The 60,948-nt window shown below is 37.9% G+C and overlaps 6 protein-coding genes and 2 pseudogenes across 8 annotated transcripts; 2 read left to right on the top strand and 6 right to left on the bottom strand.

The window, feature by feature from the left end:
• Positions 1-519: 519 nt before the first annotated feature.
• LOC137718585 (uncharacterized) lies at positions 520-3,123 on the bottom strand. 2 transcript variants are annotated; one of them, XM_068458135.1, is made up of 3 exons: positions 2,984-3,123; positions 2,776-2,834; positions 520-2,093 (listed from the first exon to the last, which is right to left on the bottom strand). In XM_068458135.1, exon 3 carries the CDS (start codon positions 2,075-2,077, stop codon positions 1,862-1,864), a length of 216 nt encoding a protein of 71 aa, XP_068314236.1. In that variant the 5' UTR covers positions 2,078-2,093; positions 2,776-2,834; positions 2,984-3,123; the 3' UTR covers positions 520-1,861. The 2 variants fall into 2 exon arrangements, with proteins under 2 accessions (XP_068314236.1, XP_068314235.1); XM_068458134.1 differs by lacking the exon at positions 2,776-2,834 and having other exon boundaries at positions 521-2,093.
• An 869-nt stretch (positions 3,124-3,992) lies between these two features.
• LOC137716797 (uncharacterized) lies at positions 3,993-5,936 on the bottom strand. The gene is made up of 2 exons (XM_068456172.1): positions 5,666-5,936; positions 3,993-5,050 (listed from the first exon to the last, which is right to left on the bottom strand). Exon 2 carries the CDS (start codon positions 4,991-4,993, stop codon positions 4,121-4,123), a length of 873 nt encoding a protein of 290 aa, XP_068312273.1. The 5' UTR covers positions 4,994-5,050; positions 5,666-5,936; the 3' UTR covers positions 3,993-4,120.
• A 5,168-nt stretch (positions 5,937-11,104) lies between these two features.
• On the top strand, positions 11,105-13,019 carry LOC137718370 (allene oxide synthase 1, chloroplastic-like). Its single transcript, XM_068457906.1, has one exon. It carries the CDS (start codon positions 11,254-11,256, stop codon positions 12,847-12,849), a length of 1,596 nt encoding a protein of 531 aa, XP_068314007.1. The 5' UTR covers positions 11,105-11,253; the 3' UTR covers positions 12,850-13,019.
• A 4,134-nt stretch (positions 13,020-17,153) lies between these two features.
• LOC137717980 (wall-associated receptor kinase-like 14) lies at positions 17,154-22,018 on the bottom strand. Its single transcript, XM_068457509.1, has 3 exons — positions 21,022-22,018; positions 18,772-18,849; positions 17,154-18,643 (listed from the first exon to the last, which is right to left on the bottom strand). The coding sequence occupies exons 1-3, from the start codon at positions 21,758-21,760 to the stop codon at positions 17,367-17,369; spliced, it is 2,094 nt and encodes a 697-aa protein (XP_068313610.1). The 5' UTR covers positions 21,761-22,018; the 3' UTR covers positions 17,154-17,366.
• A 22,405-nt stretch (positions 22,019-44,423) lies between these two features.
• Positions 44,424-46,289, top strand: LOC137718720 (protein JINGUBANG-like). Its single transcript, XM_068458263.1, has one exon. It carries the CDS (start codon positions 44,664-44,666, stop codon positions 46,071-46,073), a length of 1,410 nt encoding a protein of 469 aa, XP_068314364.1. The 5' UTR covers positions 44,424-44,663; the 3' UTR covers positions 46,074-46,289.
• Positions 46,290-46,937: 648 nt separating this feature from the next.
• On the bottom strand, positions 46,938-51,459 carry LOC137718116 (inactive protein kinase SELMODRAFT_444075-like). 2 transcript variants are annotated; one of them, XM_068457620.1, is made up of 8 exons: positions 51,192-51,459; positions 50,976-51,109; positions 49,744-49,838; positions 48,468-49,513; positions 48,223-48,380; positions 47,933-48,009; positions 47,475-47,799; positions 46,938-47,371 (listed from the first exon to the last, which is right to left on the bottom strand). In XM_068457620.1, exons 1-8 carry the CDS (start codon positions 51,364-51,366, stop codon positions 47,222-47,224), a joined length of 2,160 nt encoding a protein of 719 aa, XP_068313721.1. In that variant the 5' UTR covers positions 51,367-51,459; the 3' UTR covers positions 46,938-47,221. The 2 variants fall into 2 exon arrangements, with proteins under 2 accessions (XP_068313721.1, XP_068313722.1); XM_068457621.1 differs by lacking the exons at positions 50,976-51,109; positions 51,192-51,459 and adding an exon at positions 50,035-50,297.
• Positions 51,460-54,228: 2,769 nt separating this feature from the next.
• LOC137718073 (cytochrome P450 CYP82D47-like) lies at positions 54,229-55,980 on the bottom strand (annotated as a pseudogene).
• A 2,138-nt stretch (positions 55,981-58,118) lies between these two features.
• LOC137718075 (cytochrome P450 CYP82D47-like) lies at positions 58,119-60,145 on the bottom strand (annotated as a pseudogene).
• Positions 60,146-60,948: the final 803 nt, after the last annotated feature.

The following is a 60,948-nucleotide window of genomic DNA, read 5'->3' on the forward strand; positions in this document are numbered from 1 at the left end:
TTAAAAAATTTTAAACCACAAGGTTCACATTGAAAGTGCAATTTCACCTCAAAGACCAACAACAACAAAGTTTTTCCCACTAAGTAGATTCGACTGTATGAATCTTAGAACACTATTTCACTCAGTTCTGTACCACGTCTTCCGTTAGATCCAAGTACTCTAAGTATTTTCTTAAAGTCTCTTCCAAAGTCTTCCTAGATCTTCCTCTACCCCTTCAGCCCTAAACCTTTGTCCTGTAATCGCATCTAATAAACGAAGCGTCAATAGGCCTTCGTTTCACATGTCCAAACCACCGTAACTGATTTTCTATTATCTTTCCTCCAATTTCACCTCAAAGACCACACAAAAAAAATTTGGCACATTCTAAAAATTACCGACTATAAATCTTTTATTACTCTACAAGTTATTTTCTCCTCCAAGTATATGATATTTTCACGATAAACAAATATCCTCTTACATGTCATACGAAACTCTAAAAAAAAAAAAAGATGGAATTAGCGAACAATGTTACAAATATCCTCTTTCACCTATAAATGCATTCCATGACATGCTCCCCGTTCCATGCGGAACATTAAGAAAATCACAACAGATGCATTTGCAATTGTGGAAACACAAATAGGAACCAGAAAGAAGGCGGAGAGGGGAACAGCACAGACAAGTAAGCAAACCATGCATAGCCCGAAAGACGCATGTCAGTTTCCTATAACAAATCATCACATGAACGAAACAAGGATCATTGATATCTTACAATGGTCCCCTCTGCTGTGACACCACCACTCGTCAATGTATTCGTTATTCAGAACCTACAAGCCTGGAAAAAGTTATAATCTTGCTAGGGGGGGGCCTAACTATTATGTTAAGGCAGACTACGCTCATAATAACTCAAAGATGATTGCCAAGACTTACATCATTCAGACACAAACTAAACGATAACACACTATTCGCCTGCTGTAAGAACACAATCAGAAAATTAAATAACGAGGAAAACCAGTTACCAAAGTTCAGGTCCAAAATTACTCAAATCCAATCACACGCGAATAGTGTGCTGTCGTTTAGTTTGAGTCCGAATGATGTAAGTATTGTCCATAATCTCCGATAGTGCTGAGACTTAAAACAAAGAAACTAAAAAATATGGAAAAACAAAATGGAAAACTTCAATTATAATGGCACAGTGACTATCTCACTACTACATATATAAATGTGGCTCAAAAAGTGCTTGAAACATCATCGTTGTAAATGCCTCAGTACATGATCTTGATTCATCATCACTGCCACATTCTATTTCATAACATGCTACCAAAAAAATTAAAAATTCAAATTCAACCTGTACAAGAATTGATAAATCTTAATGAAAAACTCGATCAAAACCTCCGCACAGTACAAAAACTATAGGACTTAACTACAATAACTTGTGGACAGGCATCAAACATGGGAAAGATTATGATATAATGGCTTTACCAGTTAAATATGCTAGGCCAAGGCTTGCATAATTCTTTCTCTATCAAGGATAAGTGAATCAGTGATGAAAAACATTGGAAAATGATACATGAATAGAAATTTTGGACATTGAAATATGAGATCAGAGTATAATAAGCAGCTACAAATTGGAAGATGGCGTGCTAATAGTGTTAGAATGAAAGTGCAAGTAGAACACAAAACATACATTTGATCAAACTATGGGTATCACTTAGTACAATGGTAAGCCATTATTAACAATTTGTCTTCAGATTTGGCTAAATTTTGCAGGTTACTGCAATGAGACTATTAATATGTAAGAACAGAATCAATCATAATTTAGTAAACGTAAGCCTCAACTGAACTACAAAACTTTGTTTCACAATTTGGTAAACGTTACCATTGCTCAATAGCCTTTATTCCCCCGGATCCTGGCCCTCATGTCAACCTGCCCTCTTTTGCAATTGAAGTACGTTTCCCTTAGACCAATACATTCGCTTGATATTGATGGACTCTTTTCCCCAGCACACTCCCTAAACGACCGCTTCTCAACCTTAACGCAGTCACACTCACTAAGACACTTGACCAATTCCGTTGCTAGGCCCTTGCAAGACTTTGCCATTTCGCCCTAGCCTCCCCTGAAAATTTCGAGTATTTAAAAGTTGAGAGTCTTGAGACGAGAAAATAAGAGAAGGTAAATGCACTGCATGAAGTTTCAAATAACCAATACATCACAATTAAATACAGATGCTAAATCTTGCCAGTGCAGACAATTTGAAAACCTAGTAACTTGTTACTACTTACGCCTACCAAAATAAATATATAGATATGTTTCCTAGATTACTCCGCTCCAACAGTACTACCACCCCCCCCCCCCCCCCCCCCCGCGCCCAAACACCAAAATTCTAGCAGAAATTCACCAACATCTAAAGGCCACATTTCTTTACTCGAATTTGTAACTTAGCAGCTCTCAAGACAGTAGGCACCATACCATCCCACCCTGGTAAATATTTCTAGTTCCGCCCTTGAGCGCAGACCGCACTTGGACAGCCTCCATTTACGCTCCAAATGAAAATGTTAACGAACGCGGTAAGCCCGAAAATGAACTCCGTCATTCAACTCAACTAACTGATAGACCAATTGATGGTAAATTCATTGAGTTTAGGGATGCAAAATATCAGAAACCTATCCACTTAATCACTGAGATTTTTGTAACGCAAAAAGGAAGCAACTTTCTACACAAATTGTACCAAACCCATCTAACCCCAAATCCAAAAAAAAATCAAACCCATAAAAAAATCTATCGTCTTTCCAGCTAACCTCTTTCGGATGTCAGCTCAGAAGCTTCAAGAATCAAGTTCTAATCACTTCCCCTATACCTGATTAAATTAAACAAGCTATATAATATTTCTGTAATTTCAAAGTTACTTTGGTTTATGTAGATTAAACTCTCTAGGAAAACTACCCAGAAGTTGTACGCTTTGAAATTTATCCCTAAAGGTATAGAAATTGGGAAAGGTCAGCTTACCTCCAAGAACGCAAAAATCTGGATCAACGACGAGTTCTGATTTCTCCGCACAGTGCCGAAATCTCGAGAAGGAAGAAGACGCACGGAGATATACGAGCAAGCAAGACAACGGCGGTAATTTTCCGCAACCGAAGTTTGTATGGGAGTAAATAGCCAATGCGGCCTTTATTTTTAATTTTTTTTATTGGGTTGCTTTTGGGGCCTTGGGCCCAAAAGAAACAAAATAACCAACGCAGCATTTTCACAACTCTTTTCTCTTTTTAAACTCTAATTATTACTCTATTTTTTACCAAAACAATAATTATTACTTTATAGTTAAAATGGGGTTTGAGATAAGCATACTTATTATGAATTTTGACAATGAAAATTGATAGAAGTGGTTTTTGATCTTATACACAATATATCATTTTAGTCATTTTGTGAAAATTTTGTCAGTACTCTTGTTAAGTGGAGGAGTTAGTTTGACAAAAATACCCTTAAAGAGGTCGTCATGTGATTGTTCACGTGACAATTTAACGAAGATATTGACAGATTCACGGAATGACCAAAATGATTTACGGAGGACAAAATCAAGGACCATTTCATTTGATTTTTTTGACATAGAACAAAATAAGGAGGTATGTCTATCAGAGACCAATTAGCTAAAAAACCCTCTAATTATTCATCATCATTTAATTGGATAAAATGAATCAAAAAAAATTAAAAGATAAAAATAAACAAAAAAAAATCGAATTTGGGATATCGAAAGTTCGAATACATGAGTGAAATTGATTACAAGTTCCTTATAGGATGACATATATTCCTAATTTTGAGTGATTAGAGTTCGAATTTGAGTACAAGAAAGCAAATACAACATCTTGGTTAACTAGTTTTTTATTTATATATGTTTCTAAATTTCTGCAGAAGTTCCTTTATCGTCAAAATTTTAACTCAAAGTTTGTGAGTACTTCTTTTTTCGATCACAAGATTAACTTCTTTTTTGAGTACCAGATTTTCATCCTCGTATGAATTTCAAAAGCAATTTAAAAGGATCATCCAAATTAAAAGAGTAATTATACCGCAGAAAATAAAGAAAAAATTAACAAAAACAAAATATAAAGAGAACATAGAAAAACCATGCTACTGACTGCAACAAATTCACAAGATGTTCCATTTTCTCTCCAATGCAATGCAGATACGACTGAGACACGAAGCAGCACTCAAATGATCTACAGAAACCGACACCAAATCATCAAGATACTCGCTATCAATCACCCCACGAGCCATTGCACCAACCACAAACACCAAATTTTCAACATCTGCACCCCCCAAGTCAGTGACATAATCCCTCAACTCGACCACCTTGCTTGCGCTGCAAGAAAGCCCTACCTTGAAGGAGTTCACAGGCAAGTGCCGAGTCACAGGATTCTTCACCAGACGAAACAATGTAATGCCGCCTCTGACACTTTTGCCCCTAGGCGCAACCCTAAGATCTTGTAACACCTTTGACATCAGGTCACAGAACCTGTCCATTGATGCTGGTATGGCAGTTCGCGGACTAACCTCAATCAGCACGCCGCAATCCATTTTGATGTAAACGGCTTCTAGCCTGCCGGACATGCAGAGTCTAGATGTCATGATCTGGTGGAGAGCGTCGTGGACAATGTCGGGGCGGTGTACGTAAGGATCAAGTTTCTTTTTCCTCATGAAATCCGCGTGGTGGTCGGGGTTCAAAACCCGAATTATGTTTCCGACATGAGCTAGTGTTAGAGAGGCCTTGTCGAGAACGAATGTAACTTTTTGTTTCATGTTATTCGCATTGGAATTGTTAGGGGCTGCTGGAATCCAATCGGGAAGTTCCATTTTTGTTTTCGTTTCCTTGGTATTTTCTGTCAGTCCAACTGCTTCTTTGATGTCTGTTCCAGCAATAGCATCTGTCAACTTAGAACTAAGCCTTTTTCTTGGCGACATCTTTCTCTTTGTTTTGAAAAGAAAGGTTGTTCGCAACATTTCTCTCTTCGCCAATCTCATTTTTCAAATACGGACACTTCAGATATCTGAATCAATCTGATATATTCGACAGAAATGCTGTGGAAAAAATATCAAATACTTGTTAAATATATGTCACCCTTTTTCTGAAAATTATTTATAAGATGTAGACATTTCGGCTAAAAAACTTCAACCGATACAAAATTAAGATAAAAACCAAATTATATATATAATCATGATCATCTGCTAACTATTACCAATGAAGAATTGCGGAAGAATCAACGACAACAATAGCAACAGGGACCGAAAAAAACAAAAACCCCTAATCTCCCTTCCTTTACCAACTGGTCTTCTAATATGAACGAACAATATAAACCACATTGGGCTTAAGGCAAAAAAAAAAAAAAAACCTACACCCTAACTAAAAAAATACCCAATCAAAATCTATGGCGCTAACCAAATTATACAGTATAGAACACATTACAATACATATTTCAGGTTTCTTTGGTTCTCGGCAAAGAAACGGCGTGAACATGTGAAACCACAGAAAATTAAATTAGAGAAACATGCAACCAATATTTTAGCAATCAAATCGTATTCATCATCACAGAAAAAACCCTAATTCATTTATCCATGTACATTTATACGCATATACATAACAAGTTAAAGTAATGATTTCACTCACAAATTCTGGGATATGGATCTTGAAATTACCTGAGAACCAATTCTCTCTGCAGGCCGTGCCAAGCCGATCTGAACCAATTCTCTCAGTCAGCTGCCCTAGGGTCTTTTTGGATCAGGTGGGAAACATATCAATGACTCTGTCTAATTATATTCTCTCTAAAGTTTTTGCGGGTGTGCGGCCGATAGGGAGGAGGAGGAGTATTAGTTGTAGATTTTCAAGTAGTATGCGGTGGTCGGAAAAACCGGAATGTGAAGTAGGAAGCCCACAATCAGACTTACCGCAGCTCCATTTTTGGGATTTAGGGTTTAAGCAGGGCTTCCTGCTTTTTGTTTTGTTATGTTTTAATCGGCTTGAATTCTCCATATGTCTCGGGGTCGAACAGGTGAGCTGGGCTTTAGCTCAGATATATTAGGTAGCCCAATATTATTGGACTGCATGAACAAATTTTACTAGCTTGGCCCAACAATAATCACACTAATACCTCCTACGAGTTTAAATTTTCTGCACTCATTTTGCGTATCGCTTTTCTGTGACCTCTATCATTGATTGACACGTGTCTATAAACTTAACTCTTATTAACTTTGTTATCATAAACTTAACACGTATTAATTCAATGATTGAGGCCACAGAAGTGTCATACACAAAATGTGTGCAGAAGATTTGAACTTTACCTACGACCTAATTACATGAATCCACAAGAAGAACGTTCGTAAGATAAGAGTATGATTGTGGTGAGTATTTCATGTCAATTATGTACATTCATTTTTAAAAGTCAAACTACATGGCTGTAGACATCAAAATTTCGGTGAAATGAATGTTGACCAATAATTAAAATTTCAACACTCACGTGTCACATAAATTTTACATGTAGCGTGCGACTCAACGAAAAATCGAAATAAATTGGAAAAGTCATCAAATAGGACACGTGTCAATACCTGGCAGAAATGATTTATTTCATCTGATTATTTAAATCCAAAAATCAAGTTTTGGAATTCTATAAATAGGAGGCCAAGGCATTCATTTCGAAAGGGGAAGAAGGGAGAAAGAAAGGAAGAAGAGAAAGAAAGAAGGGAATTTACATCACACCAAAACCTTGAAGCCTCGAAACTCTAAAGCTCTCAAGCAAATCCCGAAGGATCAAGAAAACACTCTTCGTTCTTCGTCAAATCCTCCTTCAAAGGTCAAGCCCCAACGGCCCTTGAAGAACTTCCGCCGACTCAAGATCAAGCCCCGACGGCCCCTTGAAGAAAGTGTTCATCATCCGTTCGTCCTAAGATCAAGCCCCAACGGCCCTTTGGATCAACAACCTCAACAAATCCACACATACACTCAATCTTCAAGATTAGGCCCAAAAGCCCTTGAAGATCCGCTCATCCATCAACCCTCAAGATCAAGCCCCGACGGCCTCTTGAAGAAATCCATACACTCAGTCTTCAAGATTAGGCCCAAAAGCCCTTGAAGATCCGCTCATCCATCAACCCTCAAGATCAAGCCCCGACGGCCCCTTGAAGAAATCCATACACCCAGCCTTCAAGATCAAGCCCAAAAGCCCTTGAAGATCCGTTCATCAACTGTTCATCCCTAGATCAAGCCCCGACGGCCCTTTGGATCAACAGCTCATCCACAAACCTACACCCTACGAAGATAGAATCAGAGGATCAAATTACAAAGAGATTGTAACCCCAAAATCAATACAAACAAAAAATATATTTTGTACACGTATTCTTGTCTCTTGTTTTCAGGAATTTTTCCGTGTTTACAATGGCAATATATAATTGGCTTAGAATACCTTCATATGGGCCACATTGGTGTAAAGAAAACCTTCGAGTCACATGTAAACTCTTTATGCGCTCTCCATTTCACCGATAGCTTTGGTGACATCGTGTACGCATTTTGAAGATAAAGCTTCGCAACAATATCTTCCGTTACTCCTTTTAAGCTTTGAAAGATCCTCAACGTTAAGATTCACCAAGTCATGCTTTCCTTCAAGTGACAAAGGCAACATACTTGTGTTTTTTCTCCCTTATCTCCCTTAGTAAAACAAGTTCGAATTCACCATCCCAAATCTTTGGTTTTTGTAAGAAGCGTCACTTGAATGTTATTGTAATAGTTACAGTATACATGGTTAGGGTTTCGTAAGGAAATATCAAGGGCAAGATCGTAGCGGAGGGTGTCGTTGGTGAAGTTAAACTCGGTGAGCGAGGTTTCAGTTACCTTAGGCCATCTCCAACTGAAGGGGCTATGTTTAGGCCCCGTCCAAATTATAGTCCTGCAAAAAATTATTTTTTAATGAACAGTGTCATGCCATATCTATATACAATCTCTAACCAAAGGGGGCTATTTTTAGCCCCCTCAATAATTTATTATTTTAAGTTTTTTTCTTTAATTTTATCAGTTAATTGAATTAAACTACCATATTAAAATAAGGTTTCCAAACATATTTTGAAGATCACTTGTCGCTAAATGTTGTTTTAAGTTTCATGTTATTAAATATTTTAATTTTACTTGCATGTTAACAACTTAGACATTAAAATGAGGTAATATAGTGTGGAATGGTGAAAAAAGATATGAGAAATGGTGTAGAAATGGCTTAGGTATTTATATATACATATATATATATATATTGTCTTAAAAAAAATAATAAAAAAGGTTACATGATGTCAGCTAGCAACATAGCTAGGCCCAACTTTCAGGGCTGGCTGCAGGCTGGTTATGTTTGCTCAACCCTCTGGCCATTTGGCTATATTTTGGCTTGGTAGGTCCCAAATTTTGTTGGCCCAACCCTCCATTGGAGATGGGTTTTGTGTCAAAACGGACTATGTTTTCGCCTATAGCTCTTTGACCAGCTCGGTTCGAGATGACCTTAGAGTTCAAGAAATGTGGGGTATGGAAAAGGTGATTGTGGCAACAATGTAAAAAAACAAACAAACAAACAGAGATATACCGCTAATAAATGAAGAATAGTTGTCGAATCAGTTGAAGATTAGAGTACCAAATAAACAAACTATGAAAATATGAATATTATTAACTGGAAAACAAATAAAAAATATTGCTAAGACGGCTACAAATTGAAGACTATATTGTAAATGACTTATTTTTCATACTAACTTACAACCTATATTTATAGTGACAAAAACCTAAAAACCCTAATACTTAAATACCAAAAATAACCTAATACAAAGTCAATTCAAATTTCTAATAATTTCCTGAATAAACTAATAAATTCCAACATAATCATGCATCTTAATCCAATGGCTAAATATTCTTGATTGAATACCATGCAAATCATTAATCAATTAACTAATGAGCGTTTAATTTTATAACTTATGTTATATATCTCCAAATGCTAGTCGTAATCATCATATCATCGCGCGTATGAATGAATCGCCATAATTATGGTATACGACCCTATAGTATAGTATGGTTACATTTTACTTGTCCAAATTCCAAAAGTAAAATGAAAATCCATCACTAGTTAGGCAAAAGCTCAAGAAATGATAATCACATTTTCCCCAACCGGCCAAACTTGACCAAGCGAATAAAAGGGTCGCTGTACACTTGCTAAAGGAGACAACACTACAAAATCTATGAGGCTAAATATGTTGGACGGAGATCACGTGACATGCGCGTGCAATTTGGCCGGCAGTGATAAACCGTATCCAGGCATCGCGTGGTCGGAAGTAAAAAAAGAGCAACAACTTTGACTTCCAACTGCGTCCGAGGTTTGAGTTTGACGAGTAGAATTGTTAGACCCACGCGCTATAGTCATAAATGACGATCAAGAAGCGTGCGCGTAAAAAGTAAAAACACCCGCCATGAGAGGCCGTAGACTTGTTCGGATAGGAATCGGATCCCTTATGGATCCATTTTGTGGGAATTCTATGAATTTTCACGTTTCAGTTATTCATTATGTATCGTGCTGTTAAAAATTAAATATAAATTGTATCTGACGAAAACTGACCGTATAATACAAGATGAACGTCTCACAAAATGAATCCTGGGAGAATCATTTTCCATTTGGGTAGGAAGCATGAGAAAAACGACAACTTAACTTTAGCGTTGAGTCGTTGACGGTCGTAGTCCATGCACGTTTTTTTTCTATTTGGCATTACTCCATGAGATGAGAAGTTTTCTTTCCTTTGAGTTAAATTTCAGTAAACAAGGCTATTTGCTACTTTAATGGGAAATTCACAAAATTTCAATTTCAACAAAATTTAATTAGGAGAAGAGAAAAATTTGTGGGCGAGTTAAACATAAATTATTATTACTTCACTGTTTTTCTCTGCCTAGATTGTGGATTGGTAGATATGATGACACAGATAGCTGACTATTGAAGTGTTTATTTAAATAGAGTGTTAAATAAAAGATTAAAGGCTAAATAATAAAATATTAAAGGTTGAGTTGTTAAATAATAAAATATTGTAATTTTTGTTAAAGTGTCGTTGGAGATGGTAAGTTAAATTGACTAGGTAATTAAATTGATTTTTTTACACTATTCACTAGTGAAAATAACAGAACTTAACACTGTTGTTGGAGATGTTCATAAGGTTTAGTAAGGGTTTGGTAACAAGGACGATGATTTGGATCAAAATACAATTCAAGGTGGCAGAAAAATATGCACAATCCACAATTAGATGAATTGGTAGTATCGAGACTGATTACAAACTTTTTTATAAAAAAAATTAAGGAATTTTAACAAAAAGTTCTTGGTATTATTTATTTTAACAAAAAAAAAATCTTATTTTTACATTAAAAATCAGTCATGTACTATTCATTTTATCCTTTATTTTGTCATTTTTGTTAAAATTCAACGTTTTCAAGTCATTTTCATTAATTTTCTTAAAAAATTACCACGAGAGATACTAAAAAGTTAATAAGAAAGCACCTAATCTGACCGATAGACGATTTATTACTTACTTAGTGTTCCTCTAGTTTTACTTTTGATTAAACATTTGTAACTTGATTTGTTTTCTAGAGAAAATACTCATAATTTTCTTTTCGAAATACACATTCTTACATTCATGTAATTTAGAGTACCCAATTTTACTTGGGTGCGGAAATTGTTCTTTTTGTGTTGTCGACAAGTTATTTTTGCATGTGTTACATGATTTGCATGAATGCTAAATGATTTCTTTTCCATAGATGAATAGGTGCACCACATCTACAAACAAGAAGAAAAACTTGTTAAACCCAATTATATGCACTATACATTCATTGAATTTTATGCATATGTCACATGAGGAGTGTTGCAAACATATTTTCCATGCAATATTTTCAACTAAGGGTTGCACAAACAAGATGAATGTGTTTTACCCACCAACATACCAATTAAAAGGATTTGCTTCAATAATTTGGACAACTTGGTATTTGGTTTTCTTCTAATTTTCAACGTGGGTTCCCAGTCGGCGCCACCCAAACCAAAGCAACATATGCAATATATTAATATAATGCACGCGTTTCACGATCCTCCTTATTGAATTGCACTAACTATTGGGCTCCCATAACCCACCGTCTTCCCACTCGACCTCCCCACTATAAATAAGGCTGCCACCCAAACATCCACCATAATCCACCCATCAACTTTCCCATCTCTAACTAACAGTCAAAGCCTCCTCCAATGGCTTCGACTTCCTTGGGATTCCCTTCTCTGCAGCTACAGTTTCAAATCCAATCATCAAGAAACTCACCATTGTTCAACTCCTCCTTCACGCGCCCTCATGTCCGTCCCATCTCCGCCTCTGTTTCCGAAAAATACCCTTCCTCTTCTTCTGTTTCAGCAAACCCGCCGGAGTCTGACCGGACAAAACCCCTTCCCTTGAAGAACATCCCCGGAGACTACGGCCTCCCATTCGTGGGCCCCATCAGCGACCGCCTGGACTACTTCTACAACGAGGGCAGGGACGAGTTCTTCAAGTCCCGCATCCAGAAATACCAGTCAACGGTGTTCCGTGTCAACATGCCGCCGGGCCCCACCATCACCTACAAGTCCCAGGTCGTCGCCCTCCTCGACGGGAAGAGCTTCCCGGTGCTCTTCGACGTCTCGAAAGTCGAGAAGAAGGACCTCTTCACCGGAACCTACATGCCCTCCCTGGAGCTCACCGGAGGCTACCGCATCCTCTCCTACCTCGACCCGTCGGAACCCAAGCACGACAAGCTGAAGCGGGTCATTTTCTACCTCCTCAAGTCGAGTCGCGACTCTGTCCTACCCGAGTTTCACTCGTCCTACACGGAGCTTTTTGATACTCTGGAGACCGGTCTCGCCGACAAAGGTAAAGCCAACTTCGTCGCGGCCAACGATCAGGCTGCGTTTAACTTCCTGGCCCGGTCGCTGTACCAGGCCAACCCTGCCGATACTCCACTTGGGCTCGACGGACCCAAGCTTGTGTCGAAGTGGGTGCTGTTCAACTTGGGCCCACTTCTGATCCTCGGCCTCCCGAAGTTCATCGAAGAACTTGTTATCCACTCTTTCCGTCTCCCGCCATTTTTGATCAAGAAGGATTACCAGCGCCTCTACGATTTCTTCTACGAGTCTTCGGGTCACGTGCTCGATGAGGCGGAGCGATTGGGTGTCTCACGTGACGAGGCGTGCCACAATCTGTTATTCGCCACGTGCTTCAATTCGTTCGGCGGGATGAAGATCTTTTTCCCCAATATGATCAAGTGGATCGGGCGCGCCGGTGTCGGACTCCACACCCGATTGGCCGATGAGATCAGGACCGTCGTCAGATCCAACGGCGGAAAAATCACGATGGGCGCGATGGAGCAAATGCCGTTGATGAAATCTGTAGTCTACGAAGCGTTCAGGATCGAGCCGCCGGTGCCGTTGCAGTACGGAAGGGCGAAGAAGGATCTCGTGATCGAGAGCCACGACGCAGCGTTTAAGGTTAAAAAAGGGGAGTTGCTGTTCGGGTTCCAACCGTTCGCGACCAAAGATCCGAGGATTTTCGAGAGAGCTGATGAGTTTGTTCCGGAGCGGTTTGTCGGCGAGGAGGGGGAGAAGCTGTTGAAGCACGTGCTGTGGTCGAACGGTCCCGAGACGGAAAGTCCGACGGTGGGGAACAAGCAGTGTGCCGGGAAGGATTTCGTGGTGTTGGTTTCGAGGCTTTTGGTGGTTGAGTTTTTTCTCCGGTACGATTCGTTTGAGATTGAGGTGGCGCCGTCGCCGTTGGGGGCTGCCATCACTATGACGTCACTTAAAAGAGCAAGCTTTTGATTTATTTTTATTGTTTTTTTTTTTTTTTTTTTTGGGGGGAATTGTCAATTTTGGGAATTGTACTGCCTTTGTGTGGGATTTTCTGTAAACTGATGATCCGGAATTGGAATATTATGTTTTGTAAGAAGGTGGATTGAAGATAATTACTTACATGTGGGAAATTTTATTTATTTTTCTTCCATGATGATCGTTGATCACATGCTAACCATAATTTGATCGATTTCATGTGGAAATTTTTAATTTGATCATATGTAATCTATGTGTGAGTATAAGTTCTATAACTCACTGTAGATTCATAATTCATTATATTCATTTTTTATTTTAACACAATAAACAACTGATTAGACTTAAATTCATTTTAATTGGTTACAACCAATATCAACTGAGCCATCAAACAGACCTTTTATGTGTCAGAACTCATAACTCGCATAACAAATGAAACACATGATGTATTATTGATATACGAAATAATTAACCATGTTTTTAGTGAGACTTTTATGTGCATTATGTATCTACCTCGATATCTAAAAATTTTAGAATTGTGTTATTGATCTTGCGGTGAGTGGAAAACATGCGTGCGTATATCTGTGCAATGACACTCGCAGGATTTTGTCCAATTTTTTTTGGTGTGGATGTGACAAGCTAGTGCAGGCTAAAAAGGCAGAATTACAGAGGCACAAAAAAAAGGTGGTGTCCCCAAAAGCCTAGTTTGAGATTCCAATTGAAAATTGATATGCACATAAACTATCACCACATGTCTCGTAAAGAAAGAGGAATAATTCATCACACCATTTGTAAATGAGTTTGGATTCTTGCCATATCATTTTTACGAGAATTTTAAAAATTCATGAATTGTGTTCATTCATTGTAAATTGTACGGTCATAAATTATTTTAAATATTTTTATTTAAAATAAACATAAACAATACTTGATAAAAATTGACAGTACGATATATGATGAACGAACACAATTTATGAATCTCTAGGATCCTCACCAAAAAGATCCGGAAAGGATCTGTTGGATTTGTAGATGGCTGGATTTAATTTTATAGTATGAATTTAACCAATGTTTAGATACTTTGTACTTACCAGTTAATATATTACTGGATAAGAAACCATGTCTCTCCAATTTTTTAATTTATAAAAAATCACAACAGTATATTGAACACATGTTATTTAAACTAACCAATTAATTAAGAGTCAATTATCAATGCCAACTATGATATTACAATGTAGTTCATCGCACAAGTACACCTCATGGAAATAACGCACGTGGTAAAAGTGTAGTCGATTTGTCAATGAGGGTTGGCTCAATTGGTAAATTATGCCTCAGTGCTTTGTGCGCCTCTTCGCAAAGTTCAAGTTTCGTTGCCAACAATCTTTATTGATGCGTAATTTGTAAGTTTTACTTAAATTCATATCAGTAGCAAGTGCCAGTTAGCTACTACATGTAAGTCCTTCTGGCTCGAGGTGGGTATGCTTTAGTGCTGGTGGTGAGAGTAACAAATATCTTCATAAACTTTTGTTCACAAAAATAAAGGGAATTGTTATTAGCACTCTAAAAATCTCATTTGACATTCCAAACTTTCTATAATTAGAAAGAAAAATATACTTGTGAGAAGTGTAGAATAAGATTTTTTGAGTGCTATTAACAATTCCCAAAACAAAAGTGTAGATGTTTTTTATTTGCTAGAACATTCCATTTAGAGGAATTATTTTTCGCGTGCTATTGTAGCCTATTTGTAGAGGATATGGTTTATATATCTCACTTCTAGAACTCATTGAAATTTTTTTTTACACAAGTTACAGTTTGAGTGAAATTATAACATTATGTGACAGTGTTTTGAATAAACTGAAAAATTGCTTGTAAATGTGAATGCCTCTCCTGTTATCAAGCAATGTTACCTCATAAAATGCTTGCATATAGTGCACTGAATTATTACGAAATTTACCTTCACAAATATATGATACCGTTTATCAAACGTAGGGTATAGTTGACTATTCAATAACAGCGATATAATTTTGCAAATTATCATGTTTATCCAAGCTAATTATGTGTTAGGGTAAATTACACAAAACTACTTCAACTATGGGTTCGAACGACACTATCATACCTCATCTTTTAAAAATGACAATGTCATACCTCATCTTACGAATTTGTGCCAATGTCAGACCTCCGTCAGTTTTTCTATTAATTTCTCTGTTAAGTGCTGACGTGGCTAGAAACGGGACCCACTCATTAATCCAACTAGATTTAAAAATAATTAAATATTAAAAAAATTAAAAATAAATTATTTTTTTATATAAAATTGTGGAATCCACCTCCACAAATCCTTCTCCACCCGTCCCCCCCCCCCCCCCAACCTACCTTCACCACCCCCTTTCTCTCTCTCAAATATTAAAAAAATTTAAAAAAAAATTATTTTTTTATATAAAATTGTGGGATCCATCTCTACAAATCCTTCCCCACCCATCCCTGCCCTTCACCACTCTCTCTCTCTTCTCTCTCCCTACAACCTGCATCCTTAAAATCCCAAAACCTAGAAACCCTTCCCACCCGTTCCCCCTCTCCCCCCCCCCCCCCCCCCCCGAAAAAAACCCTCCTCCACCACCCACCCTCTTCGATGCCAAGGAGACTGACGATGGCTTCACCCGCAACACTTCGAGCTAGTCCTTGTTCATGTACCAAAAAAAAAAAAAAAACAAAACAAAAAAAACCAATTCGTCTTCCTCACCCCAGCCCACCCCCAAATCAGAGAAACTCATTCTCTCTCTCAAATCCTTAGCCCCAAATCAAAGACACTCCATCTCTCTCTCTCTCTAATCCCTGCACCATTTGGATAGGAAGGGTGAGGTCAAAGTCGAACAGAGCCGCCTTCTCGAGATTTGGGGGGTTTGATGAGATTTTGAGTTTTGAGATTTGTAATGGGTTTTGGGATTTTGGGGAGGTGAGCAAGAGAGGAGAGAGGAGAGAGAGAAGGTGGGTGGTGGAGAAAGGTTGGGGGGGGGGACGGGTGGGAAGGGTTTCTGGTAGGGAGAAAGGGATCTGGGTTTTTGGGGAGGGGGACATGGGTTGATGGGTGTTTTTATGGTTTTTTGTTTTTATTTTTTATTTTTTAATATTTAGTTAATATTTAATTATTTTTAAAAATATTTTATTAATTTTTTAATAGAAAGTGGGTCCTGAATCAAACCACGTCAGCATTAAACTGAGAAATTCACGGTCAAGCTAACGGAAGGTATAACATTGGACCAAATTCTAAAGATGAGGTATGACATTGTCAATTTTAAAAATGAGGTATGATAGTGTCATGAGATCCATAGTTAAGATAATTTTTTGTCATTTACCCTATGTGTTAATTATTTATTAGCACATGAAGTCCATGAAAGAAGGTTCACGAATGTAGTTTCATTTTCTGCACTAATGATAGTTTTTAGGGCATTTTCAATAGAGATACTAAAAGTTTATATGTAAAAGTAACATAAAAATTTTCATGGGAGATGCAAATGTTCTACTCCAGTTTGTGAAATGTAAATTTGAGATTTCATCTTCTCATTTTAAATAGTGGAAGCTTCTGAAGATATAAAAAATGTGAATTTATATTTTCAATCTAAGAGCTCGTTTGGATGTGCTTTTGCGATGATTGAAAGCGTTTTTGACGAAAATGTTTTTTTTTCTTAGTAAAAATGCAAGTAAATTCTGGAAAAGCACTTAAAGTGCTTTTGGAATAAAAAAACATTTTCTTTAAAAGCGCTTTCAGTAATTATAAAAGCACATTCAAATGAGTCATAAGATGACTATCTTTTTGTGTAAAAAAAAAAAAGATAGTCATTAAGAATTGATATAAAATACATACAAGATGGTAGGATAGGGTGCATATTTAATGAGCCTTGATAAAAACTTTGCCGAAGATTTCAACACGTCGAAGAAAAAAAAGCGTTCCGCACCAATAAAATAACATGGTTAACTATCCTCTATCAGGATGTCCAAGACACATCCGGAGGTTTGAATACGCCAATTAGAAGCTTTTTGGCCAATAAAAAATATAAAATACTCAATCTAAAGTATCTTGCATCTTAAAATGAACTAAAACTTGTTTGGTAAATGCTGAAAACTAAAAATTTAATTTATTAATTGAAAACCAAAATTTTGATTTAATTGAAAATCGAAAACTGAAGTTGGCTGAAAAATAAGTTTTCAATTTCTAAAAAGGTGAAAACAAAAACAAAAAACAACACAATTGTGAAACGATCCCTTCAAAAGAAACAATAAAAATTAGTATGGAAGCTTTGTCCTAGACGACATTGAAATCATGGTTCCGCCACTAGCGTTCTTCAATTTAGTTTCCTTTGGAAGCAAAAGAAGGGAACAAAGTATCAACAACCCAGGCAAAGATCTTTACAACTAAGAACTCCAAAACAAAATATGAGTTCAAATATATGAAAGTACAAGCATTACTAATGGTATGAACATGTTGACATGAAACTATAAGCAAACTGTTCGATCAACTTTTACGGTCACTGAATTACATTACTCAGCAAACTGTTTGATGAAGGCGAGCTCTGATCGCTTAACCACGTATCTTGAACAGAGACCGATGAATTATCCTTGAACTTTTTGCTCGAATTGAAGCTACTGGCATCTCCACTCTGCAGTGCATTGACGCTTCTCAGTGATCGGGATTTGGTAATATTTAGAGGCTTTTCGCTCACGCTAGATGAAGAACAGCAAGAGGATCCGTCTGATGAAGCTGTGTATGTGTTTTCTTCTGAAGATGGCCATTTACTTAGCTTGATGAGCTCCAACTCGGCTGTCACTTCTATCATAGTTGGTCTCATGTCTCGTTGAAATGCAAGGCATCTGAATGCCAATTCGGCGACCTTATGAACTGACGAAAGAGTCCAGGCGTCATCCAAAAGGGGCTCGAGAAAAGGGTCTATGATCTCATTTAGACACCCCCTTCCTATTCTGTCAGTGGCTAGAGCTGCCAAGTTCACTTCATTCTGGGGGCGGGTAAAATCTACCGCTTTTAACGCTGTTATTATCTCGACAAGCACCACACCGAAACTATAGACATCGCTTTTATCGGAGAGATGGAAGTTCTGATGGTACTGAGGATCAAGATAACCCGGAGTCCCCTGTGGAGCCGTTGAAATGTGGGAGGTTTCCGCCATCCCAAGCCTCGAAAGGCCAAAATCCGCAACTTTGGATTTGAACTTGCAATCCAGAAGAATGTTGCTCGACTTGATGTCTCTGTGGTATATGGGAGGCTTAACAGCCGAGTGGAGATGGGATATTGCTTTCGCAGTTTCAGCGGCAATAGTCAGGCGTGTGAGCCAAGAAAGTCCTTCCCCTCTCTCTCCTTGCAAATGCTGACACAATGTCCCATTCCCCATGAACTCGTACACAAGAATCTGCTCACCGCGTTCAATGGAGCAACCTAATAACCGGACTAAATTCGGGTGCCTTACCGATGAAATGAGCTTGATCTCGTTCATGACTTGGTCAATGCTTTCATGTCCTCTGTGTTTAATTCTCTTTATGGCAACCCATTCGTCGTGGAGTTTTCCCGCGTAAACTGTTCCATAAGCTCCGGTTCCCAGCCTTTGCTTGTCTGAGAAGCTATTCGTGGCTTTTTCGATTTGTTTGTAGGAGTAGAAGGGAATGTCGCAGTTGCCAGTAGCTTCGGATAGAAGGCGTTTGGTGGAGTGTCTCGCTTTCAGCTTGGATTGCCGCCGGATGAAGCAGCATATCAGAGCCAGACTGATCATTAAAGAAGCTCCAACAAACACAGCTGAGAAAAGAAAAATTCCCGGATTAAAACGAATATATATTCCCCTCATGGTAGAATATCGTTGTATAAAACAAAGGACCGCTGTATTGTTCGACATTAATTAGTTAAAAGAAGAGTTAATCAGCCACCTCCAATCAAAACGATGAACCTGGCCTTTCCTCCACATTCTCCAGACAAGTATTTTGCAGGGTTGCAAGTCGATGAGACTGTCAATTTACAGAGCACAAATCACAGAGTTAAACCTTGCATTTGTAAAGATTGCTGTTTCACATTCTCATATACAAGAATTAATCTGGTGTTGGAATAATTAATCCACGAGACAAATTTAGGAGTCGTTCGATAACTATTTTGTTTTCATTTTTTTAGTTTTCACTTTTTTGAAAACTAAAAACGAAATAGTTATTAAATGACTCTCAAAACTTAAGGCCAAAATTTGAAACTCAAGAAAGTAGTCTTCAATTTTTGGATTTTTATCTTTTTGAAAACTGAAAGTAATTACCAAATGATATTTCAATTTAAAATAAAAAATAAAAACTGAAAACAAAATGATTATCAAACTATCTTTACGAGATAAACAATGAGAATAACAGTTTTTCCAAGTTACGTAGGAGATTATCGATTTAGGATATAAAATGAATATGAATCTGTTGAATGTTGATCAACTTAGAATTGCCCTATGTATTTGAGAAATTTTTGTGTATGCCGGTCAACGTCCGTAGAATTACTAATTTCTGTTTTATTATACAAGCAGATGACATCGTTAATACGTCACACATACATATATTAATAGGTTGAAAACACTAGATAATATTTAATACAATGACACAACCTAAATTATCAGATGGTTAATGTAACTCTGAGTTTTCTTCAAGTTTGCAAAATGCAGCTGACTTGGTGACCATTCACCCCAAAAATGGACATCATAGTTTAGGTCTACCAAACTCTGAGTAGACTTACTTATGCTTCTTAGTATGTCGTTGTGACATCTCATAAAATGTAGGCAAATTTCTCTCAAGTTAATATTATTAAATTATTAATTTTTTAAACACATAGGTTAGAGAATCAAACTTATCTACGCCATGACTAAAAGATGATTAAAGTCCCATCTAACTCAGTGTATTAGGTGAAACAAACCCATCCTTGAGGAGACCTATGGGGTCATCTTATCTCTTTATTTTTATTTTTCTTTATTTTTGAGTCTAATAATATCTCTTTTCTTTTTCTTAAACAAGCTGAAAACAAAAAAAAAAAAAGAAAAATAAAGTCAAGTTTGATAACGTGAGTTTGTAACTATGCAGAGCATTAAAGTGATTTAGAATGGTTACATGATTCATTATCCTCATATAAGATCGAACCAAGCACACTCTAAACTCTCATGTTATTGGGCCCACCACCAATAAATGGGTAGCAATTCACACCTTGACAAAGAAAAAAAGAAAAAAAAACAACAATGATGGACCAGTCCCACAAATTGAGTCGGCATAATGTTATGGATTACAAGCGCATTTTAGGGCCCACTTAGTTAAATATTTAAGTTCCCTCAAAATAGTAAAGTCGTCACACAACAACATTTTATAATGATATTTTTCTTTACTTGTAAATAAAAAATTTTAAATTTGATTCTCATTAATTCGATTTACTGTGTAGCTGACCAAAATCTCCACCTTTGAGTGTATTTTTTTTTTTCATTATATATTTAAAAAAAAATGCATATTCTAATATGGCTGCTATATAAGCAAATATAATATTGTTACAAATTCAAAATAATGCATACAAAAATGTAATAAAATAATTCCTATGCTTGTTTCTTAGTGTGCTGTTCTTATACTACTATCTCACCTAACGATATCTATAGAAAGCAAATTTGTATCTAAGCTCATGGACTTTTTGTATTATGGTGGTCTGTGATCCCAAAAATATGAGTCAAAGAATATTAGGTAGGACCCTAAGCATGCATTGGATTGTTTTAATTGGTTGGCCCTTATCTTTTGTGTTTTATCGATTAAGGCAGTTTTAACATGTGAACTGAAAATCTTCAAATGATACGGTTAGAAAATGCAATTATGAAAAAAAAGTTCGGGTCAAAAGCTGTAGATGACAACTTAAGAAAACTTGAAAAAATTCTAAGAAAAGATATAGAGTACTTGGAATTAACAGAAGACTTGACACAAAACCGAACGCAGTGACGTTCTAGGATTCATACAACCGACGTTACCTAGTAGAATAAAGCTTGTTGTTTGTTGTTAGTGCATAGCTAAGTTATTTTCTTATATTTTACTTTTGATACATCCATGATCCACCATGGATGAGTTGAAAAAGAATGATCAAATGAGCAAGAAGGATAAGTAATTAAGCAGAAGTAATCAATCAGTAATTACCTTTCCTGCAGCCTAACCCAGCAACGTATCCATCTCCCCCAAACCCCTCCTTGCAGTTGCATCTATACCCTTCTGTCCCATTTGGGGATACGACCGTCGTACAATTGGCGTTCTTATCACACCCGCAAGTTCCCTCAAGCCACCACCCTAACTCCACCACTTCCACCTCCAGCAACAGCGGCGCTGAGCTATTCAAAAGTTGCGGCGACGGCGCCGAAATCGACGACAGCAAGAACTTGCAGTCCTTCCGCTCGACGCTCCCAAAGTCCAGAAATCGGACATCCTTTCTGGTCTCGGCGTAGCAGCTGAGGCTGCCGTTGGCGTTGCAGTTGGGTGGAGCGTCGAACCGCGCCTGCACCAGAATGTTGGGAATCTCGCAGCTGCTGGACGGCCTACCGTCCGTACAGTTCCGTAAAAGAATCGCGTTTCGTGACGTCGGGGCGTAGTTCCGGCTGTACAGGTGGCGAAGGGTGTGGAGGGGGCGGTTGCAATGGCTCTGGAGGTTGATTCTTATGCTGTCCTGGGTTATGGACTGGATTGGAAACTCCCCGATTGCGAATCCGCTTTTTGGAGGGCAGTTAAGCTGGATTTCGCAGCCTGATGAGAACCCGAAAGGGTACTGAATCGGGCTGGGACCGAAACTCGGGCACGATTGGTTGCAGTGATTTGAATCATTTGATGCATGGATGGTGAGTAGTGGAAAAACAAGTACGGATAAAATTAGGGTGAAATAACTCATACCGAGTACGTAACAAAATCACAAGGTTTCTAAATTTGGTGTTTGGAAAATTAAACGCGTGAGCTTTTGGTTCTTCAACAAATGAATTTCTGGCTTTCAGAATACGATCTAATGTGCTGGCTTTTAGAATATGATCTAATCCGTGAACGAAACGACAGTTCTTAGGAGAAACCGAGCGTTCGACAAGGAGCGGACTTCATAGCTTACACACTAGGGTATATGACACGGGTCTTGCCTTGGTGTTTTTCATGAGAAATAGAAATATGCTTTACTAAATGACAAGACTATTCGTTTTGAATCTTGGAATGAAAATTTCGTTTGAGACACGAGACAAAGGCGGATTAGTGATGATAATTAATCTTTGTTTATACTAACGGACCAAAATGAAAGGTTACAAATCACGCTTGTCAAGTGGATTTATGATTGCTCACTTTTAAAAAGAAAGAAAAAGGAAAATGAGGACATAATAAAAAATAATGAAGATAATATTACAAAACATGAGTGAGTTTCTGAGTACTGTAATTTATAAAAGAAAAAATTGATTCAAATTTAAATGTAAGGAGACAAGCATGCTTCTTTGACCAGCCCGTCTAACTTATATATACTAGAATGTCGAGCATTAAAACGTATAGTTACAATTAAGCAATCTATTCAAGTGATTAGATATATAGAAGATTTAATCAAGGAAAATATGCACCAATGACGACATTTCATAAACCCAACGAAGGAAAGCTAATATTTCAAATTTGTTTTTTATACAACGATATATTTACATTAAGAGGTGAAAAAATTAATTGATATCGAACTTACTGTTTATAACATTAAAACTTAAAATTTCTCAATTACAAATGCAAAATAAAATCAGTATATATTACACTAAGTGACACTGATATTTCAACTTTATACATACTAATTGCAATCTTGTTTATGAACCCAGATCCTCTCCAGATCCCCAAAAATTGAGCCTAAGGATCAAATGATTTGGGCCGTTGAAATTTAATCCAACGGCTATAAACATGAGATCTCTTTAAAGTTATAATAATTGTAGTCGTTCAATCAAATTTTAACGATTTAGATCACTTGATCCTTAGCTCAGATTTTTTGGATTTGGAGAGGATTTGGGTTCCTTGTTTACTATCAAAGCAGATATTTGATAATCCCAACAAAGGAAAAGCCAATGCCCCGAAAATAGGGGGAAATGACACTACATGCAAAGAGGATCCCACACTTACAATACCAGGGCAACATCTTGGTGTTGACCCTAACTGTTCATATCCTTTTTTAAGCCCAAATCTCCTATATCTTGAAAATTTTATAAGTAGAATATGAATAAATGGTAATGTTGATATGTTTTATTACTCGAATAAAATAATAAGATCACGACAACACATGATGAGTACATAATAAAATCTTGAATCCTATCAACACACATATAAAAACTAAAAACAGCTAAAACAGAAACCTTTTTTTCAAATACATATTTTGAAAATTCATAAATCCTATATATATATATATATATATATATAAGTATGTACATCTCAGCTTAAATAGAAGAAATAATGCATATTTGAGTCAAATGACATAAAGTCAATGAGCTGAAATTTTAATCATATGATTCTCAGCAGCTATGATTGTTCTTCTTTTTTCTTTGGCAATAAATATTTGCTTTCACTATCATCAATCTTTACAGAAGACAATAGCCTGGGAAATGAGATCTACTACGAATCTTTAGGTCCGGAGCTCGCAAATCGAGAGCTAACCGTTCATAAGAAAGAAAAAAAAGATTTGGCATGTTTAAATTTTTAAATTTTTATAATAAAGCCAGTGAAATAAGTTAATAAAGATCGTAAAATTAAAATGAGTGGTTTAGATTTCCCGTCCTTTGATTGTAAACGTAAAGATTAAAAGTGGATCTCATTGGGGGTGGGTGTGGTCCGTGTGGAAATGGACTCTTCACCTTTGGACTTTGAAAATTAAATAACGTATATTATAATGTACGATCATATAATATGGCACCAATTTGCTATTATTTCACGGAACCGTAGCATTTGTAATGCACACTCAATTTGACCAACAAAATTTAGTGGCTTATTATTCCCAATCCCATATACTTTGACTGTTTGAATATTTGATTTAACTTAAAATAATATTAATAATGAATCACTTTTTTTCTTAGCACTACAAAATTAGAGTTGATGTTTTACTAATGTATTTAGATCTGACATGTTTAACGAGTTATATAAGATAATCTAAACATCAGTTAATCAAACTTTTTCACTAATCCAGTCATCAACAATAGGGACGTTAATGTACAGAAAGAAGAAAACAATTAAAAGGATAAAAAAAAAAAAAACAATACTATTGCAGAATTATTGTTTTGTTGAATATGTAGCTTTCATTTCATTCATGGCCTATTCTCTTCGTGATCTAATTTGTCTCAGTTGGTGTTTCTAGAATCTCACATTTGTTTATGTTTGAATATAGTTTTGTGTCTTTAAAATATTAGATCACGAGAGTAACAGTAGTAGTTATGCTAATTCCGTGATTCGAAGTAAATTATGGATATATATATATATATATATATATGAAGTGTTATTGTCACTTCAAAAATCTCATTGTATACTCTTCACAAATGTATTTTTCTTTCCAAATATAGAAAGTTTGAAGTGTAAAATGAGATTTTTGGAATGCCAATAACAATTCTTATATATATATATGAGACAGCGTATGAAGTTATTAACCACCAAATGCAAAGTCTTGCAGCTCCTTCTGGATAGAATGTAACCTAGATTTACTTTTTAAAAAATCCAATCATATAGATTAGATAAGAATACATAGGGCACCTTGACAAAACTTGAAAGATATAATTGTTACAAATAGTAACGATGAGAAAGAAAAAAAAAATTAGTGTATCAACGCAAGTGTGTAGTTATGAATGTCGAAATATCATTATTTGTTCTTGATTTGAAATTTTAATCAATAAATTAAAACGTAATTATATATATATATATATATATATATATATTTCTAATAAAAAGGGATCAATTGATGGATTCGCCAAGGCAGTCCACATTTTTGGAGGCTAAAAAAACTCATAGAAGCATTTCAACTTCTCCTTAGCCACCATCGTGTAATTCATCAGCGCCAGGAATTAAACCCAGAACATGTCGTGTAGAATACAAACCTGAAATTCGTTCCCAACAACTGAACCACCCATGGTGATAGTAAATAAAAAAGTAAAACGTCACCTTTTTCCTTTTTTGTTAGACTATACAAGATGAACTTTAGGAACTTGGTGAGAAGCATCATCGTGAAGTTGAGGAGGGTTTGATCTGGCAACTTAACTGATTATTATACAGCAGAAGTGGACCACTATAACGTTTGATCAACATTAAAAATGTGAGATGGTTGAAGCTAGTTAATAACATTAAAAATGTGAGATGGTTGAAGCTAGTGAATAAGGACGTTAAAGTAGCAACGATAGTGCGTGATTCTTGCAATTAAATTCGTTTAACCTGGCAACTTGGCACGTTCATCATATAAATTATAAACGTCAATGGATTCCACCAACTATTTATGTAGAAAAAGGTATGTAGGCTAAAAAATATATTTGTTATTGATACGTGAATGTAGAAAAATGGAAGAGAATGCAAATGGAAGAGAATGCTTATGGAAGAGAATGCAAATGGAAGAGAATGCTTATTTTTTTATTATGTTTCTCTACAAGATTACAAGGATATATATACATGATACAAGTGTGTAGGTAGGACAAGGTAGCCGTCCTAGTGTGTAGGTAGGACGGCTGTAGAGGACAAGGTAGCCGTCCTAGTGTGTAGGTAGGACAAGGTAGGACGGCTTGACGACTGTAGGACGGCTTGACGGCTGTAGGACGACTTGACGGCTATAGGACGGCTGTAGGACGGCTTGACGGCTGTAGGACGGCTAGTGTGTAGGTAGGACAAGGTAGGACGGCTTGACGGCTGTAGGACGGCTTATTCTTCCAATAATAATATTATATACAATTACACAAGGACTCCAATCATATTCCTTATTTGTCTAACACTCCCCCTCAAGTTGGAGAGTGGATGTCAAGAACTCCCAACTTGCGTAACATACTCGAAAACTTTTCTTTCCCAAGAGGTTTGGTAAACAAGTCTGCCAACTGTTGTGCCGTACCCACATGCTTGGTCTCTATTGTGCCATCTACAATCTTATCTCGTATAAAGTGACAATCCATCTCAATGTGACGAGTTCGTTCATGAAAAACAGGATTGGCAGCTATATGTAACGCTGCTTGATTATCACAAAATAAAATGGAAGGACCATCCAAAGGAATGTTCAAATCCTTCAACAAAAAACGAAGCCAAACTATCTCGCAACAAGCACCTGCCATGGCCCTATATTCCGCCTCTGCTGAAGAGAGCGAAACGGTTTTCTGTCGTTTCGTCCGCCAAGAAATCAAAGAACCGCCCAAGAATACACAATACCCAGTAGTCGAACGGCGAGTGATAGGGCAACCTGCCCAATCAGAATCACAAAACGCAGTTAACTTGGTCTGGTTGTCAGAACGAAATAATAAACCTTGACCTGGAGTAGCCTTCAAATAACGAACAATACGAAGCGCAGCATCCATATGAGATATCCTTGGCTCGTGCATAAAACGGCTTAGAACATGCACAGAATAGGTGATATCCGGCCGAGTGATAGTGAGATATATTAACCGACCTACTAATCGTCGATACTTTTCAGGATCCTTGAGAAGTTCTCCTTTATCAGATAATTTTGTGTCATCCATAGGAAAAGCAATGGGTCGTGCTCCCAAAAAACCATAGTCCTTGAGAATCTCTAATGCATACTTGCGTTGAGAAATATAAATCCCTTGTTTGGAACGAGAAACCTCAATACCCAAAAAATATTTTAAATCACCAAGGTCTTTTATCCGAAAATGATCACGGAGAAAAGACTTCAGAGAATTAATGGCACTAGCATCATTGCCTGTAATCACAATATCATCCACATAAATGAGCAAAGCTGTGAAAGAAATACCAGACTTTTTAGTGAACAATGAATAGTCAGCTTTGGATTGTTGAAAACCGGCAGAAATGATGGCACTAGTGAATTTGGCAAACCATTGGCGAGAAGCCTGCTTAAGACCATAAAGTGACTTGTGAAGGCGACACACAAGATTCTCCCCCTGTCGCCGAAGACCAGGAGGAGGAGACATATAGATTTCTTCATGTAAGTCACCATGTAAGAAAGCATTATTAACATCAAGCTGATGAAGAGACCAAGACTGACTAGCAGCAAGAGCAAGAAGACAACGCACCGTAATCATCTTAGCAGTAGGAGAAAAAGTGTCATGATAATCAATACCTTCAGCCTGAGTGAAGCCTTTAGCAACCAAACGAGCTTTGTAGCGGTCAATAGAGCCATCGGAATTGTGCTTGAGTTTGTACACCCACTTACAACCAATGGGAATTTTGCCAGGGGGCAAGGAAGTTAAAGTCCAAGTATCATTAGCATGTAAAGCTTGAAGCTCCTCAGTCATAGCACGTTGCCAATTGGGGTCAGTGGCAGCCTCGGCAAAGGAGGAAGGCTCCACAGTCCGACTGACAGAGTTAATGTAAGAAAAATGCCTGGGAGAGTAACGGTGATAAGAGAGAAAATTACAAAGTGGATATCGCGTACCTTGTGTAGAACCGGGTTGCGAAGTCGAAGATGGGTGGGATGGCAGAATCACCTGCGAGCAAACGTAGTCTTTTAAATAGGGTGGAGGTTTATGGGCACGGGAAGAGGTGCGGGGAAGGGGAGGATTGGTAGGTAGTGGGGGGGTAGGGATGTCCGTGGGTAAAAGGGTGAAAGGTAAGGAAGTAGCGGGGGGGGAAGGAGGGGATACCGAGAGGGCAGGGGCATGGGGAAGAACGGGTAATGGGGCAGCAAGGGAATCTGTGGGAGGCGTGGAAGGGGAGGAAGGTGGAGGAGGGTGAGGCGTCGGGGCAGGAAGGGGTGGGTTATATGTAAAGTCCAGAGGGGGTGGGATGGGTAGGGTAGGCGAAGAGGATGGGATAGGAGGGTGAGAAACGGCATAAGGGAAAGTAGTTTCATGAAAGATGACGTCTCGACTAGTGAAAATGCGGTGATTGTCGAGATCGTAAAGGGTATAGGCCTTTTGTCCATGAGGATAACCGAGAAAAATGCAACGATGAGCCCGAGGGGAAAATTTGGTGGTGGGAGTGACAGAGGTGGCATATGCCAGACAACCAAAGACGCGGAAGTGGTCATAAGATGGGGTTTTCGAAAAGAGAACCTCAAATGGGGATTTATGATGGAGAAGACGGGTAGGGAGACGATTGATGAGATAAGTAGCGGTAAGAACACATTCCCCCCAAAACTTGATAGGAAGATGGGATTGAAAACGAAGGGCGCGAGCGGTTTCAAGAAGATGACGATGTTTTCTTTCAACAACGCCATTTTGTTGGGGGGTATAAACACAAGAAGTTTGTAAAAGCACCCCATGATCAGAGAAAAAACTACGAAGAGATAAAAATTCACCACCATTGTCAGTACGAATGCATTGGATGGTAGTGCGGAATTGGGTAGTGACATAAGCAAAAAAATCCTTAATTAATTGTTGAGTGTCGGATTTATGTTTCATGAGGAAGACCCACGTAAAGCGAGAAAAATCATCCACAATGGTTAAGAAATAATGAGCACCAGAAAGAGAAGAGGATTGACGATTCGGGCCCCAAATATCACAATGAATTAAAGCAAAAGGGAAAGTGGATGAAATTGAACTCAAAAGAAAAGGTTGACGAGTTTGTTTTGCCAACGGACAAACATCACAAATATGACTAGAATCAAAAGTGCAATTAAGAGAACTAGATGCTAAAGCTTGCAAACGAGTGGAGGAGGGGTGACCAAGACGCCTATGCCAGAGGGAGGAGGGGATGGTAATGATGTTGCAGAGAGGTTGACGGGTGGGGAGAGAAGAGGTAAGGGCCACAAGGTAATACAGATCGCCACGTCGCTTACCCACACCAATCATCGCCTTCGAAACCAAGTCCTGCAAAACACACCAAGAAGGAAAGAAGGTTATGGAACACGATAATCCATCTGTAAGTTTACCAACCGATAAAAGGTCCACTCGGAAATTAGGGACACATAAAACATCCTTCAAAGTAACTGATGAATTTAAAGGAAGAGTGCCGGTAAAAGTAATGGGAGCAGAAGCACCACTAGGCAAAGAAACAGGCGGCAAATGTGAAGGAGAGCGATTAACCAAACATGAAGCGGAAGAAGTAATATGATCCGTAGCACCACTGTCAAGAATCCATTGACCATGACGAGAGGTGACAGGTAACAAACCTTGGGCAAAATCAGTAGTGAGCACGACATTGGCCTGAGGAGGGGTGGTGGTGTCACGTAGAGCAGCTAGAACACGGGAGTGCTGCTCGGCAGAGAGGTCAGGCATGGCAAGCTGCAAGTCATGCAAAGTGGGCTGGGCCCCGTGCACTTGGTGGGTCGCTGGAGTAGAAGAGGAGGCGGGGGCCTGGGTGCCTTGCACGTGATGGGCTTGGGTGAAATTATGGGGCCGGGAAGCAGAAAACCGTGGCTGCCAGGGAGGACTGGAAGGTGCATGACTGCGGGAAGAACTGGAAGCAGTGGCACGGCGCGGTGGTCGCCACGGTTGGCCATGGAGGGGATGGCCAACGAGATAGCCATGAAGTTTATGGCAGGTGTCTCGGGTATGATAATCAAAATTGCAGTAGGTGCAGTGGAGGGGAGGACGAGCAAAGGAGGGACGGGACGGGCCACGAACAGCCATGGGAACGGCAGAGAAAGCTGCCGAAAAAAAAAAAATTAGGGCTAGGGTTATAAACCTGCTCTGTATACCATGTAGAAAAAGGTATGTAGGCTAAAAAATATATTTGTTATTGATACGTGAATGTAGAAAAATGGAAGAGAATGCAAATGGAAGAGAATGCTTATGGAAGAGAATGCAAATGGAAGAGAATGCTTATTTTTTTATTATGTTTCTCTACAAGATTACAAGGATATATATACATGATACAAGTGTGTAGGTAGGACAAGGTAGCCGTCCTAGTGTGTAGGTAGGACGGCTGTAGAGGACAAGGTAGCCGTCCTAGTGTGTAGGTAGGACAAGGTAGGACGGCTTGACGACTGTAGGACGGCTTGACGGCTGTAGGACGACTTGACGGCTATAGGACGGCTGTAGGACGGCTTGACGGCTGTAGGACGGCTAGTGTGTAGGTAGGACAAGGTAGGACGGCTTGACGGCTGTAGGACGGCTTATTCTTCCAATAATAATATTATATACAATTACACAAGGACTCCAATCATATTCCTTATTTGTCTAACAATTTAGACTATAAATTAACTAAATTATAAGTTCAAGGATGCTTCTTAATAACATGATCGAAATAAGAAGAATATTAGGGCTCTTGTTTTAGTTTTACTTTACCTACACTAGTACAAAAACATACTTATGTGACGAAAACTTGCGCGACGGAGCAAATTATGTTGTGCAAGGACATTTTGCGTAACGTTGACAACTAAGCGTCACGCAAGGACATTTTGTGCGACGGGACTTTGAGCGACAAAGCATTCCATCGCGCAAAACTGTTTAGCGCAACGAAGGTGTACCTTCGCCGCACTGTGTTAGGAAAAAAAAGGGTAAAAGTCTTGGCAAATTTTCTTTGCGCAACGGTGAACCAAAACGTCACGCAAAGGCCATTTACGCGATGTAGTTGGTCCATCGCGCAATTTTCTAGCACCAAATCAAGGCTTTTACCACTTTTTTCCCAACATTGCACTATGAAGGTACACCTTCGTGTTAAACAATTTTGCGTGATGAACCGTCGAAAAATTTCAAAATATATACAAATAAGTTTGACGGTTGGATCGTTACATACAAGTTTGTCCAGTTACATAATCTTTGAATGTTTTTTTTTTTTACGATTTTTGACATATGAGATCTTGAAGTATATACAAACAAGTTTGACGGTTGGATTGTTGAAACTAATTTCGTAGAATGCGTATCACATCAAAACGATATATTCACTAACAATTAGAGTTTATTTTATACTTTCATTAAGTATAACATAAGATTCCATTAGTGTAAATATTTTAAATTGCAGATCGAATTCATTCATTGTATTCATATAGGGTCAAGGAGTGTAATTGTAAAAAATCATCAAAATCGAAGTTAAAATAATCGTTATATTGTGATTTTTCATTTATAACGGTCGAAAAGTTTTGTCCCATTACATAATCTTTGAATGTTTGTTTTTTGCGATTTTTTACTTATGTGTTCTCGAAGTATATACAGACAAGTTTGATGGTTGGATTGTTGAAACTAGTTTCGTAGACTGCGTATCACATCAAAACGATAGATTCACTAACAATTAGAGTTTATTTTATACTTTCATTAAGTATAACATAAGATTCCACTAGTGTAAATATTTTAAATTGCAGATCGAATTCATTCATTGTATTCATATATGGTCAAGGAGTGTAGTTGTAAAAAATCATCAAAATCGAAATTAAAATAACCATTAAATCGTGATTTTTCGTTTATAACCGTCGAAAAGTTTTGTCCCATTACATAATCATTATGACACGCCCCAATCCCGATGTATGTGGGACATTGGGATGGTCACTTGCTGGCCGACATCCGTGGGTGACGAAAATCATTTGTTGAATGCAAATGTTGAGAACAAGAAATAAATAAGACTTATAAATTTAAAAATAATGAATACGCAAGTGAGAAATGTGTTCAGAGCATATAACTAACTAGAACACTAAAAGAAATAATATAAAATTGAATAAATAAAAAAATGGGTCCTACACCAAGAGGACTCGAAGATGCCGATGCGGAAGTGCCTTGACGCTGAGATCGTACGCCTCAAATCTAAATCCTGAGGGGGCGCAAAACAAACATGAGTGCACCTAATTGATATATATAAGAAAATAGTTATCAACATACTAACCCCCAAAGTTTTATGAAAACTAATAATAAGTGATAAGTTTTTCCGAAAACCCTAGCATGCCATAAAACATCTCATAAATCATATCTTGTATATAGTGTGCTAAATAGTGGTATCGAATGATAATATCTCCCAGCCCAATGCCTGCTCCCAAGTCTTTGCGCCCGTAGCCAGAGATTATTTCTCCTAACCTAATGCTTGCTCCATGTCCCTCGATCCGAAGCCAGGGATTATTTCTCCCAGCCTACAGCCAACACCATGTCCTCGCCCCTAGCGGAATAGTGACCACTAGATACGCACAAGACATTGAACATAAACTTTCCAAACGTAGGTACATATATCTCAAAATCATCTTCATAGTATAAAGTTATCCATCATCTATACTATAAAGAAGTATGTGAAAACATATTCTAAATAATATATCGACATCCGTTAGATACCCTATAAGAACATGGGTTTGATAGAAAATATGATATTCCAAAATAAGCTCAATATAGCGTGATAATCAATTTCTCATAAAACGTTCACAAAACGTATTCAGTAAATCATGCTTTTCATGTATACATTTCTACTATTAAAACATGCATTTTAGAAGGGGTTCACTCACAGATACTCTGTCGTAGAAGAGCCGTACGAAATAGGAACAACGAAATCACTGCTAGAAATTGCACCTAAGCACATAAATAGTACAATTAACAAAACTATACTCAAACGATTTAATTTGGGAGAACATACATCAAAAACGGGTCTAAGATGTCGAAATTAGCCTAGGAGGAGTCCCGAACGAAACCCGAAAAAATCAACGAAAAGTCAATGTTGACAGTTGATCGGTCAAAGTTAAAGCTGACTGTTGACCGGGTCAAAGTCAAGGGGTCAGAGTCAATCGGGTCAAGGGGGTTGGGCCTAAAGGGTTTAGGTCCAAGGGTTTAAAGGGTTTGGGTTTTAAACTCGACCCACTGTAAAATGGTTTTGGGGTTTAAATAAAAAGGGATTTGGGTTGGGCTTCACATGGTTTGGGCCTCTGGACATTTGGGCTCCAAGTTTAGGTCAAATGGGCTGGGTAACCCGACCCAAAGGCTTGGGTTGAGGGTGGTTTTTAGGCCACCCTTTGGCTGGTTTATGGGTTGATTTTCCAAGGCTCATAACTTAATTCGTTACTCAACCAAATGAAGTGATTCAAAAACGAAAGTTGTACTACTTGACGAGTGGAAGAGAATGGTACATTGCATGATGGCTAACTCGTCATGGTTTGGCCGGAAAAAGCCTCGAAAGGGGCAGTGCTTGCCGAAAAATTTGGAAAAGCTACTCCGAGCTATTTTTCTGCTATTCACACGTATACACAACTTAAAACAAGCTTCGATCTAACCCTAAAACTTGTCCCAAGGGTTTTTAAAAGCTTACCAATGTTGAAAAATTACGAAAGCGTTGGGGAAGACGATTTTTGACATATGCGACCTCGAAGTATATACAAACAAGTTTGACGGTTGGCCGGATCGTTGAAACTAGTTTCATAGAATGCGTATCCCATCAAAACGATATATTCATTAACATTTAAAATTTCATTAAGTATAACATAGGATTCCACTAATGTAAATATTTTAAATTACAGATCGAATTCATTCATTGTATTCATATAGAATAAAGGAGTATAGTTGTAAAAAATCATCAAAACTGGAGTTAAAATAACTGTTCAATTGTAGTTCGGATGAAGATTAATGTAAAATTGCTAAATTGAATGATATATATTTATTTATTTATTTATTTTGAATATATAATAATTTTTATAATAATTTTTTTTTAAATATATCTTGCGCGACACATAATAGGATCGTTGCCAAACAATTTATTATAATAATTCTTTTTCTTTTAAATACATCTTGCGTGACGCCACAATAGAATCGTTGTGCAAACACCCATGGTGCGACATCATAATGTATTGTTAAAATTTTGGCGGTCTAATTTTTAAAAATGGGCGCTTTTTGTCTTGTAGAACCCTAGGCTAGGTGTTCTCATTCTTCCCTTCAGAGACCACTCCAGTTCAAGTCTTCCCTCAGTCAGTTCAAGTCTTCTTCTCCGTCGTCTTCCTCCGGTTCGTGGTTCTCCAGCGTCGTCCGGGGCCGGTCGGAACGGGCCGAGTCCGTCAAGATGGGAGCAGACTCCCTTTCGGGCAATTCCGGCGACAATTCCAGCCCTGTTATGCTGAAGAATCAGTTCCGAGGCGTGCTCTTGAAGTACGGCCCCAAACCTATTCAGGTCTGTCTGTTTCTCATGTCAATTTATGCTTTTTGTTTCTGGATTATGCTGCATTTGAGTAGTGATTGAGTTGCGGGAGCTCGATCTCTGTTTGGAAGTTGGTAATTTGAAATAATTGGGGCTATTGGTGCCATTTCGTTGTTGAAAAATGCAAATTTTAACTGTTTGGTGGTCTGAATTATGTTAATGGTGAGTTGGGAAGATTTGAATTTGGTGGTTAAAGTATTTTTTGAGCAGTTTCCAATTACTGAGATTGGTATTTTGAAAGAATGGGGATAATTGGTGCCATTTTGCTATCGAAAAATGCGATTTTTAACCGTTAGCTAGTCTGAATTATGTTATTGGGATGTTGGGAAGATTTGAATTTGGTGGATAGAGTTTATGACAATTACTGAGACTGGGATTTGAGGTGAAATGATGGAGCTTGGGTGAGAACTTAGAAGGTTAGGATGGGTTTTGGTACCATGCAAAAAATAGATATGTAGTAGTTCACCGGCAGCTATTGAGGGAGAACAGCATTTCAAGAATGATAGGATTTTCAAAGTCATTTGTTTCAATGCTATTTATCTATGGAAAATAAGAGGAGAAATTACCTGGTTCTGTTGTTGGAAGATTTAGTTGTGTCTACTACTCTGTAGACTGTACCTATTCCTTTTTGTTCAATAAAACACATTGCTCCCCGTAAAAAATGTTGGAAGGTTCAGTGAGCTGCTTCAAGAACACAAGTTTCATGCCTTTTGGTTGCAGTGGTTTGGTTAACATTTTGCAAGATTAAACTTGTAAACTAGATTTATGTGTAAATTGCTCATAGAATTAAGTATTTTGGATTTTAGAGTAAAGCCCAGCAGTCAAATAAAAAAAGTTACTATCGTAGTAGAGGCTAGTTCAACCAGATCATACTATGGATTTTCTTTATCCTTTTTCCAGTGCATGTCTTATGCAAGTCATTTTTTTCTTCGCAAAATCATCAATTTTCATTTAATATAAAGTTCTTGCTGTTTGTTATTGTTGTCGAGTGTAGTTCAGTCACTTTCATTGTGCTCACATATAGGAGTCTATCTTGTATGCTTATACATACAATTTTCTTGATGATGAATGAGAATTATCCTTCCCATGCAAAACAGGTGATTATCGACGGCAAGTCATTTTTATTGGTGGACTGTCTGATGGTTTTCTGCAACAGAGTGTAACACTGCTTGTTAACTTTCTTTTGAAGAGAAGTGATATTTTGTCTTCCATCACCAATGCTTGTTTGTGTGACGAGATTGCATCATATGTATGATTTTCACTCACAGCGGTTTTCTTCATTTAATAAACGCAAATTCACTGCATAATGTTGTGAGGTGCTTAAAGAAAATTTTGATAATGTGTTGTTCCCTTCTTATCTTTCTTTTATGCGATTTACAGATACTTGGAACCTCTTGCAATTGCTATGGACAAAGAGAAATGGTCACTTGTTCAACCACTCTTGTCATCTTCATACAGTGGATATGGCACTTCCAGCTTGAAACAAGTAACTATTCAACCAATCCCTTGCTTTGTTTTATAGGTTCTTGATTCGTGCACCGTTTCCTGTGTTTCTTTTAGAGTACGGTAAACAACACATCCTTGCAAGTTGCAAGACAGTTAGTTTTACTTGTATTGTATCTACATGTTTTAAAGGATCCATGGTGACTGGTTTGGACCTTTCATCAAGTTTAGTTTGTTACATGTTTAAGCTTTCTGTCAGGTTTGTGTTGATTGCATTTAGACTTGAGCTTCTGAAGTTAATGAGAGCACTCATCGTGTCACTTTTTGATGCATTTAATTAGAATACTATGTTTTTGGTTCTGACTCTAGGATATTGTACATTACATGCGCACAAATGCTGTATGCTCCCAAGCGGTCCGTGCTGCCATTCTTCAGTTAGTGCCCTGTCCATACTCTGGTTCTACCATATTGAAATGAAAATTTGAATGTGAATAAATTCAAGATGCTAGACGTGAAGCACCTCGTTCAGAATTAAGGTGTTTAAGATTATCATCTTGCCATTTGTGTGCAAGTTGGCTCCGTTGTTTACTTGTCAATTCCACCAAATGTTCAGTTGTAAATTGTAGGTGATTGATGTTCTGCTGAGATCCTGGACTAGAAGCTTGGTCGTCGTCATGGCAAAGTTGTTCGGGGTATGGGGAAGGCGCGGGTTCGTGAGACAGGTGCCTCCTCTTCGAGACCGACCACAGGACAGGTCATTGCCGTGACGAAGGAAGTGGAAACCCTAAAAGATAAGATTGTAGCCCATGAAGCAGCTTGGGATGCCCGAGAAGCCCAGATTGCAGCCCAGTTTTCGGTTCAAGACGAGAAGATGAGCATGATCTTACGAGCCTTACAAATGTCCGGTCTCCAAATCCCGATGCTAGCACCTGATCTTTTTCTTGGTTTATTAATTATTGTTTATAATTTAATTAAAATATTTATACAAAATTAAATAAAAAATATTTTGTCAAAAAAAAAAGAAAAAAAAAGTGTTTGTGCTACGACAATACCTACGTCACGCACCTATCTTTGCACAACAACAAGAGCAAGATACGTCGCGCGAAAACTTTTGCGCGACGCATGTATTGTCGTAGCACAAAGACCTTTTGCGCGACACAGGTTACGCCTTTGTTGTGCAACCCTACTTTCACGACCCTTGCACGATGATTTGCGTGCGACTAAGTTTTCGTTAGGCTAATTTTTAGGCGACGTTTTTTAACTTTGTGCGACGAATTATGCTTCGTCCCGCAAATTGTTATTTGTACTGGTGCTACCAAATTTTATTTTACCTTTGTTATTTTACCTTTCAAATTTTATTTTTCATACTGTCCTAGTTCACCCTAATTAAGTGAGTCAAATAGCCTTGAACAGAACAAAAGAATAAGACCAACACTAGCGACTAAAAATTGGGATCAATGGCCAGGTTGGCTTGGCCACGTGAACGGATTCATACAGGGACTCGGTTGGTCCTGAACCCTCCGGAGGTCAGAAAAACGCCTATGAAGATCATCCAGGGAACTCTCCGAATGTTTCAACATGAGGGATGAACTTACGCTTCAAATAAGTTTGTTTGTTTGTTTTGTTAGAAAAGATATAGTTATAGCCCAGTCGAAATTTTGGTACATCACATGCAGCAGTTGCCTTGCGAGGAAGAAGATGTTGAAACCCCTATTTTTTGGAAGTTTTAACGAAACATTTCTGGTACTGTGAGGAGTATAGTATGAGATTTTTGAAGTGTCAATAACACTTTTTTTTTTTTTTTTTTTTAAACCAAACAAATAAACTCTTTTTGGTCCTTCGTAACATGGTTTTTTTCAATGACCTAACTACGAACAATGTTTAAGCTTTAGGATTGAAATTTGACAACCTATGTGACATATTAATATCTTTTAAAATTTTTACTCTCCGATATGTTAAATTTAAAACATAAAATAAAAATTCATGTTTATTTTCTATGCGTTGCATTAATTAGTAATAAAAGGAAATGAAAAGTAAAAACCCTCTAAACATGCAATGTTTTGTAGCAAGATAAATTCAGATCCCACCATAAATCAAAGTCTACATGCAAAATGTAGTTTATAAACAGTACAAAACATCAAAATAACAACGTACGTATTTGGTACAGAAGAGATTAATCAAAACCCTAGACTAGTACTGACATATTTCACAGTCACTTGCGAGCGATGTCGTAAACTTTTGGGCGGCGGCAGCGACTAAGGGCCTGATCAATCAAGGAGCAGCAAAGGCATCATCAACCCACTTGTCTTCTTGAACTGAGAGGGAGGAGGGCGAGCTGAGGAGAGCTTGAAGAGCGGCTCGTACTCTGTTAACTCGCTTACGCTGGCGCATGCGCCGTAATACGACATCTTTGTGTAAGGGTTGGGAGGTGTGAGTGGGTTTTATATGCACATGGCTGCTCACGTAGTTATGCTCATGCGTTTCTGCAGGTTCTTCTTGCTCTTCCTTCAAATCGTTTCCGGTGATGTTCACGGCTTGTGACACGGAGGATTTAGGGTTAGAAAACATAGAGGAGAAGGGAGAAGACATTGTCTGGCTAAGTGAGAAGCTAAAAGTGGAAAGGAAGAACTGAAGGTGGGATTTAAGAGTGAGTGTGGTGTTTCTCAAATTATATACAGAGAGAAAGAAATGGGGGTTTTGGAGGAAGTGCAAAATTTGGACGGTGAATTGAGAGAATCAAGGATGCAGCTTTGCAGGGAATATCAGAGTTTCATAGACACACAGCACGACCAAATCCGTGGTTTCTGACAAGGTCGGTTACCGTTCTTCACAACAGATGCTACCATATCTTGGAAAAGTATCATTTCTAGATCCTTTCCACCAAATTCATCCAATCACCTAATCTGGATTCTTAAAATTTGATCCAACGGCTAAAGTTATTATAACTTTTAAAGGAGCTCCTGTTTATAGCCATTAGATCACATTTCAAAAGTCCAGATTAAATGATTTGATGAATTTAGTGGAAGGGATCCGAAGATGATCCCTTTCTCCATATCTTAAACCCAATTGATACAGTAAATCGCATAATTAATATGATTAAAATTCATTGAGCTTAAAAAGAATAAATGAATACCAACACAAAGCATATTTAATGGGATAAGGTTAGCGGGTTCTATCAATCTCTGATAACTTTTTGGAAGGATTGGATTCGAGAAATTTTTTATTGTGACGAGAACATGAGTGATACATCACATATTTTTATGTAAGTTGAGAAATTTTATTTTTTAAATTATTAACTTTTTAACATATATATCTTACCATTTGTATAATTACACGTAATGCATCACCTCGTGTGCTGATCGTACTGAAAAATCTCTCATTAGATTCTGTCATTGTTTTGGATTTACCTATATCTGTTGGATTTGATTATTTCAATGCATATAAAATCTGTATGTTTCTTTTTTTGGTCAAAGGTAACCTTCAAAATAGTCATTTTAGTACTAGTTCTTTCTTTATCTTTCAAAGGTGTGCACGATGAAAATTTCAAAGTGCATATAACAACTTTGTTAGGCATCGTGTTGTATATAGAATTGGATTCTAATGTATAAACTAATATTTTCAAGGTAAATTGAATAAATAAATAAAATAAAAAATATTGTCTAATTTGGACGTAGAAGATGGATTCGCTAAAGTTTTGGAGAGACATGCAAAATGGTCCACCAATGATACTGTTTCCAACTTAACCACCTGCTAACCCATTATGAGTGAGATTTTATCCTAAAATGCCTTAATGTAACTAAGAATGAAACCATGTAATTATATTATAGCTTGTTTTTATCAAGTTCACGATGTGTGATTTCCAACAGAATCACTCGTGAAGAGCAATTATCTATATCAATCCACTCCAAAGTGATAGGATTAGAAGAGAGAAAATTTCTCCATGTCTAATCTCTTCAAAATGAAAGATCATTCTCCTCTACTTCATTATACTTTAAACTTGAAAGGGCTACTTATCTCAATCCAATTTTAAAACCGCCTTTTTTTTTTTATAAACGATAGAGATAGTGAGTTAAACTATTAGTTGTTAACAGAGAAGAGGGATCAGTAGGATCAAACACGCAACAAAGTGCATAAACATGATTACTTTCCATTACTATGGTAAAACGTCATCTGCAAAATTGTCTCATCTTTTAATCCAGTCTAATAATACATTGGACCAAAAGACCAACTTTTGATATAACATAGATCACAGATAGGCCCATTTTTCCTAACCATTCTGGAAATCTAATGGATGTTTGGATTTTGCATTCCGTATCCATGCAGGGTTTATGGAAAAGGAAAGGGAAAACATGTAACATGTAAAACTGCAAAGTACAAAGTGATACCAAACTAGGGTTTAGGGACAAGTTACTACGAAATTACTGTTGTTTTCACACCAAACTAATGGATCTTTCCAATTGAATACGGATGAAGCATACAGAAAATAATATTGACATTTACAGTGAAATTCTTTCAAGTACAGTAACATACATGTGTACGTACGTATGTGATTCTTTGGGGTCCCCGATTACGCAACTCTATATATATATATATATATATATAAGATCAGTTCCAGTTAAAGTATAAGAAACATAGCTAAACCATATATATTAGAGCATTACGAGTTCTTAAATATGGAAAATCAGTTACTTACATGTCATAACATGGGAGAATAGAAGAAGCAAAAGAAGGAAAAACACCTTTGCTTCTGAACTCTGATCATGTGCTGGTGATAAAGTTTCATCACATATATATCTTCACTTTTTGGAAATATATATATATATATTTTTTCATTTGCGGTTAATCTAAAATGTGAAGAGAGAAGATTCAAACTCGAGATTTCGAGTGTAAGAGAGAGTACTCTTAACTAGCTAATTGAGATTGCAATTAAATGATTTGATCATAATTAGTGAGAAGTTTCATAACTAGTATCTTTATAAGGGCAAGTGTATCCAGCTTATCATTTCAAAGAAATTAAAAATGCCACATTAATACATTTTAGAGACAAATGATTAACGACAACAATCTTTGCTCATTGGTGGGTAGCAAATAGGTAGGGTAGGTACAATACGTGCGTCCCACTGCCACCAGAGAATTAGAATAGATATAATCAAATAAAAAAAATAATGCTAGTGAGATCAAATTTGTAAACTAAATTTTTTAAATTAAATGATGTGATTATTGATTATTGGATTATTACTCAAGTGTTGATTAGCGTGCTTATTTTTTTATTTATGACATATCATTTGGTTTACCAATTTAGTTTAAAAATTTGTTATCCCTAATATTATCCAAATAACAATGCACAACGTATAATTGGCTTCAAAATTACAATGCATACACCGTGACATAAGTGAAAGCACATAATTTATCTTGATTACTTCTAATATGTACAATGTTCGGTAAAATTAAGATCAGACGCAAACACATGTATAAAATAATTCTAACTTAAAAGTATGCGACATCTACATGCGTGAGTTACTGAAACTAGCACGCATTTGACAAAATGACATGAACCAATATGCATTATTCAAATTGAACCTGATGAAGTTGATCAAACCACATGTTTGCACTTACACAACACTACATCGACAAAATTAGGCAATGTCTTGTACCTATACACTACACGCTACGTTGCATAGCATCGTGCTTGTAAGGAAGTCGCAAGTACGTGGCCTCCCAACATGGCTCACTAAATGGTCCATGGGCTCCATATCCTATTATGGTCCAAGTGCCCCAAATAATTCAAAATCCCGTACCCCAAACCCTAGAATTTCAGAAAGTGACAGAGAAACCGAAACCGTAGACGTGGCAGCTGGGAAGGTGACATTGGTACTTGGTCTCACACGTGTCACAGTATGAATGGCCGTACCAAACGTATAGCGAAAGATTGTGCATCATGATATCACTGATTCCACATTTGCCGTTTCGACCCTCTTCGGTCTGGTCAAATCACTTTCCCTTCGGGGTAAGAACCGGTTGAATGAATTTGTAACCGACTAACGGCCTCTAACGGAAAGCAACAGCCATGCCAAAACCCTAACGAATTAGTTCCATTACAATTTCTTTTCAAAAGGTTTCTTGGCCGTTTGCCATCATCAGAAAACTAGGGTTTCTTCGGGCCTTCGCGTACAAATAAGGAACTAAGGTTTTTTTATTAACTGGTCATCTTGTCGTCATGTTCCACTTGATTTTATATAGTGGTAAAATAAAAGGCTGCTTTTCTCCACCATTTCTTTTGTTGCCCATAAATTTCAACAGTGGAGCAAGGACGACGTCGTCGTAGATCGAATGATTGACACTCAAACCATATATGGAAGGCTATGGCTTGTTGTTTTCTTGTTGTTTACCCTTTTCTTTATGGTGATCAGCAGCTCCTCTGATTTATTATTCTGTAGTTTTGCGACAAAAGAGAGAGGTATTCTACATTTCAAATCAATTTTCTTTGTATTGAAAGATTTTATAAGGTGAGTTTCAAATCCCTAGCAATTGGGGCAATTGGCTGAGACGTTAAAGGTTCCTAATGAGTTTTGTTTATATATGATCAACAATTAGTGGATCCAAAAAAGGGAAACAAGCTAGGAAATATTGCATGGATATTAATACGTCAATTATTCTTACAATACCCCAAAACGAGAAATTTTTGTTGATTACCTGCAGTAGACTATACTATAATTTTTTGATGAAAGTCGGCCTTGGTTCTATTGTTTTTTTTTTTTTTAATTTTTTTTTATAATTATTATTGTTCAAGGAAGGGAAGAAAGTACAAAACTAATACAATAATTTAGGAAAGGGGTAATTTCCGACATGAGACGCGTAGTTGGAAACCCAATACCCTACCCTTGGGTACTGAACCACATTCAAACGTGTAGGCTCTTTGTCGATGCAATGTTCTTGACAATTACGTGCCATTAATTTTAAGTTTAATGGTGGACCACGAAGGAGCCTATTCCACAAGCATGAGATTGCCCTTTTTCTTACATTCACATTGCATACATAAGATTATTGGAGCGTTCATGTGTGCCCGTGCTTAGGTTGTACGTATTTCGTTAATGAAGATAATTTCTTTTTATTGTGTGTCAATTATTGATATTTGTTTCTCTTTTTTGCTAAAATGGCTATTTTTTAATTCGTTATATATCACCATCCATGTTCATACAGAATAGATAAAATGGATATCATCATCGTCCAACTGCCTGCAAGTTAGTGGTGCATACATCTTTTCTTACTTTAAACTTTTTAACTTTAAACTAAAGGAAGGAGTCCACTTAGCTACGTACGCTGACATTCTAGCAACATATGCATATGCTTGCCACCCACAGTCAAATAGTATTGCACTTTTCCTGGTCGGTAGTAAAAGTATAACATATTTGCAGTTTAAAGACGGACTCCGGCATTTTCCTCCAAGAAATTATATAATCATATATGAAGTAGCTATTGCTTTTATCACGTCTAAGTTAAAATGTAGTTTGATGAGTAGGAATTGGCTATAATACGCTTACATGTATTTAACATAATCATTATGCGATGGTCATATAGAGTTTATGTGAATATATGTATTTAATATTATCATTATCTGACAGTCGAGATAATGATTATATTAAATACATATAAGTATTGTAACCACATACATGATAGTAAAATTTAGAAGAGGAAGGAAAAACCAATGACCAACATCTGAGCGACACCAAACATTAGACTATAGCCCTAGACCCATAACCATAACAATATAGAAATCACTCTGAATATAATGATTCGAAACTAGAAAACACCACAATTACAAATATTTTTGTTTCTGGAACACAAATTATCATGCCAATTTGATCCAACTATATAAGAAACAAAGGCAATAAAACAAAGGCAAGAAATGATCACACCCAATTACAAAAATGAAGTCACAAATTTTAAAAGAGTTAAAAATTTCAAGGGCGTTCAACCCAATTTAAACGAGTCCATAAAAATTTTAGTAACACTCAATTAGAATTTTAAAACGTGATAAAAGTTTATATATAGAAATTTGATTATATTGAATTACGATCAAAAGTACTCTATAAAAGATTTCAAAAAATGATAGATTCTAATAGAATTAAAGGGATCTTATAGTGTATTTTAAACCTTAACAAATTTAATTTTTCGCCTTAATTAAGATTTTAAGAGAGTTCATTCAAAATTCACGCGAAGTCTACTACAACTCCTAAGCTGAATTTATTATAATTCCTAACTAATTATCTCATACCTCCAACTACCAAGGGCTTTAGCTCACTTGCAATCCACCCTAATTTTTTCCCTTTTTCAAGGGCGGTGCTTTTTCTAATCTATACATGCTTTCTTCCTTTGGCAAGTGAAGGATGGTAAATTAAAGGATGGTGTGTGCTTAATTATGACAAAATCATGTCTCATAACACAACCATTTTGCATTGGATTTTGACCATTTAGTAAAAGGGCAGTATAATTAGAAATTTTCAGCGTGTTTGGAACACGGACACATATATGTATGTCATTATATAAGAAAAAAATACTTGAAAAAAAATAATTTCACTCCACTTATATAATAACATATAGCGTACCATCAAACGTTTCATACGCATCGAAAAACCTTTCCAGTACAATATAGGACGTAAAACCCTAAACCGCCAAGGAAAACAACTCTAACATAACACCTCAAAATAGCAAATATACAGAGACCACCCAACTGACCCAAGCCCAGCCGGAACCGTATAACACACACACTTGCTATTCTGAGCGTCCGACCCGGATTCTCCGGAACCCGAAAACCCCTTTGCCACGCAACCCCAACGTATCCACCCCACACGTGTCAAAATCACAACGGCCCTCAAATCCCTATTTATATTTATATAGTCCCCCGCTCTCATCTCCCGCCTTCTGTTGTTCATTTCGTAAATTAATTCCTTACATTCCTTAAGCAGTTGGCCACCTCTCTCCATTTTCTCCTCCCACCATTAATTAACACCCACATCTCTCCAAATTCAAACTTTAAAAACTTCAAAATCTTTTAGTTTAGTTTGATTTAATTTCCGTTTTAATATTTAATTAGTTTCGCGGATGCGAGCGATTAAAATTTGAAAAAACAATTGGTTTCGAATAAAATTTCTCTTCAATTGAATTAGGGCAGGATGTTGGCGGAGGCGGAGTCTATACCTCGGAGTAAGTTTGAAAACCTCGCGCATTCTGCCCCCAACATCCCCCCCTCCGCCGGCATGGTGACCGACCTCGACGTAGAATACCCGACACGGAACAGCAGTGCCTCCGCCCTCAGCCCGGCTTGCTCTCTTGACCCGACGCGAATGAGCGGTGAGTGTTCTCCGATGACAATGTCGCCATGGAACAACACCTCCAGTTCCCCCTTATCCAAGTCACGCTGGCAGCCGTTCGAGGAATCTAACGTTCCTCCGAACGGCCTTATTGGGTCTCTCCTCCGCGAGGAAGGCCATATCTACTCTCTCGCGGCCACAGGAGACCTGCTGTACACCGGTTCCGACAGCAAGAACATCCGGGTGTGGAAAAATCTCAAAGAATTCAGTGGATTCAAATCGAACAGTGGGCTCGTGAAAGCAATCGTCATTTCAGGCGACAAGCTCTTCACGGGTCACCAAGATGGAAAGATCCGGGTGTGGCGGGTCTCATCGAAAGACCAGAGCGTGCACAAACGCGCCGGGACTCTGCCTACAATGATGGATATCTTTAAATACTCCGTGAAACCCAGTAATTACGTTAAGGTGCGGCGGCAGAAGACGCTCTGGATCAAGCACTCCGACGCAGTTTCGTGCCTGAGCCTCAGTGAGGACAAGAAGCTTCTTTACTCTGCCTCCTGGGACAGGACGTTAAAAGTGTGGCGAATTGAAACCTCGAAATGCATCGAATCGATCCACGCGCACGACGACGCGGTGAACTCCGTCGTCGCGAGCGTGGAGGGGATGGTGTACACGGGGGCGGCGGACGGGACGGTTAAAGTTTGGAAGAAGGAGCAGAGCGCGAAGATCACCAAGCACACTCTGGCGCAGACTCTGCTGAAGCAGGAGAGCGCGGTGACCGCGCTCGCCGCCAGCGCGTCGGGGTCAATTGTTTACTGCGGATCGTCAGACGGGTTGGTGAATTTCTGGGAGCGGGAGAAGCAGCTGTCGCACGGCGGCGTGCTGAAGGGGCACAAGCTGGCGGTGCTCTGTTTGGCGGCGGCGGGGAACTTGGTATTCAGCGGGTCGGCGGATAAGACGATTTGCGTGTGGCGGAGGGAGGGAACGATCCACACGTGCCTGTCGGTTCTGTCCGGGCACACGGGGCCGGTGAAGTGCCTGGCGGTGGAAAAGGACAAGGATGTAAATGCGAGTAAAGCGGACGAGCAGCGTTGGATTGTGTATAGCGGGAGTCTGGATAAGTCGGTGAAGGTGTGGGGGGTGTCGGAGCAGGCGCCGGAGCTGACGGCGATGAGTCACCAGCGCGGGGGGTTCGATGCGGATTCGATTCCGTCGGATGGGAGTTATTCATCATCGGCGGGTCGGGGCAGCAGCCATAAGAAGAGGTTCTGATGATTTATGACCGATGGGTTTTCGGTCTAATAGGGTTGCGCCACGTGTCTGATTCAAGATCATGCATGGCATAGAGAGGATGATTTGGACCGTTGATTGTTGGCGATGAGATGAAAGGATTGGAGTGCGTGATGAAGGGAGTATATACTGTATATGAGAAATAAATTAGTTTCACTCCATTTCTTTGTTAATTTCTTACTGATAGATGTGTTTTGCATGTTTCTCATGATGATTCGGGGACAAGATCTTAATTAAAAATTGACTAAAAATGTTTTTGGTGAAATTGATTTTCGGTTTCAAAAATATTTCAATTTCTTTTTGGAATAAGCAGTAGATATATACTTATTGGAGGAAACACTTAAAGTGTTTTTTCAGACTTCACTTGAATTTTTACTAAAAATTGATTTGAAAAACATTTTCATCAAAAGCTTTTTTAGTCATTTTAAAATCACTTCCTAACGAACTTTAAGACCCTTTTTTGGTGTACCTTCTTATTCATTCAATATAATTATTAGAGAACATTTGTTGATCTACTTGTCAAATAAATAGACAATTCACCGCAAGAAATCTTAATTGTTAGCAAAGTCGTCGGTTAACTTAGATTATTTTCCTTATATCCCTTATCTTAAAAGGGGGCGATCCCAAACTAACAAGACTTCCTGTTTTGCTAGGGTCTTTGGTAGAGGTGTGAGGGGAAAACATCTATCGTACGCAATATTACCCTTACTTTGCAAAGAAGCTTTTTTTTTTTTTTTACACGAACCTGTAACTTTTTCGATTACAAAAAAACAACCTTTCTGTTACGCCAAAACTCGCCCTTGCATCCCTCATCTTGAGGATTAAAATACTTGGGAAACAATCAACTAAATATATATTTCATACTGTAATTAAAGTTGTGGAAACAAATCGATTTTTCTGATATACATGTAAAGAACTTCATTACAGGCTTGTACTGTAACTCAAAACAACGGTGGAAGTAAAAAATATGTCATGAAAACTGCAACGTGCAATACGAATTCTCATCATAACCCATCAAGGGACACATAAACTCGTTCGGTTGGTTAAGACCGAGGCGCCAAGTCTGATTCTCCTCCCCCAATATCGCTTGTATAGAAAAAAATATCGTAACCCTAAAGATGAATCGGTATTCAATGCGATAATGTACGAGAATGGCTTCCTCTTGCTTCGGGTCGCCTATGTGAGCTCAGTCCAGGCAAATGACCACTCCTACTACCAGCAGTGTTCAAGTCTAGGCCTAGAGGAACAACTGGATCTCCGCCTTCTAGCACTCTCAGCACCTGTACAAAAAGCCACGCAATTTGAACTCAAACAACTTCATCCCCCAAAAAAGAGAAATTAATTTGGCACAGAGTTAGCAACTGAGCTAGGATATCAGGTAACCTTTGACATTGGGGGTCTGGATTCAGGGTCCCGACGCAGACACAGAGAAGCAGCACGTGCCAGCACCTGTAGTTGATGGGGAAAGTCGGGATTTTCATCGGAGGCCAAGTCCGGATCCAGTAACTGATAATGAGTTGGTAAGATGTGGTGTGGCTCTAATGTAGCTAGTGGGTGGAGCCATTCTTCTAAATAACGATGTCCCTTGGCATATTGTAGTTCAGTGATTCTTCGACCGGTCAGAAGCTCTAACAGAACTATTCCAAATGCATACACATCAACTTTATGTGTAATTTGCCCGCCATCCACATACTCCGGCGCCAGATACCTACATATCACATTGAGCTTGATCAGATGGAATGACTTCCTTTTCTTTTTTATTTCATTACATGCATATAATTGCATTGCTTTTGTACAAAAGAAATCTAGGACCTATAGTATGCAGGATGTGGAGAAAGTACCCTGAAGTTCCAATCACGCGGTCCTCACTGCTCATCTCCCATTCGGAGTACAATCTTGCAAGCCCAAAATCCGCAACCTAAACAAATAACAAACAAGTAAGCACATGAGCACGTTCCATAAGCGTCAATACAGGTGTATTAAATGTTTGATTGCACACAGGAAATGTGAACAAATTTCTGACCAGTGTAAATCATGGAAGAAATACAAAATTAAGAAATACGATCTGTACTAGACAAGGGAACATGGTTTTTAAAGTACATGATATAAATTCCATGATTATATCAAGTACCAGAGGTTCAAAATCGTGGGTTAGAAGGATGTTGTTGGGTCGGAGGTCTCTGTGTACTATACATCCCACTCTACAATCTTCGTGCAGATATCGTAGACCACGGGCTGCTCCTGTTGCTATCTTTAGCCTCAATTCGCAATCTAGACGGGTTCTTTTCCCTGTCATTCAGAGAGAATGTCAAGTCTATGAAACTGAATAGAGTTGTGGATATGTTCCAAACTAAAAACATGAAGAAAAGTGCAAACCATGCAAATGGAAATCCAACGAGCTGTTGCAGATGTACTCATAAACCAATACCCTCGCCTTGCCTTCAATACAATACCCTATCAGCAACACAACGTTCCTCTGTTGCGCACAACTCAATACTCGTACTTCCCTGCAGAAGTCAGCATCTGCTTGAGATCCACCAAACTTCAACTGCTTCACAGCAACAACTTGACCGTCTCTCAAAACTCCCCTGTGCACCACACCGAAACCACCTTCTGCCAAGAAGTTGATATCTGAGAACGTGTCTGTAGCTTCCTCCAACTCTTTGTATGAGAACTGCTTTGGAGGTTTCCCAAATACCGGTGTTTTGTGTTGACATAGAGAGCATAATGGTGGAGGTGTTGAGGAGGTTCTACCCAAAGAAACGGCATCCCTGATGCTAGAATTAATAAGGTACCCTTTCTTAGGGGTTTCCTTCGGGTCAAATTTATCTATCCTTGTATCTTGATCAAATTGTGAACACTCTTCAAAAAGAGTAAGGAAATTGGGAGATCTTGGTTGGTGATTGTTTTTACTATTTTGGGGAGTTGGGGGCTTTCCATGATCAACAATGTGATTTTGGGGGATCCAAAAGACACTCTGAGTAGTGACTGCAGATGACGTTTGAGGTTTAGATAGATTTATAAGCCTCTCTCCAATTGTCTCAAGTTCTTCATACGGATCCTCTAAATCATTTGGTATGCGGTCTCCTATTCGTGGTCCTTCGAAAAGAGGATTCTGTTCATAGACGAGAAAAAGAGAAGTCACAGTGTCGTAACTTGATGATGAACCTTCTCCCGTGGTTCTTGTGTAGGAGGAGCTTGGTTCTTCAGGACTGCTAACCGGAGTGGAATGCTTCATTCTATGATGCCCTTGAAATTTTCCAACATGAGATCCTGGTGAAGAAGCGGCAGAAAAGAATGGGGTTTGGAGTTCATCTTGGCATGCTAGATTGAGCCTCAGGACTTTAGGCTGAGTTCCATTCATCATGACAATGTTGCATCCAAGCTCATCCATGCAATGCTTCCGCTCTTGCTTCAACTTTCTGTTAAACAAGGAGAACAATCGGTTGTTTAGCCGCCCATTCAAATCTTATACACTTTGAGGGAAAAAGGTACCAAAAAACTACAACTACACAGGCTTAAGAATAACGTCGTTTCTAGTTTACGATGGCACTAGATGTGTCCAGTTGTGAAGGAAGCAATCGACCCGTAAAGCATGCACCTAAATCAATAGCTCGGAAATAAGAAACAATACTTTTTTATGTTTAATTACTTGTCCAGTACGACCCAATTGGCTCCGTTGCATCTTGCTTCAGCCGCCACAACCCCACCTGGTGTACTTAATACCACCTTAATCCTCACTGTTACCTGCAATATATGATCATAACTAGTTATGTTTTAGAACCAGCGGCGAGGTTAGGATAAACAGTAAATTAGAAACCGAATTCCTGGCAACAAAAGTAAAGGAAAAAAATAAACACCACGAAGATAAAAAAACGCGCAAATAAATTCAAATGATCTAAATGGGATTGGTTAATGATATTAAAAGTTTCATAGTTCATACAGAAGATACGATCCTTTTTGATAATTCCATGCACACCCCACGACATGTTGCAAAGCACATGCCATGTTCCCCTCAAATGATTAACTTATTTGTGCCTAAAAACAAATCCAAAATCTAATAAACTCTGACAACCAAGTGATCAACCGCAAGAGACACTACAAGCCATATGATTATCTTGTTAAACAATATTTCCTTAAACTAAATTATCTAAACTACATATTAATAGAATTCCTTTTGCCAACCAAAAACCAATGACATTACAATTATAACATTTAGTACATACATGAATCTAAACTACATATTAATAGAACTCCTTTTGTTAACCAAAAACCAATGAAATTACAATTATAACCTTTAATGAAAAAAAAATAGAAAATGACAAAAATGTGGGCATTAAAGTAATTTCACACAAACAAGTTTTTTGCTGTTTGTTTCTGAACCTCACAACCAAAAACAAATAACTCCTCGCATAAAAAAAAATTAAAAAACAATATTTGAGAAAAATATAAATTATATATCTCATACATAAAGTGTGTGACATTTGCTAGTATTAATATAAAATTAACTCAATGTTTTTTTAATTCAACCTAATTCCGTCGGCTTAAAGTTAACTATAATGAAATTCAAACGCGAGTGTAAGAAGAAACTTTATGCATTATTGGAGATAAATTGAAAAACGAGCATACAGGGCAGACAACTATAGCCTACATCATCAAGTTGTGTCCAGTTGTGCAAAACAAAGAAGCAAACGACAAGTTCCAACGTCCACCGTCCACGTGGCCGCATCTTAAGCACTAAGCAGGCCAACCAGACTACGTGGGTCATTGTCGCTAAAGGTTGAAATTTTCAAAACGGAGAAATTGTAAATAGACTAAAATGGACTCGAACGAGAAACGCGGTAAGTGGCATTAAGGTAAATTCAGTTAGCAATAACGATTCACCTGGATTTGGCTGTGAAACTGGAGAACCATCTGCGAACACGAATCGGAGATCTGGCAAATCCGATCCGGCAAATCTTCCCGACGACGGCTCCCGCAATCTCCGGTGAATCTCGGAAAGTTCCAGAACTTGCCACCTGCCTCGTACAAATTCAACATTAGCAACACGAAACTGAGCAGCAGAAGTAAGGTTTAACTACAGTTTACAAGCTGAATTACCGGTTTTAGCGGTGGAGAAGACGGCGAGTAAGGTCACGCAGTCGCCGGGGTGAACGACGTGAGTGAGCGCCCAGGCCAATGCCGTTTTCGAAATCACCTTCTCTGCTTTCACAGCCACTATTACTTTATCGGCGCTTCCGCCCGTATTCGCGGCGGTGCCTCCTTGTCCGACCATTGATTGCTTCCTCCCGCGGAATTGTCAGGATCTTTTTTCAAAGTTGCGGAAACTGTGAAGTGCAGTAGGTTGGAGTTGGACTCTGTGTGTGACTTTGCGTTGCGTTCGTTAGAACTTGGGAGTAGGAGGAGGATCGTATTAACCACCTAATGCTAACCCTGGTTAACTGACCCTAGTTAAGATATGCAAATTATCAACCTTTCATTTTATTAATAATATAAACTAGATTTCGTGTAATTTACTTTTTATATTATAATTCGATTTATATTGCGATCCATTAATTTAAATTATAAGATGATTAGTTACTTAATATTTTGGTCTGGTGATAAAAGAAACTTGGAATAATAGAAATTGGTTCGTGTTCAGCTTTAGTTTTATAAACTATTTTAAACTACAATGTAAGGATCAAACTTGATCGTTAGGAGAGCATAATGTCTTTATCAACTGATTTAATTCACATATATAAGGTTTTTATATCATAAGTAGAAATGAAGAATTTGTAATTTAAGTAGATAAGAGTCTTTTGATTAATCATTCTATAATCCAGGAAAAAATATTTAATGCGATCGCCATACTATGACAACAGGCACACTTGGTACGTGCCACATATAAGTAACTCGCCATAACTTTTATCCTACTCCAGTAAGTAATTCGTCATATTTCAAGAGAAGTTTTTCATTGTTTCTAGAACACGACTAGTATATTACATGTCATTACATAAGTAAAGAGAAATTTTATTTTTCAAGTTGTTAATTTTTAACGCAAGTATTTTACAACTTGTATAATGACATATGATGTATCATTCTGTACTCCGAGCACACTACAAATATCTCATATTTCCGGGAAGATTATAAGTAGCTTGTAGAATGATCTCCTCCTTTGAACTAATTAATCATTGGCCAACCAATTCCATATAAATTGTCCAAAGTACCCCTTAATAATTAGGAACTCTAAGAAAAAGACAATCGGCTGTTGAAGGTTATAAAGGGCATGTAACAAGAACCCAGATAAGATAATCGGGAAAGCGCAGTCTTCGCCGTCGTTTACTGGGAGGCCAATTAGTATAAACTGACTTGTTAGCCAAGTGAGACCAAGCCAGAGACGCACATGCACACTAATGCTTAAAAACGATTTTATGTGCTTATTTTGAAAAGTACTGAAAGTGATTTTTTGTCATACAATTTCATAAACCCATTTTTCAAAACCCCTAAGCTTTTATTGTCATATTTTCAGAAGCACTTTGATCATTCAAAAGTTTTTTGTTTTTCTTTTTTTTTAATTTTTTTTTAACTTGAAGCTATTTGTGGATGCAAATTTCCGTCGTTTCTTTCTTTGATGGAAAAACATTAGCAAAGTAATAACACTTAATATTAAGATCAAAAGTCTCATGCGCCCATTATGAATAGGGGCTTTGGCCGAAGAATCTCCGATGTCAAAGCTAAAATTCTGAAAAGAATGTGTTTGAGTGTTTGTGGGTAGCAAAAAGCCTTTTTAGGGGTAGCTAAAGTTTACTTAATTTTTGGAGATAAAGTGTGTATTTATAGGAGTGGAGAGGAGTACGAGCCAACCTTCTAGGGTTTAGGGATGGTCGGCCCTAAGGTGGAATTTAGGTGGGAATATTTCAAGATATTTGTGTAAATAAATATGTTGTAGTAATTGAGTAAATATTCTAAATAAATGGAATTAGGTTTACATACTTGAAGAGGTTTTCTTTAATTAATAATGTATTTATGATAAGAATAAGGATTATTCTATCATAAATACATTTGACTTTTTCTACGGGCACGGGTGCCTTGAGCAGTCGTTGATCTCTACCTGCTATACCTCAGCTGCGCGTGGTAAATTAGACTGCTCCCTACTCATTTAATAGGGGCAGTCTTGTCTTTCTTGGGGGAATAATCCACGTGTCAACTCCATGATTTTTAGGATTATTTTTTGCTCCACATTTTTGTATTGTGTGATTAATCTAACTTAATTTGTAGCATTATAGATGTAATTTAGCTAAAATTAGTTTTGAAAAGGCAAGCAACGTTTTTTTCCTTTTGTAGCTACTTAGGTGACTAAAGGGCTCATGGTCCACCTTAGATAACAGTTGTTGGTAATCCCTCGCAAATTGCGATGATGTTAATGTGACATTGATGCAAGATTAGGGTTGCATGGTTAAGATTTTGCCAGACACTGACCCAGCTCACAAACGAGGTTAAATTTACTTGCAACGGGTTGTATTTCCCCTTGTGTACATCGCTTGCTCACGAATTGCATTAATGTGACACAAACACCATGTGATTGCAGTAATGATACGATGGGGTTATGTTATTTTCGAAGAGGACCACCATGAAGAAAGCCACAAACAGAAATGGACATGAGAAAATGGGTTTGCGATTTTCAGCTCGATTTTGTAATAAGAACTCCAAAAGTTTGGGCTCTAATTTGATACTCGAGCTAACTCAGCTTGACCATCCTTCAACCGAGCCTAAATCTAAATGACTTTAGGTAATCAACTAAAGGACAGTAACGTTCTAAAATTCATAGGATTAATCCCGTTTAGTGAAACAAGACTTTGTTATTGCTATTGTGAATCTACCAAAGGGAGTATTCGATATTGAATTAGTTGGTCAGGCCTTAACTAACTGAGAAATTCATCCAAGCCAATACAATATATTGAAATAATATTATGAACCAATCATAGCAATGAAGCAAATTACAAAGTTAACTTTCAATGTTTTGCACAATCGTTACAAATTAGAGACAGATAGCGAAAGGTGAGCTAGGCCAGTCGCTATGTTCGTCCATTTTTGCACCTAAGTTCGAATTTTGGTAACTAGGAAAATGTTCTTATTTATTATCAAGTCCATAATATTATTAATTAATTTCATAAAGTTTGGTCAGAAGGCGAGGTGTGAGGAGGACATTCAGTGGAGTGGCCTTCATGTTGGTTATTCCAAAACTCTCAGTCATAATCAACGGGTTCATCTGACGTCGTTTCAATTTCAAACCCATGCAGGAGTTGAGCCACCGTTAGTTGAACAACTTGAAGAGCCAGAGAGACTCCAGGGCACATTCTTCTACCACTTCCAAATGGTATGAATTCAAAATTCTGTCCCCTAACGTCAAAATACCTCTGAGCTGTAAAAAACCTTTATGGTTGGAATTGGCTAGGATCGATTGAGCCAGACATTCGGGTCTCGCTGAATCTTTGAAATATTGATGAGAAGACGAGTGCCTGCTTTCACATGGTAGCTTCCTACGGTGCAGTCCTCCCTGCATTCATGTGGGATTGCGAGTGGCGAAGGAGGATATAAACGTAAAGTTTCTTTGATAACTGCTTGGAGATAGACCAAGTTTTTCACGTCTGATTCTTTCACTTGCCTTTCCCTACCAACCTGTTTGTCTAGTTCTTCTTGAGCCTTCCTCAAGGCTTCACGGTTGTTCAGTAGTAAAGAAAGAAACCACGTTAAGGTCGCTATTGTGGGATCCGTCCCTCCTAGAATAGCCGTCTGCAAGCACATAAATATTTTTTTTTATTGTGATCGTCACATCTTTACATATGCAAATCTAACATTTGCACGTAAAAATAAAGTTTGGTTCTTTTCAAATTTATAGGTTAGGTCTCATACGTACCAGGCAAGTAGCTTTGTTAATTGTATTAGAAGAAGGACTAGTGGAAGGTTGAAACTCTTTTGTAGTGTCATCAAGAATTGAAATCATCGTGTGCATGAAATCATGCTCACCATCCTTCGCACTTCCTGAAGCAGTACTACTTGATCTCTTTTGCTTGTGTTCTTCCAACCATCCTTGAAGTGCACCATCAAGAACTTTTGCTGTCTGCTTCATCGCCTTCTCACTCCCACCAAAATCAAACCACCTAAGAAACGGAACTTTATCCGCGATCACAAACTCACTACTCAGCTTCAAAAAATCCCCCAACGCCTTTTGACACCTTTCGTTCTCTTCTTTCTCATGCAACGTAGTTGCACCATGGAATCGCTTCCCTACAACTATCCTAAACATATATAACGTTCAAAGCCACGTCCCCAAACCACCTATTCATCTCCACCATCACTTTGTTACATTTATTCTCCTTCCACAAATCATATACACGTTTTATACAAGCCTTCACCTCGGATCGATTCACGGACGTGCTTGAGCTACTCCAGCTGATGGTTCGAGAGCAGATGTCATCTTGCGCACATGGCGCCAGTAAGGGCCATAGGGGCTTGAACCAAACATGGCATTGTTGTAGCCCATAATCTCTAGACCTAAGACCTTTGGGCGGTCGGCGAATGCTATATCATGAGCGGTCAGGCACTCTTTGGCCATGTCCCAGCTGCTTACAACGAGAGTTGGGTGCACACCCAACTTGATTGTGAAGAGCGGCCCGTACTTGTTTGCTATGTCGCCCAAGGTTATGTGGGGTGGTTGGGGTCCTCCTAAGAGGGGAAGGTGCCCTATGAATGGCCATGCACCCGCTGCTTCTGGGGGTACCATTTTCTTGGTTATGTTTTTCTGAAAGTTCTTTGACAAGATCCACAACATAGACACAACAAATAGTAGAAAGGCAAAAATTGTAGTTGGACCAAAAGTGGGAAACGGAAGAGGGTTCTTCATCTCCATCCTTGGGGCAGGAATAATTTGGATGGGAGATACAACTGAATTTTGGGAACTTATATAGGAACAAACTCTTTGTTTGTTGGCCAATGGCTTATAGCTCAGTCGATTAATTAGAGCTTTAATATTTATACTCGAGGTCCTGTATATGAATCGATAGTGAGGTCCTGGCCCTTCCTTCGTTTTCCTTTGTTTTTATGGCAATTTCATATCCCTGTCTTTTTATGTTTTTATTTCTATTTACTTTTGTTTGCACCAAATTCCAATTGTTTTTTAATTTGAGTCATGATCATTTAATCATAATACATGTTGCTTTTGAAAACTTTCAATCTTCGTATAAATTTGCTATACAACAATAGCTCAATAATTAAAACAGCAACTAGGGACCGAGGTTTTCCTCCAGATTTGTACACATAAAATGAGGGATGGCATATCTACCATTAGGATTAGGGATGGCATGTCTACCATTAGGATTAGGGATGGCATGTCTACTATTTAGGTAAGGGTTCGGCGTTGAAGAAAGAATTTCAAACTTAATAATGTAATATAAAGTTATGACTAAATAATAGACGAAAAATATAAAATATAGTTTGTAGATAAATTTTCAGATGAAATCACTGACAAAACCCAAGTCCAGAGATTTCTAGCTAGGATATATATAAACATGCATACATTCATCAAAATGAAACAAAAAAATTATAGCACCAAAACATGGCTACTTTCTTCAAAACCAAAATAGTAGATACTAGGCTTAATAACATTAATAAAATTCTTCGATTAAACTTGACATGGATACATTCTCAAAAAAATTATAGCACCAAAACATGGCTACATTCTTCAAAACCAAAATAATAGATACTAGGCTTAATAACATTAATAAAATTCTTCGATTAAACTTGACATGGATACATTCTAAGAAATAATGTACCCTTATAAGTTTAAAAAATGGATTAAAAAAACATTGAATGGATTTTGTATTAAAAAAAAAGGTTATATTTATATTGAAAAAAAAAAAGGTACTATTTTACATATAACAAATTGGTATATTTAAGAATGAGTATATTTAAGATTAAAAAAATTGAAATATTATATAAATGGGTACTTTTGAGATAAAAAAAAATATTGAAAATTCTTTTCATAAAAATTAATGAGCACAAATTTATTTTTATTTTATTTATTATTTTTAAAATGTTTTGAATTGAAAATTAATTAAGAGTTTGCAAAGGTGTGAGTATCAAAACCTAATTCAATTACTAATTTTTTTTTTTTTAAAGTTATGTAACTAACTTATTAATACATTAATGATAGGAACTTCAATCAAAATCTGAAACCTAATAAGGTTTCAGTCAATGAATATTAGTAAATAGGGACTGGATACTAATTTTTCCTAAAATATATGTAATATATCAACCTAACTAAAACAACCACCGCATCACAGATTTGGATTTGTTACAAAATAATATTGGAAGATTTGATAAAATGATATCATATAGCATTCTGTATATAAGCTTTCATAACAAAATACCCAAAATAACTACACACTTGTATAAAAACCACATGGCTTGTGGTAGATTGTGAATCACAGTGGTTAATATATCCACGGTATAAATAAGAATAAAGGTGGTCTGAAAATAGTTACCGCACACTGGGTTAACAAGATATGTTTTCATATCTGTGCTAAGATTTCAAACCCGCATGCCCCTCAAGAAGATTATATACTCCCACCTCTCCTCTCTAATTTCTTTCTCTTCTGTCCCTTCTCATTCCTTCTAAGTAAGATGATGGTGTCAATTTATAAGCTAGAAAGAATACAAGAGCAGCCGCCATCTCCAGTCTAGAAAGATTACAAAGGCAGCTGCCACCTCCAGTTATGAAAGGTGCTTACAAGAACCTGAAAACTCATTCCAATGGTTGCAGTGGATAGCTATTAAAAACAAAGACATAGGAGACCAAATGCGAAAAACAATTCTTAGTTGTATAGTAAAATTGTATGCTCACATATTTATTTTGCAATCTTTATTCGTAGAGTGAATTATGAAGCACATTTTACATCACAATTAGCATATCTAGTATGCATATTGAAGATTATTAGGTATAAAAGAGGATATATCCATTATTAGTATCTCTCGCTTCACACTTCTGGATTAGTGTGCATTATATTCATAAACAGTTGGAGACAAGCGAGGTTTGATGAGGACTTGAAGCGGGCTGGATTTCACGTTCGAAAGCCCGAGGCTCCCAGTCATATCAACGGCTGCATTTTCTGAAGTTGAGATGCAAAAGCATGCAGAAAACTAGCCAAGGCTAACTGTATGACATGAATAGCAAAACCCATTCCAGGGCATGCTCTTCTACCACCACCAAAAGGGATGATCTCAAAATTGTGACCCTTCACATCGACATCCTCGTGGGTGGTGAGAAATCTCTCCGGCTTAAACTCCATAAGATCAGCCCAAACTCGGGGGTCAGTTTGGATCTTCCCAACGTTCATTACCAGCCAAGTATCCTTTGGTACATGATATCCTCCTACAGTGCAGTTCTCACCGAATTTTCTTAGGCCCGAGCGGCGCAGGCGGGCACAAACGCAGTGATTCTTTGAAAATGGCTTGCAGAGACACCAGGTTACTAATGTCTGATTCATTCACTAGCCTCTCAATACCAACATGCTTGTCTAGTTCTTCTTGAGTTTTCACCAAGGTGTGTCGGTTGTTCAAAAGTAGCGAGAGTGCCCATGTCATAGCCAAGAACATCTGCTCCGTCAAGGACCAAAAGCATTACATGCACCCATGAAATCTTGCTCTTGGCCTTGTGTTCTTCTCTGCTTGTGCTCCTCCAACCAACCCGTAACTCCAACCAATCCGTAACTATACTATCTAGTTCTTTTGCCGTTCTTCTCATAGCCTTCTCGTGCCCGCCTATATCCAACCACCTTAGCCACGGAACAGCGTCCCCCAACACAATGAATCCCAGGTAATGGAACATATTGCTCATGGCGATTTGGCACCGCCGTGCCTCCTTTTGGTTGCTCAAACTATCATTTGCAACGCTGAAGTAACACTTTCCAGCGACCATGCGAAACACCACGTTTAGCGTCAAATCCCCCAACCACTCCTTCATCTCCACCAAAACATCCCCCGAGCCTTTTTTTCTTTTGATCCACAACTTGCACGGCTCTTTTTGTTGAAATTTTTAAGATGGACGGGCCCAAAGACCACTCTAACGACACCAATGTTGTCCTCAACTTTACCATTTGGCCAATCTGTCACGTGTGAAATTTTACCACAAAAAGTGTTAGAGTGGGTTAATCATATTTAAACCCATGGATTTCTTTTTCACCCACCGATGTGGGATTTTAATATTCCCCCTCACTTGTAACTCCATTTAGTAGTTCATATGTGGAGATCTATACATCGGCTATTGAAACTCAGAGGTGCCGACTCTATGTTAAGAGTCCTGGCTTGTTTCTTTCTTGGTGACATGGTTCACACGTGGAGATACCATGACTCTGATACCATGTTGAAATTTTTTAGATTGACAGATACGGAGGGGCACTCGATACTTCTATATTAAAAGTTCTGACTTGTTTCCCCCTCACGTGTAACCCCATTTAGTGGGGTAATCATATTTAAACTCATGGATTTCTTTTTCATCACCGATGTTGGATTTTAAAACTTTTAAACTCATCTCCACTTCGGAGACTTGAACATGTTTGAGCATCTCCAGCCTGCTGTTTGAGAGTAGCTCAGGGGCTGCAATTTTCCGTATTTCACGCCAGTGCGGACCATAGGGGCTAAATGGCACCATGGCTTGGTTATAGCTCAAGTGTTCAATGCCTACGGTTGTGGGCTGGAAGGAAACGGCCAAGTCATTGGTGGTGAAGCACTCCTTCACCGCCTCCCAGTTATTTACCACGAGGGCGGATTTTAAGGCTGATGTTGATGGAGCAGATGGGTCCATACTTCTCCACCAAACCTCCCAAAACTATATGAGGAAGCACGGGTCCTGCCAACAGGTGAATGTGACCTAACAGAGGCCATCCACCCACGACTTTCGGCGCATTGGGACCCCAGGCATCAGCTCTAAACTGCCTAGTTATGATCATGTAGGAAAGCACAAGTATGGAAAAGATTCCAGCTATGGAAGTATTTAGGTATGGGAGATGGAAATCCATTGTTGCTTGAAGGATAAGCTATCTGTGGCTTTTTGAATTTGGCTAATCCTAAAACTTCTTTATATTGTATTGTTTCTTTGTATCCATCAATAATAATATCTTTACATTACATTACAATGGATTGACTAGTTCTGTAATTCAATTTTCGTAGTATCGTTAAAGGTTAAGTAGATCACTTAATACTAATATAGATTTTGGGTTAAAGAAATGTGACTAATTGAAATTAAATGACTTGCACAAAAACTGCTGACCACCGTATCAAAACTATAGAAGCTTATCGCCACATAATTCTAATGCATTATTGTTGTCAAAAGTGGAAAAGTAACTTCTTTATAATAAATAACATGGAGCAGAGGAAATGTTAAAAGATCTACAATGCTATATACAATAGTAACTGGTTTTACTTCCAATACTTTGTGATAAAACTTCTATATTTGTGATGTGCATATATCGTAAGATGCAAGTTGACTAAATTCTTGAGTAACTGATCCTTCACTTGAATATCAATGACTTGTTAATCAAATCACTTAATTCTTGAGTAACTTATTATTTAAGTAATTGATATTCAAGTGAAGGATCAATTATCACACCACAATAGATTCGGGGCTAAAAGATTGCGTAATACTAGGGAGACCATCAAATGATGCGGTTGTTGATGATTAGATTATTACTTAAGTGTTGATTAACGTGATTATTTTTTATTGGTGACATCATTTGTTTGCAAACTGGGTTTAAAAATTTAGTCTACTTAGCATTACCCTAAAAGATTTGATGGCTAACGTGGAGACAGTGAACCGTCATTT

This window comes from Pyrus communis, chromosome 15 (genome assembly GCF_963583255.1).
Source record: "Pyrus communis chromosome 15, drPyrComm1.1, whole genome shotgun sequence".
NCBI classification, from domain to species: domain Eukaryota; kingdom Viridiplantae; phylum Streptophyta; class Magnoliopsida; order Rosales; family Rosaceae; genus Pyrus; species Pyrus communis.

Excerpts from the sequence above, each read along its gene's own strand:
- LOC137718585 (XM_068458135.1), bottom strand. The coding sequence starts at position 2,077 with ATGGCAAAGTCTTGCAAGGGCCTAGCAACGGAATTGGTCAAGTGTCTT.
- LOC137716797 (XM_068456172.1), bottom strand. The coding sequence starts at position 4,993 with ATGAGATTGGCGAAGAGAGAAATGTTGCGAACAACCTTTCTTTTCAAA.
- LOC137718370 (XM_068457906.1), top strand. The coding sequence starts at position 11,254 with ATGGCTTCGACTTCCTTGGGATTCCCTTCTCTGCAGCTACAGTTTCAA.
- LOC137717980 (XM_068457509.1), bottom strand. The coding sequence starts at position 21,760 with ATGAGTTATTTCACCCTAATTTTATCCGTACTTGTTTTTCCACTACTC. Across the intron at positions 18,850-21,021 it reads TGGGTTAGGCTGCAGGAAAG|TCTCATCGACTTGCAACCCT; the intron begins GTAATTACTGAT and ends GTAAATTGACAG. Across the intron at positions 18,644-18,771 it reads GTTCATCGTTTTGATTGGAG|CTGTGTTTGTTGGAGCTTCT; the intron begins GTGGCTGATTAA and ends TTCTTTTCTCAG.
- LOC137718720 (XM_068458263.1), top strand. The coding sequence starts at position 44,664 with ATGTTGGCGGAGGCGGAGTCTATACCTCGGAGTAAGTTTGAAAACCTC.
- LOC137718116 (XM_068457620.1), bottom strand. The coding sequence starts at position 51,366 with ATGGTCGGACAAGGAGGCACCGCCGCGAATACGGGCGGAAGCGCCGAT. Across the intron at positions 47,800-47,932 it reads CGCGTGATTGGAACTTCAGG|GTATCTGGCGCCGGAGTATG; the intron begins GTACTTTCTCCA and ends TGTGATATGTAG. Across the intron at positions 47,372-47,474 it reads CCAGACCCCCAATGTCAAAG|GTGCTGAGAGTGCTAGAAGG; the intron begins GTTACCTGATAT and ends CTTTTTGTACAG.